Source organism: Arachis ipaensis, chromosome B1 (assembly GCF_059453495.1).
Source record: "Arachis ipaensis isolate K30076 ecotype BB chromosome B1, ASM5945349v1, whole genome shotgun sequence".
Lineage (NCBI taxonomy): Eukaryota > Viridiplantae > Streptophyta > Magnoliopsida > Fabales > Fabaceae > Arachis > Arachis ipaensis.
Window position 1 is genome coordinate 12,047,519 of NC_142436.1, and position 72,089 is coordinate 12,119,607.

Sequence of the window (72,089 nt, forward strand, 5' to 3'; positions counted from 1 at the left end):
TTAGAATTATAAAATATCTAAAAGATCTACATGATGGATGAATATGTCTACATATATCGCCTTGAATCCTTCTAGGAATTCAGAGAACTCAAATCTAATCTTTACTGTTGATGGCCTTAAAATTAGCTTTCCTTGAGAACATGCAACATAATAAAATTCACTAGATTTAATAATCTTCTGGTTCTTTAGTGAATGTCCATGGAAGTTTTTAATAATTCTCCGTATTATAGTTGTTCCCGAATGACCAAATCGATCATGCCAAATTATAAATTCATTTGGGCTGGCAAACTTCGGGTTTACAATGACACGTGATTCAATTACACTAATTTTAGTATAATATAACCTAGAAGAAAGTGAGGACAACTTTTCTAATATAACCTTTTTATTTGAATAATGAGTTGTGATATATAAGTATTCATGATTTTTCTCATTCATTGTTTCAATATGAGATCCATTTCAGCGAATATCTTTAAAACTCAACAAGTTCCTTAGAGACTTAGTAGACAACATTCCATTATTTATTATGAAATTTTGTTCTCCAGAAAATAAAATTATAGCTCTTCCGGAGCCTTCTATCACATTGCTTGAGCAAATAATAGTATTAACATATTCTTCTTTTGGTACAAGATGAGTAAAATATATATTACTTTTGAGAATGGTATGCGAACTTGCACTATCCGTAAGGCAATCTTCATTATAGGTCATTGTCATTTTCTTTAAAGACAAATAATAATAATAATAAAATGAGTAAAAGTACATACACAGTAAAATTATATTCCTAATTAGAATTGTTTTTCTAAGAAGCATTGTACATAAAAAGTGTCATATACTAAAAGTTTTATTATTATTACTATTATTATTAGTTTAGAACTTGACACATTTAGTAATTTTGAAATTCATAAATATAAACATTAATATTTTATTAAATATTATTTATATATATCATACTTAAAATTTAAATACATAGAAAATAAAACTTAACAACAAATTTCTTACATTATTTATTTACATGAGTACTTAACAAACTCACATATTAAATTTTTCTATTATTGATCAAATGACCAATATTTCCTTCAAAATCTTCAAAGAAATAAGATACTTCATAATGGGTGGTGTAATTCTCAGTAACATCATTCGAAACAAAATTCGGCTCCTTTCTTTTGTCATCATTTTTCAAGGATGCTTGATAAATATCAACTAAGTGTCTCGAGGTATGACAGGTACGCGACCAATGACCATTTCCATCGCAACAGAAACATTTATCCCCCGTTGATTTATTTTGCTCATTGTTTCTTTCTTTATCTCACATTTAGTGAGATCATTTCTTGTGAACATAATTTTTTTTGTTACCAAAACTTTGCCATTTATCTCTTCTAAGGTTATGATTTGCCGCATTTGTTTTAGGAAATGGGACAGCACCAGCTGACTGCGCTTCATGATTTCTTAAAATTAAAGCAATTCATTGTCACGCTCAGCAACAAAAAGATAAAAAATTAGCTCTGAATATTTTTTAAATTCTTTTTTTCGATACTGATACTGCAGGAGCACATTCGAGACATGGAATGTCGAAAAAGTTTTCTCTAACATGTCATTATTAGTTATCTTTTATCCTAATAATTTCATTTGTGAGGTAATTTGGAACATTACTGAATTATATTCATTTATGAATTTAAAATCTTATAGACGTAAGTGCATCCACTCATATCGGGTTTGAGAAAGTATCACTGTCTTTTGATGATTATACCTTTCCTCAAAGTTTTTTCATAGATCTGCAGGATTTTTTAGTGTGAGATATTTATTTTTCAATCCTTCGTCAAGATAACGACGAAGTAAAATCGTGACTTTGGCTTTATCCTTCTGTGATGCATTATTTTCAGCCTTACTGGTATTTCCTAAATTCATTGAATCAAGATGAATTTCGACATCTAATATCCATAATAAGTAGTTATTTCCAGATATATCAATAGTATTAAATTCAAGATGAAAGAATTTTGACATAATAAAAATTTATTATCTGAGTCTTTTTAAAATTTGATGAGAATCTCATATTGATAACATATTGTAAAATAAATAAATAAAAAATGAAATAAATATAAAATAAAAAAAATATAAATAAATAACTTTAGTAATATTCACGACAATTACTAATATAATAAAAATATATTATCGTAACATATAAAAATAATATTTTATTATTTCTGTGTATATTACCTTCAAATTATCTCCCTATTTATATATAAATAAAATATTTATTTTCAACCTTTATTTAATATAATTTCTCTTAATAACATGAACATTTTACTATTAAAAAATTGAACTGCACATAGACATCCATATTATAATACCACATTTTTTTTTTCTTTCTGCTCAATTTCTCTTCTGATTTAATCAAAGAAAAACTGTTTTCTCTGTATTTTCTTTCCTTTTAACTTCTTTTGATCCAAATACTGTTAAAGAAACGAGGGGTTACGCAAGTTGCCCCATCTAGATCCGTTATTGTCACATTTACCCCTATTGGCTGCCTTTTGAAAACCCCATATATGGTCTTTGCCTTGTGCCACTGTGCAAAGATTTCTCTCTCTCTCTCTCTCTCTCTCTCTCTCCGCCATCGTCAGTCGTCACCTACCACACTATGTAATCACGCAAACGCAGGTGCTTCTCGCTTCTTGTATCCTGTCAGGTTTATTCCGTTCTTTATTGCCCTTCAATTAACGCCTCTTACTCTTTCATTTGCACTTTAATTTCTGTTACATTCGACTTCTAGTTACTTTTAAACCATGCCTTAATTCCTTTTCCGCCGAAATGAAACAAATTCAGCAAAAAAAAAAAGTTTTAATGTGGAGTTTAATCAGATTATTATTGTTGTTGTTGTCCATTTTTTTTTATTTTTTGATATTGCTTGCACCTCGTGGGAAATCGAAGGCATTAGTAATTGGAGTACATGGAGTTTAGTTGATAACTTATTTATGTTTTATGATAAGGCTTTCCAAATTCGAAGTTTCTTCTTAGCTTCATTTGTTTTTGTACTGTAGTGATTGCTGTTGAAGCTTGGTTAAGTGACTGATTTTGTGGAATCTGGTGAAATTTTGGAATTTTTGGTAGGTTTTGATCAAGAAGAGTGGGTGCACCGGATTGAATTAGTTTTTGCGAGTTTGGTTCGAGATAGGTGAGTTGAGATGAGTGCTGTGGGTTTTGACATTGGTAATGAGAACTGTGTCATTGCTGTGGTAAAGCAAAGGGGGATCGATGTTTTGCTGAATGACGAGTCCAAGCGCGAAACCCCTTCTGTGGTCTGTTTTGGAGAGAAGCAACGGTTTTTGGGCTCTGCTGCCGCTGCTTCTGCTATGATGCACCTAAAGTCAACGGTGTCACAAGTGAAGAGACTGATTGGGAGGAAATTTGTCGATGATGATGTTGAAAGGGAGCTGAAAATGCTTCCCATTGCCACTTCTCAAGGCCCGGATGGCGGCATTTTGATTCACTTGGAATACTTGAACAGGACTCATATGTTCACACCAGTTCAGATAATGTCCATGCTCTTGGCTCACTTGAAGACGATGACAGAGAAAGATCTGGGTTTGCCTGTTTCGGATTGCGTTATTGGGATCCCATCATACTTTAATGACTTACAGAGAAGGGCATATCTGGATGCAGCAAAAATTGCTGGGTTGAAGCCTTTGAGATTGATCCATGATTGTACTGCAACTGCTCTTAGCTATGGAATTTATAAAACAGATATTCAAAGTACAGGTTCAATTAGTGTTGCATTTATTGACATTGGTCACTGTGATACTCAGGTCTCAATTGCAGCATTTGAGTTTGGGCAAATGAAGATACTTTCGCATGCATCTGACAGGAGCTTAGGAGGGAGGGATTTTGATGAAGTTCTATTTAATCATTTTGCAGCACAATTTAAGGAGAAGTACAACATTGATGTGTATTCTAATTCTAAAGCAAGCATTAGGTTACGCGCAGCATGCGAGAAGTTGAAGAAAGTTTTGAGTGCAAATCTAGAGGCACCTCTAAATATTGAATGCTTGATGGATGAGAAAGATGTTAAGGGCTTTATCACGAGGGAAGAATTTGAGAAGCTGGCATCGGAATTATTGGAAAGAGTTTCTGTTCCTTGCAAAAGAGCATTAGTTGATGCAAACTTGACTGCAGAAAAAATTTCTTCTGTGGAACTTGTTGGCTCGGGTTCTAGGATTCCAGCTATCGCTAAGATATTAACATGTCTTTTCAAGAAAGAACCCAGCCGAAAGCTGAATGCAAGTGAGTGTGTAGCTCGTGGTTGTGCTTTACAGTGTGCAATGCTCCATCCCAATTACCGTGTGAGAGAATATGAGGTGTGTATCTGTATATATTCTTAACTTAAATTTGTTTATCTAATATGTTGTAGGTTAAATTTATTTCATGTTCGCAGATTCTTAGCATTGTCAAAAAAACAAGTTATTGCCTAGACTTACTTTTACAAGGTGTCCAGGTTTAACTATGTTGCTGTTAATTGGAATTTCTACGACTTTAGTTTCATATAGGTATAGATAATGTGCCTCTTTATGTTATATTATCCTCTATAAAAATTAATGTAATATCTTGTATTTGTTCAGGTCCGGGATTCTTTTCCTTTTTCTGTTGGACTTTCATCAGATGAAGGTCCAATTAGTGCAGGATCAAATAATGTACTATTCCCCAAAGGCCATCCCATTCCGAGTGTTAAAGTCCTCACATTGCATCGGACCAATTTGTTCAATTTGGAAGCCTTCTATGCTAATCAAAATGAACTACCACCTGGGGCATCTCCTAAACTTGGTTGCTTCACGGTATGCCTAATTTGGAACAATTTGACTTATGTGAAGCAGTTAAAAATATCTTATGCACATATTTATATGTTTAATATCCCCTCCTTTCTCCCTTATTATTAGTTATTACCCTTGCTCTCTTCTCTTGGCTGCTTTTTGTGTGTCAATATGAGTTCTATTTTCTTTCTTTGTGGGTACTCAATTTTCAAAAATATTATTCCAATACGACAGAAGGATTGTCCTTGGTAGGAAGTAATTGTTGTCACACTCAACGTGTTATTGTTTTTGAGTTGTAAGTTCTTAAGTATTTTGTTTATAATTATCTAGCTGCTGTTATTTGTTCATACTTCATATATGCAAGATTGCAAGCATCTCCTTATGTTCTTTGATTCCTGCTAGAGATGGAAAAATAAGCTTGTTTTGATTTCAAAGGGAGCTATTATTGCTAAACTAATTAGGTACAACAATACAAGAGCATGATGTTCATGTATTTACCTGAATAAATTGTTTTGTTAGGGAAAAAAGGAAGTGTATGTGGTAGTTTATTATGGTTCCTGTATCACTCGTTACTTTTTCTGCATGCCTAAACCTTGTTATATGTTAATGCAATGTTCACTACTTTTCAGATTGGTCCTTTCCAAGGATCCAATGGTAGTAAGACAAAAGTTAAAGTTAGAGTTCAACTAGATTTGCACGGCATTGTCAGGATAGAATCTGCTACAGTAAGTACTAATAAGAAGTTTCTTTCACTGTTTTCAATAGATCATCCGAGAGATCTTGGTATACTCATGAACCCTTTTATGGCTTCAGTTGATCAGGGATCAGGTGGGTGATTCAGTTGCAACGGGTGATTATCATTCAAATTCTGATCCAATGGATGTTGATATTCCAGATACAGTTGCCAATGGAGATGATGATACTTCTGTAAGTACTTTAATGATTTACCACACTGTATCTCGTGCAATTTTGACTTTTCTTTTTGGCAGATCTCAGTTGGTGGAAGTTCTGGATAACTTGTTTATTCTGCATGAAATATATTATAGCTATGATCATATCTGATAATGATTTCTGCAACATATGTTTTATGATCGGTTTTCATGATCTCCATATTATATAGCTGTAACATTTTTCTTATTATCTTTTGGGAATTACTGAGTATGACTGTAGATTAATTCATAAAACTGTTTGAAGTTAATAAAATAAAAATTAATATCGTATTGCAGGCTGATGGTGCAAGGAAAGATAAAGCCAACAGAAGGCTTAATGTGCCAGTAAGTGAGAATATTGATGGTGCAATGTCAAAGGCTGAAATATCGGAAGCTTATGAAAAAGAACTACAGTTGGCTCAACAGGACAGAACTGTAGAGCTAACCAAAGAAAAGAAGAACACCTTGGAGTCTTATGTCTATGATATGAGAAATAAGGTAGACATAATATCTCAATGAGTATACATGACTGGTTTTTATGGTTCATCATACTTGGTTAATGGAGTCACACACAACCTCTTCCGCAACCACTATATACAGATTTAATGCATTGCATGATCTTTCTATTTTTACTCTTTTTGGGTCTTTTTTAATTGGTACCTTGATATTGAGAGTATTAAATGAGAAACCTTGCGCTATAGTAACTGAAGTCTTGTAGGAGCATGTGTCCATTGATAAGTCTATCAACAACTATCACAATAGTGCATGTCGCATTGGCTTTTGCAAGGCTGTCGATGAAATCATGGACAAATCTTCGTAACTTCAGTAGGAATGGGAACATGTTAATGATCAACTATGATGATTACCATTGGCAAAAATCTTGATTCTGGGAATATTTCCAAATAGTCCTCTTTGTCCCTTCCTACCATAGTAGCCTAGATACCTGCTTCTAGGTTGTAAAGAAATTTGAATGCCTCCAATTGCTTCTTCAGAGAATTTCTGCTTTATCATAGGAATCCTTGGGGAGTTGGTACCACTAGCCTTTCCTTGTGATAGAGTCTACCTCTTTTCAATTGGATTCAGAACCTTCTTGAGTCCTCCCTTGCAATAAAGCTTGATTAATCTCTTTTAGCTTGATGTCTGCTTGGACATCTTCTTTCAATCCCTCTTAGGCTCCTACTTTCAGAAGGTCACGAAAATATTTTACTATAGTCGAGCTTGAGAGACAGTCCATCTGCTGCCATAACGTGTTCCAGGCTCCCAACTTTTATGGTAGATCTCGAAATCAAAAACCAAGTTTAGCAATGATTTCAAACTTTACTAGTGAGTATGCACTATGCACCACAGTATTCCTCCCCTATAAGCAGTACCTCCATTTTTGAATGATCAACGCAATAACCATTAGCTTACTCCCTTGATCGACTTCTGTTGTTTAGGCTCATATGAGGTATGGTATTCATTCTTGAATCAATAACCGTAGACACTTGCTTGAGGCATGGAATGATCCTTTTAATTCTTTTTCTCAATTGATGTTGTCAAGTGTGATCTCGCATTATACATTTTTTAAGTGGGACCAAGAGAAAATGTGAGAGAAAATGTTGTATGATAAAAGAGCACGCTTGACGATAACAATGAGAGGATCTATTCCTCCAGAGGCACCCTTAAAGCATGGAACAAGTACAGGCAGTGATGCCATTGCCTATTTTAGGTTCTCAAAAACTAGTTGCGCTTCCACTCACCGTTGGAATTTTTCTTTCAATAGTTGCATTAGAGGCTAAGCTATCATTCGCCTATAATAGCCAGCTAGACTTAAGAACCCCCTCAACCACTTCAAATCTGTTGGTGGTGCGCAAGACACCATGGTCTCAAGGGATCCGCAGCTACTCCCCCTCCCGGAAATGGTAAAGTTGTTGCTATTGTTATTGATGTATAAGTTCTGCTCCTTCAAAATTTCCAGTGCCTTCGTTAGATGTCCACTTGGCTCAAATACATAGTGTGTACAAGGAGATAGAAGGGAGATAGATAGCAACCAGCCAGAGAAGACCTGTGATCAGTTCCAATAGAAGAGAAAATATAATCGTGAGAATTGGAAGAAAGGAAATATGTTGGATTGATTAGGAGAGAACAAGCTAATTTACTATTCTTTTTGGTAGCTACGTCTGATTAGATAAGGGAGGAAATGGTTGGTTCAATGAGGCCTGGAGGAGTGGATGGAGAAGGGGTTATATATTCCTAGGATATGGTCTTATGTTATATTTATTGCTCTCTTTAAACTTGCGATTCAATTATACTATTTTGAAGTTAATATTCCTCACTCCTATGCCAATTTATTCAATAAATTTAGTGTTATTCAAAATTCTTATTCACAAAGGGGGAGTCTCATAACAAATAGTTGTCTCTGGGTGTTGTTGAGGTTCAAGTCACGGAATCAGCCATTGATGCTTGCATCAAGTTAGGTTGTCTACATTACGACCTTCGAGTGCGACTATTCCTGGACCCTGCATAATGTGGGATGTGCTTTGCACCAGGCTGCCCTTCCTTTTTTTTTTTTTTGCAAAATTCATATTCACCTGGTATCATTGTACTTGTATTGTAGCTCCTCATCCTAGGGGGAGCATGTGAATGGCATTTCCCATGTCCCTACAATCAAAGAAGCCACGGAATCAAGAAAGGAGGTGTTTGAGAGGCAAAAAAAAGAGCCGAGAAAGATTCTTGGAAATTTGTCTCAATAGATTGAGAGGCTGGGACATGCATTGAGTCAGAACCATTCTTGTAGCAAAGATCATGATCGAAGGGATAACAACTGTTGCTAGCTGCATTGACTTGGAAAGTTGAAACTTGACAGCAAATAGATTCTTGAAAGTTAAAATATGGCAACATTGTAGTGTTTCTAAGGGAACTTTCTGCATAACTGTTTGATGTCATACCTCACTAGGAAAATATCTTGTTTTCTTTCCATGTCATTGATGTTCTGTAACCAGGCATTTGAAATTCTTTTCATGGGGTTCTATATTTTGATGACTTGAAATCAAATTTATTTGCATTTTCAAATAGCTATTCAACACATATCGGAGCTTTGCAACTGATCAAGAGAGGGATGACATATCCAAGAGGCTTCAAGAGACTGAGGAGTGGCTTTATGAGGATGGTTATGATGAAACTGAACTTGCTTACACTACAAAACTAGAAGACCTAAAGAAGGTTACTTTTTTTTTTCTCTAGAATTATTGTTTTCGTTGCAATGCTTCTTGTTAACATTCTACATATTTATGTAGCTGGTGGATCCAATCGAGAATAGGTATAAAGATGAAGAAGGAAGAAATCAAGCCAGAAGAGATTTGTTAAAATGCATTTTAGAGCTTCGCGGGACTGCAGATTCCCTTCCACCCCAAGACAAAGAACTGGTAAAATAATGAATAGGTAAAAAAGTATTACCTTTCTTTCTCATAAGATTGGCTCCGAGTGATCTCTATTTTGTTTCAGGTATTGAATGAGTGTAATAAAGCAGAGCAGTGGCTAAGTGAGAAGATGCAGCAACAAGAATCTTTGCCCAAGAACATTGACCCAATATTTTGGTCAAGTGATATTCAGGGCAAGGCAGAGGATTTAAAAATGTATGATGCTCGCCCATTGTGATAAATTTTTGTTTGCCATGAGTCAGTGGTATCCAAATAAAGCAAAAAGTATATGAGGAAATCCAATTCATCGAATATAAAATTCACATATCAATCAATATATCCGATTTGGAAGAAATTTCATGTGATCATTCAATTAGGTCTGATATATATTGTGCAAAAAAAGGGGGTTTTCTCTCATGACTATCATGTTATCCTAGATTTCATCTATTACTTAGTTAATGTTCTATTTTGTTGGGTTTCAGAACATGTCAACGGAAATTGGATTCCAGGACGTCTCCAATGGAAGAAGACGTTGGCGAAGACAAGCCGGATGCTTCAAATCAGCCATGAATATTGGATTCCAGGACTTATCCAATCAAAGAAGACATTGGCGAAGACAAACCGGATGCTTCAAATCAGCCATTAATATATTGATGGTGTTGCTAATATATCTCATTGACTAAAATCAAGTTTTCATTACAGATACTTTCTGACAAGTATAGAATTTTTTGCCACTCTCCTTGCATTTTCCTTTCTTTTTTTTTTCTCTGTTTTCTCACCGCCCAACCTTCCTGGGGTTTTGAAAGAGGAAAGTTTAAGTATGAAATCATCTACGGTCATCAGTTCAATCATTTTGTTCTTCCAAGGTTCCTCTCCTCTCTCTGGTGTTTTGTATTTTGATATTGTTATCCAATCTTTTTTAGTGAGATATGTTTTGTGAATCAAGTAGGTTTGGCTCCCTGGAAGAAAATCTCTGTGAAATATGTATATGTAGTATCAATGACCCTTGTTTCTGCATTGTAATTGAAGAAACTATTATTGAAAGATGGAAATGATTGGTTAGCCTGTAATCTTTTGGGAGTTGGCGAGATTAAAAGGCACATAATAGCTTGTTCGGCTTTTTGAAATTGAACTATATATTTTGCATTTGACTATGTTAGATTACCCTAAAATCAGCTATTAGTATAATATATGTTGAAATGTAAATATATATTAAAAATAAATTAAATTATATACGTATTTTATATATAAATATATTGGTGATTGATTTTAATGACTAATTTTAGTATATAAATAGTATTTTTAATTTGTATTGAGTTTTTAACTTTTTTTTCTAATGAAAATTTAATTATTTTAGGTTATGAATTTTTATTTAGGTAATTGCACCGGTATTCTTTTTTATTTTGGGTCAGACACCAGAATCCTTTTTAATCGGGTTTTTTGCACATTAAAAAAAACACAAACTTCTAATTGTCCAAATGGACCCTGCAGGTTCCTTTAGTGTGGGTTTTACTATTTTAACTAATTCAAAATCTTTTTACAACCAACAATTACGGAAAAAATACAAAGGGAGAGAGATGAATATAAAATATGCAGAGTAAAGTTAATTTTATGAGTTAATAGTTAAAATCGTCCTTGAAAGATATCTCGATCTCTATTTTCATCCCCGAAAGATAAATTTAATCAAAATCGTCCTCGAAAGATTTAAAATTAATCACGTTAGTCCCTCCGTCTATTATGTCACTAACGACGTTAAGTTTGCTGACGTGGCAGTTAGTTTGACAACCCAACCCAAAGCAGATCCGGATTATACCCGCTTCCAATCCAACCCAAACCCAAAGCTAGCAAGAAACAACGTTCCTTCTTCGCACATTCAATAGCTTCATCTTCTACCTGAAGCTCCACCACGCCGCCGCCCTGCAAGGTGTTTCACGTCGCCGTCAGTCCCTGTACGTTCCTCTACCACGATGCTGTCGGTCTTTGCCCGCAGTTCTTCTCTTTGTTCCAATCCCAGAATTCCTTTTCTCCTCCTCTTCCCTCCTTTTCTATTATTCTTTTCGCCACCAACACTGAAACTCTTCTTCTCTATAGATTCCTGATTTAGATGAACATACACACTTGCTACTCTATACCTATTTCTTATTTTTCGGGATTTCAATCCCAGAACCCCAGTTACTCAAAGATTGAAACTTTGATATAATATATGGGAGTCTTTGTGTCAAGTCTCCTAAGTGTGGTGACAGGGTGGTTGCTACCACAGATGAAACCAAAGAAAGCCATAAGAGTTACAAGACCACCATGCCTTCTGATTTGGCACCTGCGCCTCACACAAAGGAGGACATTAACAAGCAGAAACGTGGTGCTGAGAATGCTGCAGGGACTGGTGTTGTTGGTAATCAAAATATTGGTTAGTTTTATGTTAAGCATTTGATTCCGATTGAGAGGTTAGCAATTTGGGAATAGGTAGCTACTGCTTTGCGGAACACCCGTCGCTGCGCCCTGACGCCCTCTAACTCCTCTCTGTTCTCTTCCTCAATCATCACTGCTGACTTCTGGTGGAACGTGGTCTCTTCTTCCACTGCAACTTGCACCGATCTGCTCTGCTTGTGTCGGTCTTCCTCTGTGCTCTTCCATGGACACCGCCAAGTTGGAATAAAGACCATTGCTTAAAGAATGGCATCGATGAAGAGGCGGCAGCTATTGGAACTGGCATGGAGGCTGAGACGCGTAGAAGAGAAGGAAAGCTGTTGGATCGTTGGGTTGGGGTTCTAATTTAACGCCGTTAGTGATAGAATGGACGGAGGGATTAACGTGATTAATTTTAAATCTTTCGAGGACGATTTTGATTAAATTTATCTTTCGGGGATGAAAATAGAGATCGGTGTATCTTTTAGGGACGATTTTAACTATTGACTCTTAATTTTATTCTCTTAAAAATCTTAAAACTTCCCTTTTTGACATTGGAAAAAAAAAGTAGTCGCGTTTTTATTTTCAATCATATTAGGTGTGTATTAAACTCAACTATTAAAATTAGTTATTAGTACAAAATACACATTAAAATACAAAATAAATATTAAAAATAAATTAAACTAAATATGTATTTACACTTAAATATATGATGGTTGATTTTTAATGTGCATATAATATTTTTGTTTTATTTTATTTTGAATAAAATATATCTTTTATCCCTAACATTTGTAATTTTCTTTAAAAATATCCTTAACGTTTAACTATATTCAATTTCATCTCTAACATTTTCAGTTTATATCAGAATTACCCCTAAATATTAATTTCATATGAAATATTGGGGGACAAAATTGAAAACGTTTAAGGATGGGTTTTCACAAAGCGAAGACGTTAAGGACAAAATTGAATAAACCAAAAACGTTAGGAATAAAATTGAATAAAATTAAACGTTAAAAATATATTTTTTTAAATTACAAAAATAAAAAATATACTTTCCCCTTTTATTTTTTATATAATTATATTGATTGGCTTACAGTACTCTTCTTCTCTCCGTATCTATTGCTTGTCATTTGTTTTTTTTTTTCTTCTCCCACCGGTGTCTTGCAATAGGGGTGAGCACGGATCGCAGGTACTCGATTACTTGTCCAAACCCGAAACGAACCAATTAAATTAGTTCTGAAATTAACGGATCCAACCCTAACCAAATTAATAACTCTCTCTAGTAATTGGTTCGGATAACGGTTTTGGGGGTAGAATTCGAACCAACCCGTAAACTCGACCATATATTAATTAAATAAAAAAATAAAAATTTAAAAAATATATATGCTTTTTAATATGCTTGGATTTTAATATCTTTAGTGTTTAATATGTTTGAATTTTAATGTATTTAGTTTTTAATGTATTTGAAGTTTAACATGTTCGGATTATTTCTATTAATGTTATATGTTTATTGTACTTACAAAATTTTTAAGATAAAAATTTTGTTTTTTATTTTTATTTTTTATGAATTTCTGTTTCATCGAGTACCTAATTATCCGAACCGAACCAATCCGTTTTTAATCGATTTGATTTAGTTCGAGTACACAAAAAAAAATGTAAATTCGAACCAAACCGAACCAATTACAATTCAATTAGTTCCGTTCTAATTTAACCTTAAATCTGAACCAACTCGAACCGTGTTCATCTCTATCTTGCAAGTTGCAATACCATAGCAAATCTCATGGCCGTGCTTATGATTAGTCTAGACCGATTTCGCACAACCCTTAGTTAGTGGAGAATATGACATGTGAAATATATGAATTCTGGTTTGTAGTAAATTTCTTGTATAATTAAGTGGCGAAAAACATATATTGATAGTTCTCTACGATTATATACTAGGGATAATAAAACAATAAAATGTCCGTAAAATTTCAAGTAAAAGTCATACGAGTGAATGTTTACATAAGATAAAGACGATTTTGTTGGGAGTTGTTTTGATGGTGAGTTTTTCGGTTGTGTTACGTAAATTTGATGGTAAGTTTGTTTTGTGTGATGTAAATATATTTGTTGAATGATGAGATATTTTTTTCTCTAAGGATGTTTTGTTACGGAAAAGAATACGATAAAATTTTTAGAAGCTTATATGTAATGATCATATTCCAAATCTGTAAGAGAAAAGTTTTAGAGAAAAGGACAAATAGGTCTTTGACTTTTTGTCCCGTGGACATTTTTCTTTTTGACTATTGAAAAATACTTTTAAGTCCATGACCTTCACAAAATTTGGACGGATCAGTCCCTCCGTCCAAATGCCTCCGTCAGGGACTGATCCGTCCAAATGCCTCCGTCAGGGACTGATCCGTCCAAGTTTTGTGAAGGTCAGGGATTTAAAAGTATTTTTCAATGGTCATGGACGAAAATATCCGCGGGATAAAAGGTTAGGGACCTATTTGTCTTTTTCTCAAAGTTTTAAAATGTCTTCAAATCTTTCTTACAAGTACCATTACTTGTTGCTGTAGATTTTTATCTCCTACAATCTTTATCAACATCGTGTCTTATAAAAGCGATCCTGAGTAAGTCAAATCATCCTTCAAATTGTACCAGCAATTGCCGTCATTTGGATTTACATTTTGGCGGATTCTTTGGTGTAGAATGGGAGAGCATTTCACACCTGTAGAAATGCGCTGGAGAGATTGGATGTGCAACAAGTGTCCAAGGGGGGACAAAGTCTGACAGTTAAAAAAAGGACTTGTCTACACTCTCTCACGTGATGAGGTAGGCTGGTTTAGATTAGTTAGTTATTAATATTTGGAAGATATAGGTAATTAGTTTGGGTTAATTAGTGGGCTTATACGCAGCCCATATTCTAGTGAGGGGATTTTTTTTTTTAGAAGTAGTTAAGGAGTTTTTAAACAATCAGCCCAATTAATTTATTGTTTTGTTGGAGGTTTGTATTCTTGATATATGATTGGGCACTAGGTCAATAGTATTTTAATTTGACACAATAAAAAAAAACGAATTCACAAAACTTAGCATCTAACTATTATATCACTATGTGAGTAGATTTTAACATTAATATTAACACAAATTACCTTAATCACAATACTAGCAATAAAATAGATCAAGTAAATTAATAAATTTTTGCTCAAATTTAAATTTATATTAATAATGGTTTATAATTAAAATATAATTAATTTAAAAAAAAAACAAAAATTAAATTAGATATCTATGTATACTATATAATTAGTACTTCTCAAATATAGTACTCGGAAGTGCAATGCCTGAGTGGCAAGTGGATGTTGTTTTTGCTCCACGGTTCTTGCTTCCAGACCCGGTGGAGACATTTTAAAAACTTTTTCAAGCAGACCACTTCGGTTAGACCAATTTTGATCGGTTCTCATCGGTTTTGACCAGTTTGATCCGACCGGTAAGAATTTCTTAAACAGTCCAAAGAGTAACCGAACCGGACTAAGGTCTGCTTCACCGATTTTTCAGTCAAACCGGCTAATTCAGTTCGGTTTTTACAACTATGAATCGTGTAAATCGAACATGTCTGAGTCGATTTCTTCTGAGTTTATCTAATTCGCCGACGCTCCATTCGATTTATGGTTAACACAACATTCCTATTTAAATCGATTCAACTCAATTCCATTGACTCCGCTAACGTGAAAGTCCAATTCGTCTAACTCGAATTATAAAGTTACAAGCTTCAGGCCATCAACGTAACGTTTTTGCCTTTGGATGATTCGCTTTATTTTGGCATGTATTTGGTTTATTCGAGAGCTTTACCTTTGGAATCATTCACAATTAACATAATTAGAATGAGCGAAAACATTAATAATTGACAAGTCTAGTAATGCATTAAACACTGCTTCTTATATAGAATTATAAACATATCTTTCTAAATTAAGTTCATAACCGAGTGGTATGCATACTAGTCTATGAGTGTTGGTTTTGTTTTTGGGCATCATACTATATATTTTATGATCCATCCTCATTCTAAATCACTTAAACCAGAATCCTTTGCCATAGTCCAAAATCTTTAATTCTAACCCTAAATATGAAACTTAATACCAAAATCCTAATTTTTGAAATTCCAACTTAATCACCTTCAAAAATACATAATCAACTACAACTTCAGTCAGTTCCTTTTTTTAAACGACTAACTTTTTAACTTAGACTCTTAAATATGATTTATACACTAACAAATTAATATACTCAACATAGCTACATATACGTGCATAAAAATTAGCGTTTTTTTAGTGGGATAAATCTCATAATTCAATTCAATAATTTTCTCCCCAAGAAAAATACACCAGAATTTTATCGTCGACAAAAGTCACTTCAAATAAACCGGGACAAATTCAGTATACGTTAGATTCAAAGTTTTATACAAAAATTTACATAACAGTTTCAACAATATGCACAAAAATCAATCAACGTCTTATCTCTATATTTTTATTTCATCTTATTTTCTAAATTATTATTACTTGTTCACAACACAAACAAATCAATGTATCTACTTAAACAAAAAAAATGTCAAATTCTACACAAAAAATCAACTCATTTTATCTAATAGAGCTCTCACAAAATTATATCAAAGTTATCTTGTCATAATTTTTGGGTAAGTTATTAGGCCTTAGCCCAAAATTTTTATCATTATTTACAAAAATGGTCATGACACTATTAAATAATTTTCAAAAACTGTTGGACCTAGTGCCCAATCATATATCAAGAATACAAACCTCCAACAAAACAATAAATTAATTGGGCTGATTGTCTAAAAACTCCTTAACTACTTCCAAAAAAAAAAAAAGAATCCACTCACCTGCACTAGAATATGGGCTGCGTATAAGCCCACTAATTAACCCAAACTAATTACCTATATCTTCCAAATATTAATAACTAACTAATCTAAACCAGCCTATCTCATCACGTGAGAGAGTGTAGACAAGTCCCTTTTTAACTGTCAGACTTTGTCCCCCTTTGGGCACTTGTTGCACGACTAAAATCCCAAAGTGGTCCCTGAGATTGGGTGAGTTACCCATAGTTGTCCCTGACTTTCAAAATTCACTAAAAGCATTCCTGACATTTTGCTCCGGGACCCATAGTTGCCCTGCAACCCTTTCCGGCGCCAAGTCAGCAAACGGAGGGATGATCTGGCACCTCCCTTGCCATGCTGGAGCCAGCAACGGCTAGCTGATGTGGCAAATCATTATTTTGTACCCAATGTGGTCCTAATACCATTAAAACCCTAAAAGCTAATAATCATTATTATAATTAGTATCTCTTCTTCCTCTCTCCTTCGTCCCATAGTTCTGGTCCACCATTGTCATGTAACCGAGATTCTACTGAAGCTCTCTGAAGCAATGTTTGGAGGTGAAGGGCAAGCTAGTAAGAGCTCGATACGGTCAACAAGCAATGGATACAGGGCGAAGATCCAAACTCATAGCAGGGCTACGCGTGTACCAGAATGGTGTGGTTGCAGCTGCGACCTGTGTTCCGGTGGTTTGGGACAAATTCCAACCCAAATAAGCCATTTTTTGGGTGCCCAAATTATAATGTTAGTTGTAATTGATGATTTTTCCTAATTTTTCATTTGTTTTCCAACTTCTAATTTGGTTATTGAAACATTCGTTGATTGCAGACAAATGGTAAAAGATGGTGTGGTTTGTTTGTTTGGGCAGATGTTGGGCAAGAGGCTATGCCTGCAAAATCAGAAAGTGTTAACTATAATGATGAACATATGATGACAGAAGATTGGAGGCTGAAAAAATTAGAATCAGTTGTTAGGAGTCAAAAGTTTATGATCAAATTATTGTTTCTGGTTGTTTCTGTAATGTTGTTGTTGTTAGTAGTGGTATTTTGGAAACTTTGTTCTCAATGTTGAGTGATGATGTGATTGAGTTCATATGTGTAATATTTGCATGAATGAAAAAAAGTTGCTGAACATCTAACTGTGTTAGCCAACCTGTTGGAGATATTAACTACTTTTTGTACCACTCAAGGTAATCTGGATGCTTAGCAATAGCAAAATATAGCAATAGCAAAATATATTCATCATTTTAAATCAACAAAATCATGAGTTTTAAGTTTTGACTGCCTTACAAAGCCATAAGCAAGGTGCTGCTAACAAAATAAACATAACCATATGTTTGGTAACAAAATACTCATGAAACACAAAGTGAACCTAACTGAACACCATCTTAAACCAAATTACTTTCACATTGTCTTATACAAAATAACTCCCAATACAAGAAGCATGTTATAGAAAAGTCTTCAATCTTTCTTCCTAGGTGCCTTGAATCCCGGAGTGGGAATGAACTTGAGGATACTGCCAAGTCTTGTAGCTGTTCCTGAGCTAGCACCTTGCATGGGATTAATTGGCGCATTGACAGAAGTTGGTGAAATAGATGATTTTCTCTTAGGTGGCAGCTTATCCGGTCTTGAGTTCGTGATAGTACATACTTCAGCAGCCTACAAGAATTGTAGTATATGAGAGGATGCCTTATAATTACATAAGACTAAACGGTTTACTAGTTGTTATTAGATGAAAGATAAGTTGATTACCTGCTGAGACTCCTCTGGTTCAGAGTAAATTGGTTGAGAAAGCTCAACTTCTACTGGTTAGACATTAGTGTTTATAGAGTCAGCTGGAGCATCTTTACTAACATTGGCGTCATCAGCAGCATTCCGATCAGGTTGAGGAGTGGGGTCAGGATCAGCAGCATTCGAACCATCTTCAACAACATTGACTTCAGCTCCACTTGTTTTCTTAGCAGCAGCATCTGCTAGTTTCTTCTTTTTACAACCCCTTTTGGTGTGGCCTTTCTCCCCACAGTAGCTGCATGTGAATGGTGCAAGCTGCCTATTTAGGTTTGTGCTGTCCTTGGTGGAAGTGGGTTTGGATTTCTTGTGGCCACCTTTAGCTTCATCTGTGTCCATCCGCCTTTTTTGTTGTAACTTACCTGGCCCCCTCTTAAACTTTAGAGGTTAGGGCTTAAGAGATTCTGAAACCTCCCAGAAAGTCTACCCAGGAATGGGATTAATATGATGCTGATATGTCTCCCTATATGAGTCCATAGTAACTAGTTTGTGGCAAAAATTCTCTGGATTTTTGTTCACCCTAGCTAGTGCAGCACAGGCATGCACACAGGGTATTCCTACATCCGAAACAGCAATGAATCAAGTTAGTACTTAGTGTTAGGTAGTAATATATGAATGAATGTTACTTTGGACAAAATAAAATCCACCTGTCAGCATCCAAAATTGACATGTGCAAAGGTGTTTTCCTAGATCAACAACATGGTTGGCTAGGTAACCATGTACCTCAAATTTCTCATAACCAGTATCACCTGTCCATATTGGGTGCCAATGTTTTGACTCTTTTCTCACTTTCTCCAGACGACTGTAAATTACTGGCGGCAACTTACCCACATGATTAGCTAATTTTACCTTGTTCTTAGCTATTGTTCTCATGACAAACATTCTCACACCTTCAAGCAAAGTAATGATTAGCTTGGCCCTGGCCTCTTTAATTTTTGAGTTAAATACCTCGCACGCATTATTACATATGTTATCCAATTTAGGCCTGTGACTGAATTGACTCCTGGTCCAGTGTTCTCCTCCCCACTTTGATAGATATGCCCATGCATCCTCGTTGATAATCTTGATCTTGTTCATATTATCTCTGAACTCTTGATATGTGGTGGCTCGTGCACATTCCCACAGCAAGGATCTTAGTTGTAAATCCTTCCATTGCTTGTTAAAATTCTGCCACAAGTGCCAAACACAAAAGCGGTGATGAACACGGGGCATCACCTCTTCCATTGCCGGCAACAAACCCTGTGCACAAAACCAAATACCATATCACCATAATAGACCCTGACTCTCATTGACGCTCACCATAACAGTCCCTGACTTCTAAAAATTTACACATAATAGTCCCTGACTTCTAACAATTTACACATAATAGTCCCTGTTTTTGAGATACGATACTCATGTAAGTCCATCATATCTATCGAGGCTTATCAACATTATTAAAAATTTAAAATTCAGCATAGAAATAGCAGACAATTTTCATCTCTACTCATAACTAATAATATACACAAAGCATACAATTCCCTGATGAATAAACAGCATACAATTTTCATATCCACTCATGACTAACAATCCACTATTTTCTAAGATACTCATGAATTAGAGAATACCTTCTGCATGTCAGAGATAAAGCACCACCCATTTTGCCTATAGTCTCCAAGGTCCTGGTGTAGCAACTCAAGAAACCACTTCCAATTCTCCTTGTTTTCTACGCCAACAATTGCCCACGCTATGATGTAGATATGGTGATTAGCATCCTGGCCCACTGCCGATAGAATTTGTCCACCAAATTGAGTTTTCAAGAAAGCACCGTCCAGTCCAATCAACGGTCGGCATTCGGCTTTGAAACCACTCTTGCAACCACTCAAGCACACATACATTTTGTCAAATACTGGATCAGATTCAGGTTGGAGAGTGCAACAAATTTCAACTGTTGATCCAGGATTAGTCTTGAGAAGTGTAAGACCATAATCCCTCAGCATTTTGTATTGTTCCTTTTCATCCCCGAACACAGCATTTCGTGCATCAAAGAGGGCCCTTGATATTGAGTTCTTGTTCAAGGTCAAGTCAAACCTTGACTTGAAGTAAGTGGCAGCATCACAATGCTTAAAATTGGGGTACTTCCTAACCTTCTTGACTAGGTTACTCGCCACCCAATTTCTGTTAGCTGCCCTGTTCTTATCTTCCCTTGGGCATGTATGATCATTAAGGAATGTCTTTATTTACCAACAAGTATCTTCATGATCCCTTGAGGCATACACCACCCGTGGACATCCTTTCACCTGACATGTAGCCCTCATCCTCACGTTGTCATTCTTCCTGAACCTAATCCGTCTACCCTCTTGGATTGTGAACTCCCTAACAGCCTTCTTAAAGTCCCATTTTGTGTTGAATTTCATGCCAACTTCCAGTTGCAGTTCTCCAAACCTTATACCTTCTCTGAACACAGGACAAAAATCTTCGGACTCCTCATCTGCCCCCTCATCCTCTGAATTGGGGGGAGTCTTCATTTCTTCAGAATGCCATGAATTTGCCCCGTCTGAGTCAGCCCCTGGATCATATGCATTATATGCATCATCCCCTGTTCCACCCACAAAGCATAGGTCCACATCCCCATCTGAGACCTCCTCAACAAATGCATCATCCTCAATAGTAACTTGCTCTTTATCCTTAGCAAACGCAGCAGCAGGAGCATGTTTAAATTTGATGTCTTTTTTAACAGTCTTAGCCTTACAAACATCATTATCATAATCATCATCATCAGACGAAGAACTATCTTTGATCCTTGGCTTATACAAACTATCTTCGTCACTATCATATGAATCAGAGGATAGTGCATCACCTCCCTCCTGTCGTGCTTGCAACACCGCCTTTCCCTTAGCAACACTCCTCGTACAAGGCCTAAAATTAGGGGTGGTTGTTGTCGTTTTCTTCTTGAAAGTGGATTTTAGTGTGGAGTTGGATGTTGCTGTTGACACACTTTTAGGGAGAATAGGCTTCGTAGGAGGATTCGACTTTGAATTGGTAGGAGGCTTTGGCTTTTGATTAGTAGGAGGCTTCGGCTGTGGATTAGTAAGAGGTTCTGCAAATTGATTAGTAGGGGGCTTTGCAAATTGATTAGTAAGAGGCTTCGGCTGTGGATTAGTGGGAGATTTTGGCTTTTGATTAGTAGCAGGCTTTGCCTGTGATTGATCATTTGGATTGGGAAGAGACTTCTCCGGACTTGGAGGTTTTGGATTCGTGATAGATTCTGGCATAGTTGGAGGTGTTGGATTACTAGGAGGAGTCGGATTAATTGGAGGGTTCGGAGTGTCAATGGTGTTGACAGGCGTTGCCTTGTCTTGGGGGGATTCACTGCTGGGGTTCCTCATTTTGTCATTAGGAGTGACCATAGCACCTTCTTCTTTTGCATCTATGCTAGCCTTTTCCTCCTCATCTTGTAAATAATCTGGAGATGACACCCCATGCTCAAAATACACATCCACCAATCCATTATTCTTGTGAGTAAGGAAACACATCTCCCTAAGCTCGTTGTCACTGTTTAGATTCCTTAATCCAGTTTCTAACGTCCTTCCGGGAACTAACCACCAACAATGAAGGATCTTGTCATAGCCTAACTCCTTGTAATAATTCCTTATGAAGAAAACGTCCAAGGTATCCTCATCCAGATCACCTAGGCATGTTAAGTTATCAGGGGTATATCTCAAATTTCCTTCATCATCTTTCTCAGAGTTTCCTCCATGATGAAACATTATATCCAACAACACATCCATCTGCACCAAAAAATCAAAACCATTAAATCTCACACAATCATCCCAGAGGACTTCAACATCCTATTAAAATCCTATACATTAATATCACAGTCACCAACATGCATTAACCCACTATTGAAAAAATCTCTGTTTCATTGCCGAAAAATAGAGCATATATACACCAAACCCTTTGCCCTAACAAAAATCCTTAAATACAATCCACTAAGGTAATGCAGCCATAAAACTCTAGGACAACCCAACACAGTAACAAGGCAATCATACACCTTCATCATATATTGATTCATGAAATAAATTCGAAAATTATTTCAACCAACACATACCTTCAACGACGCAGAAGACAGAGAAACCACTTGCCTCCAAAGGAACAACAAACTATTCAAACGAAGTGTGACAGTGGAGGAGACGGGGAAGACGAGGCTAAGTCGCTGCCATTGATGAGAGAATGGGAAGATGAAGACTGAGTGTGGAGGAGAGGAGACGAAGTGTGAGAGTGTTCAAACAAATATGCTGAAGGCAAACCGTTTTCAAGGGCTCCAACTTAGGAACGATGTCGTTTCCTTTTTCATTGGGCACCAAATTGATACTGCGTCGTTTCACTTGGCTCCAGTGTGGCATTGGAGGTGCCAGATCATCCCTCCGTTTGCTGACTTGGCGCCGGAAAGGGTTGCAGGGCAACTATGGGTCCCGGAGCAAAATGTCAGGGATGCTTTTAGTGAATTTTGAAAGTCAGGGACAACTATGGGTAACTCGCCTAATCTCAGGGACCACTTTGGGGTTTTAGTCCTTGTTGCACATCCAATCTCACCAGCGTATTTCTACAGGTGTGAAATGCTCTTCCATTCTACACTGAAGAATCCGCCTTACATTTTACTTAGTTGCATATTTGCCTATGAACAATGACATATAAAAATTTTAAGTCATGAAAAAGCAAACATGTTACACACAAAAATATTAAATATTAAACAACGTTTTATTTATTCATTATTAATATTGATATATTAATAAGCAATAATGTAATTATTAATTTAACTTTTTATAAATTAAATAAAAATAATAATAATTGTTCTCAGGTGAATAACCTGGTAACGACTTGGTTCCCAATAGGTGGTGCTGAGCTGTTATTTCTGACGTCGAGCTAAGAGTTTGAAAGTCCGAATTTTCCATTTAGGGGTATATCACGTCGCAGAGAGAACAGAAAAGGGAGAGTGTACTTGCAAAAGGCACTTCGATGTTTAAGCCAGTATTGATATTTTGAATATACTTGAATCTAAAAAGCGTCTTACCTCCTCTTTTTATAGGTGGAATAAATGAGGGGTGGAGACGTTTTTATTCGGGTGACCGTTTTATTGGTAACCGATCTTGTAACGTCACTGGCCAAGTTATACTGTTTAAGTCGATCTATAACGCCCATATCATAACCCCCAAACTCAACCTAATCGGTGTTTTAATGAAGTAGGTTGAACTTTGAATGAATAAGTATAACTCAGCGTATTATAGATAGGGAGCCCCAGTTCAACATTCTTTATTAAAAAAAATTTTGAAAAAAAAAAGTGATTTTGACTAAAATAAATATTGGAATAGTAAGAGTCTCATCACATAGTAGAGTAAATGATTATTGCAGTTTGGTTTAGGGTATTAGGAAGCGGTTTTGGTTTTTAGTGTTTAGAGAAACTGAAGCAGTTTTATTAATTGAAGTTTATGTTGGTTTTGGAATTCTGAGAGTTGAAGCAAAGTTAATTTCTTTTGGTGAAAATTTGTAGAAAAATAAGGTGTTGAAAAAATGAGTAAAAGAGGTTAGCTTCATAAACTCTTTTCCTGTGTTTTTCTGTGCTTCTTCTATCTTCATTTTTTGTTTTTTCTAAGAATAATGGATAAGAAAAAAGTGAAAGAAAAACAAAAAATAGATGATGCTGAGTCGTATGAATGGGTCGATGGTGACGTTAAAATTCGAGGGTCTCTGTTTGTGGATAGTAATAGTGTGGCTCAGGTGGATGTGAAAAAGGTTGTGAGGGAGGGTTCTGGTGTACAGGTGGAGTTGCTACCTTGTGTTAAGTCGGAACGTGTATTCCATAGAAAAGCTGATTTCGAGTTCTTCTATATGCACAATTGTGTTTTGGAAGAACTTAGAGTGAAGCTTCCTTTCACTAATTTCGAATGTAAAATTTTAAAATAGTTAAATTGTGCACCTTCTCAATTGCACCCAAATGGTTGGGCGTTTTTGAGGTGTTTTGCAATATTGATAGAATATCTAAAAATAAAACCTTCATTGAAATTGTTTTTTTTTTCTATTTCAAGCCAAAGGAGTGTGAAAAGGAGTTTGGGTGAACCTCAACAGTACCCCTAGGTTTGCAATTTTTAAACTCTATAAATCATCTTTCAAAGAAATGTTTTTAAAAGTAAAGTCTGTTGATGAAAATTTTTCTTTTTACCTGGATGAGAATCTTGATGAAAATTTTTCTCTCTACTGGTGCTACCAGCCACAGCATATTTTAGGTCCCGAAGAGATATACGCGAGGAATGAATGTATTATTGATTTTCTAGTTGATGCCATTGATCGAAAAAATTTGTTGTCTGTTTTTGAGTTGCTCCCTTGGGAGGAGGATAACTTGTGTTTAGTTACCTTGGTAAGTTTGCTATAGAGGTTGGTTGTGTTTATTTTGATTTGTTATTCTAATGTAGGTGGTAAAAATCTGGAGTGTCAGCTGCAGCCTTGAGGTCTCGGCTGAAGACCAAAATTCTGGAGAAAAAGGGTTCGTCGTCAAACCCTATCAAAGGAGACGGTGAAGGTGAGGTTAACCAACCCAGGCCTGGTAGGAAGAAAGTTATCTTCAAAAAGAGAAAGTCCAATGTTGTTGATCTTGACGTTTCTGATGACTTGATGGAAAAAGGGGTTCCTCTTGAAGAGCTGAATGCTTTTGTGGATAGTCAACACAAACTGCATGGTTTTTCTGAAGACGGGGAAGGCTCATCTGTGTGGGATAGGAAGTTCCCTTATATGGTTGTGGCCGATGAGATGCTGCAATCATTGGCTGACATTAGTTTGATTGAAGAGGTCGTTGATGTTGCTGTGGATCAGTTCTTGCAGGTTTGATCTCGTAGCCTTTTGATCTTTGGGTAGACCTTTTACTATATTGCTTTGTTAATGTTTGTTATGCATATGTTTAGGTTCTTGGGCTTCAGTAGGCTAGTATCGGCCGTACTAGGGAGGTAAAGCATAAAAAATTGCTCGAAAAATCTGTAGAAATTGCTGGTTTGAGGTAGGACTTATCTGCGAAGGAGGGTTTGCTAGCTGAAGTTAGGAAAAAATTGACTGACAAGGAAGAGGAGTTGAAGGTAATCCAAAGTAAGTATGAGAATGAGGCCAAATCTGCAAAGAAAAAGGAAACCGAGGTTTCTAATTTACAAAACCAAGTTATTGAAGTGACAGTGAGGATGAAGGAGGTTGAGAAGAACCACCAAGCAGAAATTTTAGATGCATTTGTGGCGGGTTTTGAGAGAGCAGTGATGTAGGCTAAGTTTCTAGCTCTTGATCAAGATTTTTTGCAAATGGACCCGGGCAAGATTGTTCAGGACAGATGTTTGGTGGATGATGAAGAAGTTGCCGGGGATGGGGACGAGAATGTCGCAGGATAGTTTGTGACTATATTTTGTTGAATTTTCTTTTGTTTATTGTTGATACAAATGTATGTTTTTTGGATTTTCTGAACATTGGTACTTTGCATGTTTTGTGGATTTTTTGGATCTATTGATAATATCTCACTGTGATATGTTGGTCTGGTAATTTGAATTGTGGATTTTTGTGTTTTAGATTGTTTTGGTCTTAAAGTTTGAATTTTAGCGACCAGCTAGGTATGGAATGATTGGAAATGTTTGGTATTTTTGCATAAGTTTTCTGATACCGCGTTTGTTTTATTTGCTTGGCATGTTTGATAGTTATGTCAATTTCGTAAAGGCATTTTGTGCCGATCTGTAATTTACTTATATCGGAAAAGTTGATGGATAAGACATTTAACTTTTTGTTTGATTTTTGAACTAAAGAGGATAGACAATAAATAAAAAATTATAATATTACTTTGATTGACCTTTATTACAAAGGTGCAGGTAGGCAAGCCTTGTTAAAACATCTCCAAGCAAAATCCTTTTTGGGAAAAATCTTGTGAGTAGAAAACAGAGTAATTGCCTAACCCTGATTGTTAGCTATAATACAGCTTTAAGGATGAGATATTCCATATATTGCGTAGAGTATTACCATCAAGTGATTGTAAACGATAAGCCCCATTGCCGACTACCTCTGCAATTCGGAAAGGGCCTTCCCAATTTGCTACTAATTTTTCATGGGTTGACGGCGTTCTGGCTTGCTCGATTTTTCTTAATACCAAGTCGTTCACTTGAAAGGATCTGGGTTGAAGTCTTTTGTTGTACTACCGAGCTATATGTTGTTGCATAGCTCGGTGAGTGATTTCTGCCAGAAATATGATTTCTTCAATGGTGTCAAGTTTGTATTGGTGAGGTGTGTCTGTTGTGTTGTGGTGGGCAAATTGTGCTCGGAGAGATGACTGAGAGATCTCCACGGGTATCATTGCTTCCGAGTCATACACCAGACGAAAAGGTGTTTCTCTTGTTGTTGAGTTGATGGTGGTATTTTATCCCCATATCACGTATGGGATTAGTTCTGCCCAGAGTCCTTTGGCGTCATCGAGCTTCTTTCGCAGGGCATGCAAGATAACTTTGTTAGCAGCTTCTGCTAAGCCATTTGTCTATGGATGTTCTATGGATGAAAAGTGGTATTTGATTTTAAATTCTGCAAAAAAGAGGTAGATTTTTTATCGCCAAACTAGCGACCATTATCAGTGATAATGTGTTGAGGTATACCGAATTTGCAGATAATACTTCTCCATACAAAGGAGACTATTTGATGAGATGTTATTTTTGCTAGAGGTTGAGCCTCTATCCATTTTGAAAAGTATTCAATTGCAACTATAAAAAATTTACTTGTCCCACTGCTAAAGGGAAAGGGCTGAGGATATCGAGCCCCTATTGATTGAAGGGCCAACTTACCTCGAAATTGTGAAGGGCCTCGGTTGGTAGGTGTGTAATTGGGTTGTGCTTTTGGCAGTTGTCACAGCATTTTACTTTTGCATTGCAATCTTGTTGCAACGGTAGCCAAAAGAAACCAGCCCGAAGTATTTTTGAAGATAAGCTTTAGGCTCCGACTTGTATTCTGCATATACCTTCGTGTGCTTCAGCGAGTGCAAGCTCGGCCTCCGACCTGGAAAGACATTTAAGCAGAGGACGAGAGAAGCCTCGTCTATACAAAGAATTATTATATATAGTAAAGAAGGATGCTTGGCGGCGAAATCGCCGAGTATTATCAATGATGTCTGAAATAACTCCAATCTTGAGATATTCTATATATGGTTTGCGCCAGTCTTAATCCTGTGTAACACTTAAAACCTCGGTTAGATCTATGCTTGGTTTGAGTAGTGTAGATTGTTATGGGGTAGAAGTCGGTGTCTGTGTGCTGGCGAGTTTAGATAGGATATCAGCTCGGCTATTGTTCTCACGAGGTATATGAAGAATCTCAAATTTTGAAAAATTAGAAATAAGTTTTTTGACAACAGCCAAATATTTTGCTAAAAAGGGGTCTTTCACTTGAAAGAGATTATTTACTTGTTTCACAACAAGCAGAGAATCACAGTATACCTGTAAATCCGAGACTTTTAGGTTGGCTGCAAGTCTTAGGCCCGCAATTAGAGCTTCGTACTCTGTTTGATTGTTGCTTGCCTTAAAGGAGAGATGTAAAGATTGTTCTAAAACAAGGCTGTTACCGTCTTTAAGCAAGACTCCGACGCTGCATCCTTGAGCGTTGGATGCCCCATCCACATATAGGATCCACTGTGTTGGATCATCCATCGAACTTGGAACGGTGAATTCGGCTATGAAATCTGCGTGGTATTGAGACTTAATTGGACCTCGACTTTGGTATCTGATGTCAAACTCAGAGAGTTCAACCGACTATTTTCTTAATCGGCCTGCCAGCTTTGGTTTTTGTAGCACCTATCTTAAGGGTTGATCAGTTTGAACGTGGATGACATGGCTTTGAAAATATGGTCAGAGACGCCGAGTTGAAAATACTAAAACCAAGGCCAACTTCTCGATCTTTGGGTAGCAAAGCTCGATGCTCTGCAAGGACTTGCTAATGAAGTAGATAGGTTGTTACTGCTTTTCTCTATCTGTAACAAGAATAGAGCTTATTGTCCAGTCAGTGACAGATAAATATAAGTAAAGTGCTTTCCCTTGAAAGGATTTTCGTAAAATGGGTGGTTTTGAAAGAGTATTTTTTATGTTTGCAAAAGCGTCTTCACACTCATTAGTCCAATTAAAATCATTTTTCTTTTTTAGTGTTTGAAAAAAGCAGAACGAATTAGATGCTAAGCAGGGCAGAAATCTAGATAGTGTAGCAAGTCTCCGTGTTAGCCGTTAGATTCCTTTGATTGTTTGTGGGCTTTCCATGTCTAATACAGCTCAGCATTTCTTGGGATTGGCTTCTATTCCTCGGTTCGTAAGCAAGAATCCGAGGAATTTGCCTCCCTGCACTCCAAAGGTGCACTTTTCTGGATTTAGTCGCATGTTGTATCGTTGTATTTGATTGAAGATCTCCAAGAGGTCGTCAAGGTGGTTGTCGCCGAGCTTTGTCTTTGCCACCATATTGTCGACATAAACTTCTAGGTTTCTGCCGATTGGATCTGTGAATACCTTATCCATAAGACGTTGGTATGTTACCCCTGCATTCTTAAGTCCAAAAGGCATAACCTTATAATAGTAATTTCCATATTCAGTAATATATGCAGTTTTATTTTGATCGGATGGATGCATTAGAATCTGGTTATAACCAGAATACACATCCATGAAACTTAACATTTTGTAACCTGAAGCATTATCTACTAAACAGTCAATAGATGGTAAAGGATAAGCATCTTTTGGGCATGCTTTGTTGAGATCGGTGAAATCAACACACATGTGCCATTTACCGTTATGTTTTTTTTACCATGACAACGTTTGCCAGCCATGTTGCGAACCGAATCTCTTATATGAAAACAACATTAGTTGGTTTTTCGGTCTCTTCTAAAGATGCTTGCTTCTTTTCAAGACCTAGGTTCCACTTCTTCTATGCTATAGGTCAGACAAATGGATCTAGTGCCAACTTGTGAGAGATGACTGAGGGATCAATTCTGAGCATGTCTGTAGGAGCCCATGTGAATAGATCAGCATGTTGTTGTAGAAACTGTTGAAATGACCTTCTTCCTTCTGGGCTAAGTGTAGTACCCTACATAAGTGAACTTGTTAGGGTCATTGTTGAAATAAACTTTTTGTAAATCTTCTGTTGGAGTTGGTCGTTCAAGGACGTAAGCTCTGGGATCAAGGTCGACAAGAGTTGGAAGCTCGTCAGAACTGTAAATGCTGTTTACTTGTGCCCATAAAGCTCGAGTAGGCCTTTTCAGGCTGATGTTGTAGCACAAACGAGCTTTACAATTGTCATTGTGAATAGCTGCAATAAGGTCGTCCTGCATAGGAAACTTAACAACACAAAGATGAATTGTAGATACTATAGCGCCGAATCTATTTAAGAAAGGTCGGCCAAGTATTAAATTATATGGACTAAAACAGTCGACAACTAAATATCGGACATCTGAGGTTTTTGATAAGGGGTGCTCACCCAGTGTGGTTTGTAACCACACGGATCCTAAAACCAAAACTCTTTCACCTGAGAATCCGACTAAATCCCCAGTAGAAGGTTAGAGTACATTATTGCTCAGCTTCATTTTCTGGAATGAAGAATAGAAGAGAACGTCGGCACTGCTCCCAGGATCTAGCAACACTTTCCGCACCAAAAGGTCTCCGAGCTGGATGGAGATTACGACTAGGTCGTTCAGGTTTGTGGTGTTTGTATTAAAATCAAAGGCCTGAAACATCATTTGTGGAAAATGTTGAGGTGTGTGGGCGTCATTCATAGTGCCCTCTACCGAAAACATAGCTCGTTATGTACGCTTTCGAGCCGAGTTTGTTGCTCCTCCGCCTGCAAAACCTCCAGAAATACAGTTAATAATTCCTCGTGGTTGATCAGGGTAAGTATAAGGGGTTTTCTCTTTGTCTCGTGAATGTTGTCCTGTGGAGGTGTGGTCGGCCGAGGATGTGTTGTGCTTCTGTATACTCCCGCTGATATATTTGTCTAGATGGCCTTGCCGAGCTAGTCGTTCTAATAGATCTTTTGCAATTACACACTCATCGGTGGTGTGTCCGCACTTTTGGTGAAAAGTGCAGTATTTGGATTTGTTCGAGTTCTTTGCTTCTAGGTAGCTTCCGACCTTTCGGGGAGGTTTGATCAGCTTGGAATTGAGAATCTCCTTGATAATGTCGTCCCTCTTTGTGTTAAACTGAGTATATGAATTATAGCGAGGGGTTAGTTTAAAAGTCTTCTTGCTGTCTCGAGCTTTATCCTCATCTTTGTTATACTGGGCCTTGTTTGCTTTTCGAGCATGTCGGAGCTCCTCGAGCCTTGTCTGCTTTCCGAGCATGTCGGTTCTTTGGTTTGGCGACTGTGATTGCTTCTTGAAATTTGCCTGGTCGGAGTCCACTTTTGATGGCATGCAGATGCACCTCAAGATGAAGATCTGATATGCTCATGGCCACCTTGGTAAAACGAGTAATGTAATCCTTTAGACTTTTGTTCTGACCTTGTTTGATTGTGTTCAGGTAGTGATGAATTGAATTTTTGACAGTTTAGAATTTCACAAATGAATTCTCGTTGCAAGTATAGTTTCTAAACCAAACAATAATCCTTTCATACAAAAGATTGTTTGTCACTAAAACAAACCCCTAAATTTATAAACCGAAGTATTTAAACCTCGGGTTGTTCTCCCTAGGAATTACAATAAAGTGTCTTGTTATTGGTTATAGAGCATGTTTTGGGATTTTTGATAAGAGACAAGAAAAATAAATGGCAATGAAAATAAACTAATAGCTAAAAAGCTCTTGACAAGGTTTGGTGGTCAAGGATCTCTATCCCTATCACTAACCACAACATGAGAATTGGAAAGGATCAATCTCACTAAGTCATCCTCTAACTAATAGTAAAGGAAAGTCAAGTGAGTTATATCAATCCAAGTCCATAAGTCCTAGTTCTCCACCAATTCAATTAGTGAGATCTAGTGTTAATGGCTCCCAATCATCAATTACTTGGACATTAGTAACTCAAGAGTTCCTAAGTTACCTTCCCAAGCCAAGAGCACAAAATTCTACTCTAACATCCTTCCAAGCATTTTATCAAACACTTGGAAGGCACAAAAGGAAAACATAGTAAATCAACAACAAGATCAAAATCTAACAACAACTAATTACAAAGAATTAACAACAAAAATCAAAAGGAAAACAATTATTATTAATTACCTCAAATTGAATTGAAGGAAAATAAAAGAAACAAGAGTAGATGTACAACAAAGCATAGAAACAACATAAAGGAAATTACAACAAAAGAATAGAAGAGATTAATGTAACAACAAAGAATTGAAAGGTAGAAGAAGATGAAAGCATGAATTAAAACCTAGATCTAAGATTTTTGACCTAAACCTAAGCCTAATCCTAATCCTAGAGAGAAGTGAGAGCTTCTCTCTCTAAAACTAACTCTAAACTAATCCTAATGTATAAAAATGAGCCAAAGATGTAAAAACGTGTCAATTCCCTTCAATCCTTGGTCCTTTTATGCATTTTGGCGCCAAAGTTGGTTGCAAACTGGGCCAGAGTCTTCTCAGAAATCACCAGGCACATTTTCTATTTAAAAATCACGTAAGGCCGTCCATGGAGCTTTTCACAATCCACGCGGGAGCGTCCCGTGCACGCGCGCGTCCATGGGCATTTTCCAAATCTTTGGCTTTTCATGATTTCTCCACTTTGTATGCTTTCCTTTTCACTCCCTTGATCCATTCCTAACCTTTTCAACCTTAAATCACTTAACAAACAAATCAAGGCATCTAGTGGAATCAAAGGTGAATCAAAATTAGCTAATTTAAGGTCCAAAAGCATGTTTTCCCATTTAAGCACAATTTAAGGGAGAATCACAAAATCATGCTATTTTATTGAATAAATGTGAGAAAAGGTTGATAAAATACTCTAAATTCAACACAAGATAAACCCTAAAAATGGGGTTTATCAGATAGTCAGAATCATGTAGGTAGATAGAAGAGGCAGCAAAGTGATCCTCAAAAAGCTTCGCTAGTTTCTGAAAATGAGAAATAGAATCTGCAGGCAAAGAGCAAAACCAATCAAGTGTAAGACCGTCTAAAAAAAGTAGGAAAACAACGACATAAAACAGGATCAAAGGCACCGTTTACTATCATTATAGATCAAAATTTTTTGATATGCTTCTTCGGGTCTCCTAACCCATCATAAGGGGTTAAGGTCATTGGCAAAGTGAATCTCCTAGGCATTTGGAAATTCATAATGTCAGCTGTGAATGGTCCTACAGAGTTGTTAGGCTCAGTGTATTCATTTTCTGGTTGAGCTTCTTCATTCCAAGTAGTTTCGGAGACGTGTGTTGGATCAGATTCGTGCTCTTCCTCCTTCATTCCCTCATTACGATCACCATTGTGTTCGATCCGAGTATTAGTTAACTCGGCAATCTGATTTGCCATCCTTTGATTTTCCTCCACCATATGCTTATTTGCTTATTGCAGATCAGTTACCATCCGAAGGAGTTCGGAAGGCGTTGGGGGAGGTAAATCAGCCATGGATGGTTATAGAAGTTTTGAGGCCTAAAAGGAAAAGAGAATTATATCTCGGGCCCCACGGTGGGCGCCAATTGTTCTCGGGTGAATAACCTGGTAACGACTCGGTTCCTAGTAAGTGGTGCCGAGCTGTTATTTCCAACGCCAAGCTAAGAGCTTGAAAGTCCGAGCTTTTCGTCCGGGGGTATATCACGTTGCAGAGAGAATAGAAGAGGGGGAGTGCACCTCCAAAAGGCACTCCGATGCTTAAGTTAGTAATTGGTATTTTGAATATGCTTGAATCTAAAAAGCGTTTTACCTCCCCTTTTTATAGGTGGAATATCTGATGATCACATTTTGACAGTTTTCCTTCTTTATGGAGAGTAATGAGGGGTGGAGATGTTTTTATTCGGGTGACCATTTTATTGGTAACCGATCTTGTAATGTCACTAGCCAAGTTATACCGTTTAGGCTGATCTATAACGCTTATATCAATAATATTGAGTAAAAACTCAAGGATATAAATTTTAACTAAATAAATTTATTAATTTATAATGTTACAGTAATATTTTATTTTTTATTAAATTAATTTAATATATATTTTTGACAGTTTTCCTTCTTTATGGAGAGTAATGAGGGGTGGAGATGTTTTTATTCGGGTGACCATTTTATTGGTAACCGATCTTGTAATGTCACTAGCCAAGTTATACCGTTTAGGCTGATCTATAACGCTTATATCAATAATATTGAGTAAAAACTCAAGGATATAAATTTTAACTAAATAAATTTATTAATTTATAATGTTACAGTAATATTTTATTTTTTATTAAATTAATTTAATATATATTTTTATCTTATACTTTTAGATATAAATTAGAGTTTAATTTTGATGTACTAACAGTAATGTAAAATTCTTTATACAATTATTCAATTATGTCTATTTTTTTGAATGATCATTCACACAATTAATATTAAAAATAGTTATTTTTTATGACATGACATTATGTAATTGAATATATGTGCAAATTTATTTTGCACTGACAATATATCAAAATTTAATTTTAAAAATTAAAATATATATAAAATAAAAGAATTAACTAACTTATACCTTAAAGAAACGTGTTAAGAGTATAATAATAAAAAATCTTTAAATTTTTAATATATTTAATATATTAAAAATGTAAAATAAAAAATAATTTTTTTAATAATTTTTTATCTGATCTTTTTTATGATATTTTTAAAATATGTCTTTATGGGAACAAATATATAGGCTAACAAAATTTTTAAAGTATTTTGACACAAAATTTAATAAGTAATTTTTTTAATATAAAAACAAATATAATTTTTCAATAGAGATATGTATATATTTATATATATACTTACGTACATTTTTTTAAAATGTTAGTGAAACACTTACTCCTACAATTATAAACCAGATCGGTCCCTGCATATGAACCTATCTATAAGAATTTACAAGATGTTACAAGCATTCCAATATAAGGTTATCTTTTTATTCAAATAATAATTTTAATAATTGGTGTATGTATCTCTGCGATCTACAGAAAATATTTATTTTTTATTTATATTTAAAGTATTTTTAATAAAAGAATAGTCTTTAACATATTTAATTTTAAATTAAGTTCAATTTATTTTTTTTATTCATGCAAATATTAAACAAAATTACATAGCAAAAATATAATAAAATAATAAAATTAATTAAAAAAAAGATGTAGTATACAATAAATTAATATCTTAATTTCTACGAAAAAATGTATAAACATATTTTTTTATAAACAACTAAAACTTTAGTCTATGTCTCCAACATTGATCATTGCACATTTATAGTTTGTATCTTTATTCTTATATCAAACAAGTTTAATCACCCGTGCCATGCACGTGATAAGATTGAAATTATAATTTTAAATTGTTATGTTAAATTTTATTTTAATTATAATAATTTAATTAATAAAAAAATAACTTATATGCGTTGTTTTTCTTTTTTTAATATAGTATTAATTGTATTAACTATAAAATAATTATTTAATCTACTCTTTTCAATAAATCAGGTATATATACTTAATATGACCATAAATAATCTAGTAATACTTAAATCTACTAACAAAGTTTTATATGTTGGTTTACTGTGAAGTAAGAAAATATCAAAATCAGCTCAAAATGAAGAACAAATTAATAAAGAATCCTAATGCAGAAAATTTTGTAATAAACAATAAATAATTTAAACCTACTGAATAACAATTCAATGCTATCCTTTGATACCTGCAAAATATATACATGAAACAACACTGTATCAATGTTTGTATATAAAATTATATGATTACCGTAATTATAAAATTGTTTGTCAAGAGAATAAAATTATACGACTTATATATATATATATATATATATATATATATATATATATACACACACTAATTACAAACGATATGAATTTTTAATGGAGATACTGGATACTATTAAAAAAAATTATATAAATAAAAATTATTTAATTTCAATTTCATATAACAAAACAGTGGTTTTCAAAAATTATGGAATTTTTTTTTGACATATGTATTATGCCATACGTATAAATTATACGGGTTATTATATAAATTCATATATATGCATAATAAAACAGTTTAATATTATATATTTTTTACATTAATTATATGCTAATATTTTGAAAAAGAGATAAAAGAAGAGATATATAAATATGTATAATATTATTGCTATATATGAAGCAATTTTATATTATTTTAATTATAGAGATTTACTATAATTATATAAAATTTAATTTGAGAAAATAATTTCCATTGTCATAAATAATATACTAAAACTGTTAGTATATTATCTTCTTTATGGTTAATTGAATTTATCAATGATTTTTCCGTGTAAATCGTTATTACCTAATTTTTAATAATGACTTAATATACAAAATTTGAAATTGGAAATTGTTATTACTAATTCAATTAACTGGTTAATTGAGTAATAATTGTCAAATTATTAAGGTGCAAAATCATTGATTTACTCAATAGATTTTCATATATTATTTATATTTCAAGTAATAATTTGAAATTATATTATTTACCCAGGTAATAATACTATTATTAAAATTTTTTTTTGCATTAATTTTTAAATCAATTATTAAGTAATTATTTTTGTTAAGGTAATTGTTTATAAATTATTTCAAATTATATTTTGTTAAGATATAATTATTTAGATTATTACTCATGATACGGGTATAATTTCATTTTATACCAATTAATCAATTATAATTATATGACACGGGTGTAATTTCAATTTTATCTACGGATTATTTCCTGTAATAATATACAACATATTATTTACCATGATAATTTGATTTAATTAATTTCTATTTTATTTTTGTACATAAATGATTAAAATATATAACATAAATATTGTAATTATTATAATTCTATGATATAATTATAATTAAGATATTTTATCATAATTAAATATTGATTTGATATAATTATAATAAAAATACTTTTTTAAAATGATATAATCTACTATTATTCATCCACTAATTATTTGGCAATAAACCTTAATATGATTTTTTACATCTTCGCTATGGGAAATAACTACTTAGATATACCAAATAATATGTAATATATTACTACCTGTATAAGTTAAGGCACAAAGACAGGATTTAATTAAGGTGATTGGAACTTTCACCAAACAGAATATGACCTCAATCGAATAAAAAAGGGTATTCGATTTTGCATTAATTAGCTAGTCGAAGAAATAACATACTCATTCATTATTCATGTTTCATTATATTTTTTAAATAATATATAGAAAACATATATCCTGTGTATAAAAATGTGACTATTAGTAATTTTATTAATAAACCTTTTTTTAAACTATTACTAATTTCAATTTTAATAGAAAATCTGAGGACATAATTTCGCTTGCCATAAATAATATACTAAAACTGTTAGTATATTATCTTCTATATGGTTAATTGAATTTATCAATAATTTTTTTTGTGTAAATCATTATTACCCAGTTTTTAATAACTATTTAATATACAAAATTTAAAATTGAAAATTGTTATTACTAATTCAATTAACTGGTTAATTGAGTAATAATTGTCAAATTATTAAGGTGCAAAATTATTGATTTACTCAATAGATTTTCATATATTATTTATATATCAAGTAATAATTTGAAATTATATTATTTACCCAATTAATAATACTATTATTAATAATTATTTTTTGCATTGATTTTTAAATCAATTTTTAAATAATTATTTTTGTTAAGATAATTCTTTATAAATTATTTCAAATTATATTTTGTTAAGATATAATTATTTAGATTATTACTCATGGCACGGGTATAATTTCATTTTATACCAATTAATCAATTATAATTATATGATACGGGTGTAATTTTAATTTTATCCACCAATTATTGGCAAATAAATTGTCTTTAGGTCAACGATTTAATATATGTGTAGGTTCATTTTTAGTCAAATATAATGAAAATACAAATAAAGAAATAAAGGATAAAAATAAACTTAATAATATCTGACACTACTTCGTTTTATTAAATTATTTAAAAATAGCACATCCATAAAAAATAATCGTAATATATAAATTGAGACAATAATTTAAAATTTTATAATTATAATTTAATCAAATACTAATAGTAAAATCAAATTACCTAAACAATATTGAACATATTCTAGTCCTTAGTCACGTATAGTATAGAATCATTTTTGTAACGACAACCAACTGAAATTACATCGTAAGTTTCAATATTTAGAATTCGTGCAAAATCAGACCATCCTCTTGTTAGATAAGCTTCATCATCCGCTATCCATGCAATGTGGCAAGGTATAGAATTGCCACACCGAGAAACCAAACTAACTCTTATTCCCCTCAATGGCATTGCATGCAAAGCTGTTAATTTCTGAAAAAAATCAAAATATGTTAAAAAATTATTCTAATAATGAACAGCTTAAACTAAGAAAATTTAAATATATTACCAATCGTTGAAATTGCATATCTGAATTTGTCACGAATTTAGCAAAATTGAACTGAAACAGAGGGAATTCAATTTCATTATGTGCTCCACTTTGAAGATTTTCGGGCAGACGTAAAAAGTATGGAGGGGATGGAACTTGAACTTGCCCTATAAAGTTCCGTGGATGCAATTTCTCAATCAAAAATCGAGCTCCTCCTAAGAAATCTAACTTTAACCACATTCCATGGGTTGGTCATAATAGGTGAGTAGATCCAACCATCCTTTGGTAAAGTAGAGACTATTGCCTCTTCTTTGAACGCTTACATCCATGTAGTTGGAACCCGAATCAGTGAAGACAACTCGATGAGGTATTTCATGGATGTGATGCCTTATAAATGATTGTGGCAAAAGACAATCGAACTGGAACATTAGACGATAAGAATAACTTAGAGTAACAACAAATAAAAAATTATCAAAAGAATAATATAATAAAATGAGTATATGAAAAATATTATAAAAAATTATAAATTGTACCTTAAAAAGATCAACTTCAATAAAAAAACGAAGAATACATTCTTATTCTATGAAGTAGTAAAAAAAATACTAAATATAAAATTATGAATTGACTCTCAAATTTAGATTCATGTACCACAGAAAAACACTATATATAGACTTTAGTAAAACAAAAATAAATATGTAAATTACCTATTATTAAGGTAATTTTTTAATAATGCATTAAATATTGATTTCATACAATTATAATGAATATATGTTCCTAAATTAGTATAATTATATATTAATTTCATCATATTACGGGTAACAAAGATTTTTTATTATTAGTATTACTATTATTGATATTATTATTATCATTAAAATGAATAAAAGTATTTTTAATTGATAATTGATAAGTAGTTTAATAGTGCATTAAATTTTGATTTGATACAATTATAATGAAGATATGTTTCTAAATTAGTATAATTATATATTATTCATTAAATATTAAATACAAAATAATTATATTAAAGATATTTTTTATAAAATAATTTAGAAAAATTATTTGATATACGTGAATCGGGTAATAAAGATTTTTTATTATTATTATTATTACTATTATTGATATTATTATTATCATTAAACTTATTAAAAATATTTTTAATTGATAATTGATAAGTAGTTTAATAGTGCATTAAATATTGATTTGATATAATTATAATGAAGATATGTTGCTAAATTAGTATAATTATATATTATTCATTTAGTATTAATTATAATATAATTATAATAAAGTAATTTAGAATAGAAAAAAAAATTTATTCGTTTTGGAGGGAAAACGGAGGCATGAGAGATCGACACGTCACCTTTAGTAGTTGGGGGAAAACCCAATTTTAGTATATTAAGTAGATAAATTTTAAATATTATTTATATTAGAATTTTTATCCAACTACAAAAGAAAATATGAAAAAACACAATTAACAACAAAGAGATACCAATTAATTAAACAATACATGATCATCTTAACTTATCAAAGACTTTTCTATATACAATATTAATCGTGCAATTCTTAAAGACCCCCTCATGATATGAATTAAAACATTTATCCCTTACTTGCTCTTAACTCTTAAAAGTGCCACATATAACTGTCCGTGCATAAAAATCGGTCTCAGTAAATACAAACCTACGATTTTCAACCCATGTCCTTGAACCTTGTTAATTGTCATACCGAAAGACACTATCAATAAAAATTTCTTCTCTAAAACTTGATTAGAATACTGTCATTATTTGAAACTGTTGAGTTTAAGAAAACAAAAACAATTATTGATGGTGATTAAACATTATTATCTTGGGTTAAAAGCCCAATTATGTGTGTGATTGGTTTTTTCATTGTGCAAAAAATTATAGAAATCAAAATAGGCTCAATAACAAGCTGATAAGGTCCAATAATGGTTCATGCCTATAAGCACTCAGCTCACTCATTCATGACCTAAGGAAATAGTTGCTGATCACTAATCATAATAACACATTCTCATCTGAACCAAAGCTAATGTAATTGAACTCAATCTGTCTCTTCTCTCTTCTCTACCCACGTAATTACTTTCAAGAGTAAACAAGAAAATGTAGCTCTGATTAGTGCTCAAATAAAAAAAGAAAAAGTGATTACCAAAATCAAGAAACAAAAGAAAAAGAAGAAAGTCAGAAGTTAGGGCACAAAAACAAAGAACAAATCAAGAGATGAATCAGAAAATTGTTTCTATTTCTGTGCTTCTTTATTGCTTGTTGAAGATGCTCTCCTCTTACATGCACTGAATGAAAAACTTAAAGAAAATAGAGGTTATGAAGTTCTGCTACAAATCAAGGTCAATAATCAAGGTTCAAATATGAATAGAATTCGGTTCATTTGGGATTTGAGTTAGGTTCACTTGATTCTACTGTTAAGTGAAGTTCACCTGTTAAGTATTGACCAAATCTTTTTGTCCTTACAGCAAAAATGAAAAAGATGACAATCACAAAAAAGGAGAAGTCACATTATAACGTAAGCATATACACATTAAATAAACTATATTTTTGTATTATAAATATATTATAACACACTGTTTCAAATCTTTGTAGAAAACTCATGATCTGAGATGCCAAACAAAATCAAAATAGCTAGGGTGTTCAAAGAAATGTGCGTAGAAAAGAAAAATATTGTGGAAGATATGGGATTCGGTGCGCTGGCACATATCCCAGAAATGAACATCTCTCACAAGCTCTTGAGGGAATTGATTCATTGCTATGATGCCTATCATGGATGCTTGGAGACTCTCTATCGCAAAATATACATAACCCATGCCAAGATAAGAGATGCGTGATGAACGAATTTTTGTGTGGCTTAGAATTCACAATTGAAATCTCGTTGTAAAGTATAGCTTCTAAACCAACAATAATCCTTTCATAGAAAAATTTGTTTGTCACAAGTAACAAACCCCTAAATTCTATAAACCGAAGTATTTAAACCTCGGGTCGTTCTCCCTAGGAATTACAATGAAGTGTCTTGTTATTGGTTATGGATTGTATTTTGGGGTTTTGGGATAAGAGACATGAAATGTAAATGACAATGAAAATAAACTAACAACTAAAAAGCACTTGGCAAGGTTGTGAGAATTAGAAGTCCTATCCTAGTTATCCTCCTCGATTGTGACCACAATTGTCCATTGCTACCACTTAGTTAACCTCTAATAATGGAGGAAAGTCAAGTGGATGAATCAACTTGATTCCACAAGTCCTAGCCAACTCCCAAGGGAAAGACTAGCTTTAGTGGTATCTAAATCAATTAGCAACTTCTAATTATCAATCAACAAAGACATTAGATAACTCAAGTGTCACTAATTACTCTACCATAGCCAAGAGGAACAAAATCTATACTAAAATCCAACCAAGCATTTCATCAAACACTTGGAAGGCATAAAAGAAAAGTAAAGTAAATTGATAACAAAAATAGAATCTAACAACAATTATGGCAATGAATTAACAACAACAATCAAAAGGAACACAATTATTATGAATTACCTCTAATTGAATTGAAAGAAAATAGAAGGAGCAAAAGTAGATCTACAACAAAACATAAGAACAACATAAAGGAAATTACAACAAAAGAATAGAAGAAGAATGAATGTAACAACAAGGAATTGAAAGGTAGAAGGAGATGAAAGCATGAATTAAAATCTAGATCTAAGGTTATTGAACTAAACCTAATCCTAATTCTAGAGAGAAGTGAGAGCTTCTCTCTCTAGAAACTAACTCTCACTACTAAACTAAGCTAAAACTAAACTAATGGTAACTAACATCTAAAGTATGAAAAATATTCATTCCCCCTTCAATCCTTGGCTTAAATAGCATCAGAAATGAGTTGGATTGGGCCCACAAGGCTTTAGAATTCACTGGCCACGTTTTGTTTTAAGTGAACCAGGTGGCAGCAACGGCGCGTGCGCGTACTATGCGCGTACGCGTCACCATGCGCGGTTCAACCATAGCAAATCTTATATCGTTTCGAAGCCCCGGATGTTAGCTTTCCAACCCAACTGGAACCGCATCATTTGGACCTCTGTAGCTCAAATTATGGCCGATTAAGTGCGAAGAGGTCGGCTTGACAGCTTTCCGGTTCTTCCATTTCTTCATGAGTTCTCCAACTTTTCATGCTTTCTTTCTTCATTCCCTTGATCCAATCTTTGCCTCCTAAACCTTAAATCACTTAACAAACATATCAAGGCATCTAATAGAATCAAGGTGAATTAAATTTAGCTATTTTGAATCCTAAAAAGCATGTTTTCACATTCAAGCACAATTAAAGGAGAATATACAAAACCATGCTATTTCTTGAATAAATATGGGTAAAAGGTGATAAAATCCCCAAAAATCAATACAAGATAAACCCTACAAATGGGGTTTGTCAATGCGCTGGGCAAATTTTGGCAGTATTATACTTTCTACCTTTTACATTTGCATTTTTTTTTTATATTTTTGTTATTCCTTAATTTATCTCGATTCATTCCTGGCTTTATTTTAGGTTCATTTGAATACAGAAAATAAAACTGAGCCTTTTTGACTGATTTGTTTATATTAAAATATTGTAGAGGATCATTTTCCTAAAAAACTTGCGTATAACAAACTGAGTGAGGAAGAGAAGGAGATAATTGACTGCTTCAAAGGTGCTACTTTGGCATCTTTGACAAAATCTGCCATTGATATGAGTGTTGAAAGGGGAGGAGAACCGGCTGAAATTCAAGAGGATTTTTGTCATTTTCGTCTAGATATGCTTCTTGCTGTCGACAATAGTAAGCACGGACTCCCCGACCCATAAGCTGCCTGCCCTTCATGTGGACACTGTCCAACAATGGGATTGGGCATCTCATGTGCTAAGCTTCCTGAGGAACAGGATCAAAGCCCAGAGAGAAGGAAAGAAACTTTCCGTTGATGGCTGCGTCTTTGTTTTAATGTTAATATATTTCCATGAATCGAAGTTTCCTCGACTAGAAGTAGATAACGCTCCCGAGCCACCATGGGTGGCCTATTGGACATGGAAAAAGCTCGTCGACCAGATTGCTTCGGAAACAACTGATGGAATGGTAAATGAAAAAAAATTTTCCTCAAAATTTCTTTTTAGATGCTTCTAAAAATACTGTACTAACTAAATAAGTTTATGTTTTAGGGACTTGTGAATAGAGCAGAATTGAGGGGAGAATAAATAGAAGAAAAGAAGGTGGAAAAGAAAACAGTTTTTCTGAAGGAGGAAAAGAAGGAAAAGAAGAAGAAAGAAAAAAAAAAGAAAATTGTCATTTTGGATTCGTCTTCGGAAGAAGACAGTTTTTATGAATCTGAGTATATTTCTGACCATCGCTTATTAAAAACTATCTATTTGTTTAAAGTTTTATATTGTCATTTTAACAAAATTTTTTGTATGTGTTGCAGAGAAGAAGAAGAAATCGAGAAAACACCACCAAAGAAAAGACAACAACCACAAAGGGTGGCGAAAAAACAAACCAAAATAAGGAAGATTATTATGGTAGATTTGAAAAGCAAAACTGAATCTGAAGAAGAGTAAGTTTCAGAAATGATTATTTTTGGTTCATTGCTACGTTTATTTGAGGTTCATTTGGTTTTGTTTTGCTTGTATTTCCTGAAAATTATTCATGTGTGCTTATTAAGTTAATTACAGCTCTGATATTTGTCTCTGGTATACATTCAATGTGTTTTTCTTGATGATTGACTCTGTTTGACTGCTTGTTCAAATATGAAATAAATTCGGTTCATTTATTTTTTAACTATGGTTCATCCTGGTTTTAAGTGAAAACTTATTGTATAAATTTTCAGAAGTGAACAAGTAGAGGAGACAACGGCAAAAAAAAAAGAATACAAATGTTGGATCTGAAAAAAGAAAAAAGAACAAAGAGAAAAAATGATGGAGCTGAAAAAAATGTTGCTCTGGATGACTGTAACTCGACAGATGCGCGATATGATTTATCGCATACGTAAGATTGAGTTTCTTATATAAAGTTCTTTTTCTTTCTCTGCTAACTTTTCCTAAAACTTCATGTAATTTCTTTGGATTTACTGATAATATTTATTTTTTTGCTTAGACTGCCGACTATAAATTTGGACAGCAGACCTGTGTTACAAACATAGACGAGCTCGGCACCGTCTGTAAATGCACCAAGCAACACCAAGTAATTCCTCTTAACTCTTATTTACATCTTGTGCTTTTAATTAGAATATCTTGATTGATTATTTTAGTTTCGTATCCTTTTTCTTAGAAAAAATACCCCTGAAATCCCCGATTACAATTTTTAGAACAAAAAATTGAATGAAAAACAGAGTTTGCTTGAGGTTTAAATATGGAGTAAATTCGGTTCATTTCTAGCTTTAATTGAGGTTCATTTGAATCCAAAAATAAATTTGATGTATTTTTAATCCTCTGCTTTTAATCTTGATTAATGATTTTAATTTGGTATCTTTTTTATTAGAAAAAATACCCCTGAAACTCCGGTGAGAGTTTTTAGAAGAAGGAAACGGCATGAAAAAAGGAAAAATAGAGTTTACAAATTCCAACTCTGTAAGTTGAAATTTTTTGTTGGTCTTTTAGATTTAGGTCTTATTTTTGTTTAATTAATCACACAGAATTTTCGTTTAATTATCAGTAGCACTACACCTGATCCTTAACTATAAATCATTACGGTTGGAGAAGAAACTTATTCTCAACCTCTAGATATGCAGCTTTCAGTTTCTCAGTTTCTATTCTAATCATTCAACATTAACTTCTTCCTTGTTTATCTTTCTTGGAGTTCCTATTGCAGTGTCTCTTCCAAGCTCTCTTGTGGAAGAGATAATAAAAGATCAAAAGACCTTTACCTATGTCCCTTTGAAAAGTCAAACAGAAGCTTTTTTTTTTTTGTTTATGAGTAAGTTGGTCTTAAAATTCTTTTTATTAGTTTTAATGGTATAGGATAATAATTTTGGGTCATTATTGAACTCTTTTTTGTTATATGCAGCAGCCCTCTGGAACCACAACAGCAACCCTGCGAAGAACCTCCGGCAAGGCAATCGAAACAAGAAGCACCTCTTAATGTGTAAGTTTTACTTAAAATCTTTTTTATTAGTTTTGATGGTATATAATAGTAATTTTGTTTTATTTCATAGTTTATTTGAGGTTCATTTGAATCCAGAAATAAATTTAATGTGTTCTCCTTGATGATTGAGTTTTTTTTACTATTAGTTCAAATATGAAGTAAATTCGGTTCATTATTAGGTTCTTTTCTATTTATTACAACTGCCCTCCAGAACCCCAAGACCAGGCCTACAAAGAAACTTCCGCAAGGCAAACAGATCAAGAACCTCCACAATGTGTAAGTTTTAATTAATATCCTTTTTATTAGTTTTGATGTTATATCATAATTCTTTTTTATTATTAGTTAAAACTTTCCTCTATCGTCTTGCAGTTCTCCCCGTCGTCGGCATTGAGAAGATGATGCACCTTCCTTCAGCCTCATAAGTCTCTGACCTCTCAAAAAAGTCTCCTGATCTCTCAACCAACAGTAACACAACTTGAGATGTTGGCGGATGTGGTGATGGATGTTGGGGTGACAGCAACATTAAAATTTGCTGAGGAAACCAGTGCAGAGCAAAGAAATAATAGAGGAGTTGAGGGAGAAATCTTATCAATGGATGACACATTAAAGGTTTACAAAGATACAACCAATGAGTATGACATGATATTCATGTTGGACCATGAAGCGTATTTGGAGGGGGCTAGATTGCACTTCATGTCTCTAACACCCGGACAAGATGTTGAAAATACAGTAAATTCTTCGCCTATTACATTAACATTAATGATTTTTCTGAAAACTTTTATACCCATATATCTAATAAATTTTCTTCCTATATGTGGTCAATGCAATGTGTATGCTTCTCAACGAAAGAAAATGTCACCGATTTGAGGAAGAAGTATACTATGTGCCGTCAGATATTATGGTAAGCCAAATATTTTATTTCTTAAATAATTTATTAGTTCTGATAAATAATTAGGTTCATCTGTTAGTTTAATTGAATTCATTTGCATGAAGAAATGAATTAAAAATGTGTTTTCTTGCTGATTGAATGTTTATAAATTTGTGTTTTTCTTGATATTACTGCTAAGTATTCACCAAATCTGTTATTCTTTAGGAAATTCGGTTCATCTGTTAGTTTAATTTGGTTCATTTGTGATTTAACTGAGGTTTATTTTGCATAATATAATGTTAGGACTCTATAAGCAGAAATACATTGATCCAAACACTAAGAAGGCCTACTAGATCACTCAATATAAGGACTACCTCCCTTTTCTTGACAAAAGAAAAATGGCATCGCATCCATTTGTAAATTGTGATTTCTAAAACTTCTTTAATAATTCTGTCGCTTGCTATCATTTAGACTGAAATATTCTATCATTTTCTAAAACTTCAGCTGTTTGTATCGGTTTGCCATGGAAGATTTTGGTGGTTGTGGATTGCCGATGTTAAGAAGAAGGCCTCCTATGTTCTTGACCCAGTCAAGAAAAAGAAAAATGAAATACCTTAACTAAGAATAACTTTAAACAAATTTGTTGTAAGTTTTACATAATACATATTTATGTTGTAAATTATCTCTTATTTCTAGCCATTATCAATCACTTTTTGTATCCTTTTCAGGACTTAATAGTATCCTAGATAAGGGTTTATGCTGGGGAAGAATCTTTGATGGATGATGGAGAGGGCGTTGAAGCACCGTATATCACGATAAGCGATCAACGAATATCGTAAATATAAATCTTTATTTGCTATAGTGCTTTTATTAATATGTTTTATTGTGTCTCCTATTAATTATGTTTTACTTTCTTATTTCTTTTTTAGTTATGATTGCGGGATATATGTGATGAAGTGGGTGGAAACAATTGATCCTAAAAAGATCAACAAAGGGAAGTATAAATGTAAAAACTGGAAACAGGTAAGTAATTTCTAAAACAATTTATTTCGGTTCATTTCTTATTTTATTTGAGTTTAAATTAATCAATTTCTTTCGGTTATATTGTAGGAAGAAATAGATATTTTTAGGCGGAAATGTGGTCCAACCATTCTCTTGCACAAGATAAATAAATTGAGAAACAAAGTCATTGAGGCATCTGAAGCGATACGACTCCTAAAGCCATCTGCTGCCCTCTTAAGCTCTTTTTGTAAATTCACATCTGGGGATATAGAAAGTAAATAGGTTATAGTTTCTTTAACTTAGTGTAAAGAATTGTAATTAACATTACTTTGTTTAACTCGTTATAAAAAAATAAACACTTCTTCTTTAATGTATATATTTGTTGGAACTGTCTGGGCTGCTATCTTGAATAAACCTAGGTTCACAATGGATGGATTCAAATGTATTTATAAAACATCAAGAACCTTAAAAACACAAATAAACCGAAATTAATGCACTGAATGAACCGAAAAGAAAGAATATATCACTATTCAATTTCAGAAACACTTAAACTGTTTGATATAACACAATTGCAGAAAGCTAATTTGAAAAACAAAAAAGTGACCATTCGATAAAAACATACCATGAATCGAAATTGACCCTCCTAGAATTCAAATGAACCAAAATTTGCTCATACATGAATCGAAATTTATATCAATAAAAACCAAAACTTCTATAATCCTCTCCAGGATAATTCATATCCTGTGCATCATAAAGGCTAGAACTTGACTGAATCATTAATCCACCATCTAAAATGTTCAATTGCAAAAAAGAAAATAAATTATATATTATCAAAATGTACAAACGAATTTTTTCCTAATCAAAAGCAAATCAATGTTACCTCGCTTAAAGCTGGCTTTTTCCATATTTGATTCCAATATGTTCTTGGGACGACCTCTTGTTCTAACACGCGGAGAGCTTTGAAGGTTGTTAACATCACTCAACGTCGCGTCTTCGTGAGATAACGAACTTTTACCTTTATTTTTCGGTTGATATTCTTGCATTTCCGCCATAATATTATCAAAAGTCTAGTGCAGAATTCTAGTCAGCTCCTCGGATTCTGATGCAAATTCGCAAATATTGTGTGACCGAAATACCAAATCGTCGAATCTCTTGCTTCTCTGCTCCAATAGAGGTTCTTCTTGGCCGCTCTTGATATGTGTGTGCCTCCTCTTTATGTTCTTACTCCAGCGTTCTAGTATATATTTTAGTGCCACTTTATCTACTCGCTCAAAGCTTAAGACACTCAGAGAATGATGGCAGAGTATACCACTTGACTCAAACAACAAGCACTGGCACTTTACTTCTTGTGATACTGTGTCGTAGGTAAAAAAAAAAAACTTGTTGAATGTGGAGTTAGAAACCTGCTCTACAACTTCGTATGTCGTAAAACCTAGAGTGGAATGCATTGATCTTGTGATGTAATTCATCATTTCTCTGAATTGTGCTTGAACTTTCTGAACTTCTTGTGAGTATACACATGCTGAAATTGAGCATCTATTGCTGATTTTGTTGCACACAGTATCACGGTGTGAAAATCTGCAATATCAAATTCTCTCTCTCTCACTTTACTCTCTACTTGCTAGGCAATTATCGTATTGCTTCACAAATTGAATCAAGGAGTTATTGCATGTGATAAACTTGTTAAAAAATGCATGCATACTCTCGCTCCTTTGTGTGCTTCTCATCCTGGCCCAAAAGTGGTGATCCAGATAAATTGGAATCCATAAATAATGATCTTCAAATAGCTATGCAGAATAAACCAAAAACAGACGCAAGGATGAACCGAAAGTTATACACGTTGTCACAAAAAAAGTAACAGCATCAAATAATTTGAATTAAAACATCGATTACCTAAAAGCCACTTAGTACCTCCAACACCGTACTTTGTGACAAAATCATTCTAATTTCTGTCGAATGCGTCTTTTGTAAACAAGTTCCAAACGACATGGCTCATCTCTTGTTCGACTTCTTCGCATCGCTTGTACCTGTTTAATTTGCTAGGGATCTTCTTCATGATGTACCAAATGCATCACCGGTAAATTGTTGTTGGCATACACATCTCAATAGCCATTTGCATCTGTAACACCCTACCACACAGAGCTTTACACTTAAGCTGTAAAATAGAGGTGGTGTGCCATTATGACCTCTAAAAAATAAAATATATACGTAGATGTAGTTGAAGAAATTTGTAATTAGGAGTCTTGAAAAAAAGTTTAAACAAAACCGTGAAAAGAAAAGCGCATTATACTCAAAAACGTCAAATCGGAGAAAAGATAAGGGTAAGACATAAGTATACACAAAGAGTCGAGTACCAAAAATACAGAATATCAAGCTCCAGACGCAACCTGCAAAGCTAAGGCTGGATGGAGTATAAATACATATATAAGCATAAGTATATGTTTCAAAGTAACCTAACATGCATAAAGAAAGCACCTAGTTCTCCAAAAAGACTATGAACAGAAAATACATAAAAGACAACCCCAAAATATAACTTTCCAACTTCGCTTGCCATAGGAATCTCCCGACAATCACTGAGGCACATCTTGACCTACATTTGAAAACAACAACATAGATATGGAATGAGAACCGGAGGTTCTCAGTATAGTAATGGTGCGCACATACATAATATATAAGGTCTCGAAAAAGGCAGATGCAATCCTAGAACTCCGACACTTAGATTTAAATCTTAAAGTTTATAAATTGAAAACCATAAACAGGGTAGGTTATCTAAGGTTCTTATTTCTAATTCCTATCTAACTTAAGTCCTAATTTATGCCTTCCTCCAATCCTCTAAAACTCCGGTGCACAGACAAGCAATACAAACAAAGCAAACACAAGTATGATACAGATACAGTAGGTAGCAAATATAGTAGGTAAGCATAATAATCACATAGGCAAGCCGAATTAATGCACAATCAAACAAAACACACATATGCATATGATGTATGCCTACCCTATAGCTGATGAGTCTCATCTATCGGTTATATAGCCAACTCGACATGTCCGGTAGCTAACCTGGACATCGTCCTCTTGAAAACTGGTGAGCGGTACAGTACCACGATCCTCACTTGATGAGCAGTAAACCACCTCTATCCCCACCATCTGCGGGCGGTAAACCACCTTGATCCCCACAGACGTTTTCAATTGAAAAATAGCACACACATGGGAGGTAAATAACCACGATCCCCACAAAACATTTCCATATCAAATTCATCCTCATCATCATTCAATTCATTCAACAATTATCATCATCACACCTCCAATTCCGTTCATCAATAATTCACACTCAAAACATAATTCTCTTCTTAACTAAATAAAACTCAAAATATAATAATTTTTTTGATAAATTGAAACTCCAACATAATACTTGTCTTAATAAATCAAGTTCCAAAACATAATGTATTTCTTTTCTTTATAAATCGAAGTCAAATAATATAATTCTTTTATCCATATTTGTCTAAATAATATTTTAAACCAAATCTCCAATTTTTATAAAATTTTCGACAGTATCTCCTTTAAAATTCAGAATTTGCCACCCTTCTCGGGTCCCAACCAAACCACCTTTCAAACTATTTTCAAATCATTTCCAATAAGCAAAACCAATTTCAATATCAAAATCATTTACAACTCTCAATTCATTCATTATTCAACACATGCACACGCACACGCACACGCACACGCACACACACACAACCAATCCTCAATCTTTCATCATAAATAATCATTCATCAACTCCCATTAACAACTTTAATTAACACAATTCCTACAACCAACTCAATAAAATCATCATTCATCAACTTATGGACAATATAATTTCACATTTCCATCAAGATTTCTAGCATTAATATATTCCCATATTTTCAACCTATCCTATGGTCATCTAGTCTATGTTTTCACAAAACATTATATATTATCTACGAGAAACCAAAATCATACCTTAGCCGATTCCTCTCTAAGCCACAAAACCCTTCAAAAGTCCTTCTCACCACAAGCTCCAAGCTCCAAATTCTCAATCAAACAAGTTCAACTCAGCATCATTTGCTCCACATCATTAATCAACTCCAACCAATATCCAAATTCAATCTAATATCACATATTATCACATATTATCACTCAAATGAACAAAACTCAATAATTTTCACAAGCTAATTCGGTCCTAAGACATCAAAATCACATAATCCTCAATACCAAAATCTCATACATTCGAAACTGAAGCGGAGAGATTTGGGTAAGAAAAATTGGGTTTCTTACCAAATTGGTTAGTGAAATTTGTAGAGAATTCTGAAGCAAACACGTGGCCACTGATGACTCGTCAATCGGAACTCCAGATTAAAAGATAAGTGGAATTGAAATTGGAACAAGGGTTTTGATTCCCCTCCGCTCCCTTCTTCAATTTCCCAGCGTGTTTCACTATGAAGCAAGGGAAGGGAAGAAGAGCTCAGGTTCTTATTAATTGTGGGCTTGGGTTGGGCCTTAGGCTCGGTTCAACCAGTTCGGCTCGTTGGTCTAATTTTAGGCCAAAATCTTTAAAATTAGTGTCAAAATTCATATTTTAATTATTTCTTCCATTTTAAACTATAAAATTTAATTTTCTAATTTCTTTGAATAATAATTAATTTATTTGCTAATTGTTTATTAATTTCGCGGATTTTACAGCATCGATGCGCATTGATTGGTAAAAATTCCTTTTGGTGCCTTCCCTCCCATACAACGAAGCCAACATTCGAATAGCCATTTGAATTATTGGATGTCCTCATTTTTCATCAAAACGCATCCAAAAAGTGTCGACTAACTGTGGTGATTCACGCCCACAAAAAAAAAAACCAAAAACCAGATTATACCTGTATAAATGGATACTCTCACACATTTATAAACCGAAATGTATAAGCTCTGTGAACCTAAAATTATATTGCAGTGAATCGAATATCTATTTGTGTTATAAGTGGTATAAATAATATAAAATTATGTGGAGGACGCGTGAATAAAAAATAACTTGGTTGAATTGGTCAGAAAAATCACATAAATATAAAATATTATTGATAAAATTATATAAAAAAAATCTCTCCAAATAAAGAGCCAATATTATTTTCATAATCACTCATCAAATAATATTTACTAGTTATCACACTTAATCATTAAGTTCCTTCAGGTGCATAAGACCATCTCCAATAGGAAACTCAACCCAGTCCCTATTTATGGTCCACCTGTCATAAAAAGTAACTCTACATCAGCTTTTGCGTTATAAATAATAGGGATAAGTACTTTTTTGTCCCCAAGGTCTGGGGTCAAAATCAATTTCGTCCCGAGCCTTTTTTTTGTTATTAAAATCATCCCCAACGTTACAAAATATTATAAAACCATCCTTTTTTTATCTCAATTTTATTTTTTGACTAAATTATCCTTAGTTAATTAATAAAAAAATAAATATATTAAAAATAAAAACATAATCCACCCCAACCCACCACACCCCATTCCCATCCCTATTCCTATCCTCATTCCCATCCCCTTAACAAAAAAAATAAACCCCATCCCACTGTGATCATCACCACCATCTCCTTAACAAAAAAATTAAACATCATCTTACCATGATCATCACTTTCCATTAACCCTCTCTTTCCCATTAACATTCTCATTAACACCCCATAAAATCATTATCAGAATTCTTTTTCCTTCCACCACCACCACCACCATAAAGCAAAGCCTTTTTCCCAATATCTTCAATTTCTGAGTTTCCTGTCCATCCCCTTCCTCCTAATCTCTTCAAATCCAAGAACACTCGTTCTTCTCTCACACGGCGATGCTACCACCATTGCTTCCACCGCCTGAACCGGTCCATCCACTATCTTCGCTCCCTCAGCACATGCTTCTCTTGCTTCGTTCCCATCCATCACCTTCACAGACTCACTTTCGGCACCAAGATTGAAACTTTGAGCCTTGGCCCTCTGCCTTCTAGAGGCCGTGCGCTCCCACATCTCCGCCACTGTGAGGTCTACGGGATCTTCACATGCAACCGCATCCTCTTCAACCACGTGCAAGATCACACGGGCCGTTGGCCGGATCAAGTTTGGGTCTACAGAGAAAGCTCTTCTTGTCAGCGTCGAGCTCCATCACCCACAGCTACGGCAGTGCCAGCGCCAGCAGCAGTAGGAGAAATTTTTTTATTTTTGTCACTTCCTTCCTCTTTTCGTTCTTCCTTTTTTTTTTTTTTTTTGAAGAACATAAAAAATTTCTATTATTACTGATTTTGATCTGAAGTTGTAGCTGATGATGATTATTGAATTGTTAAATCTGAAATTTCTGTTGATTTATTTTATGGTTGTTGTTGAATTGGCTGAAAATGCTGAATTTGTTGTTGCTAAATCTAAAGTACTTAACCCTTGAAATTTATTTTGTGGTTGTTGTTGTTGCTGAATTGGCTGAAGGAAAAAGGTTTTTTGTTTAAGTTGAGAAGAAGAATTGGAGTTTGGGGAAGGGAAAATTCGAAGAGAGTAGCAAAAACGGGATAGAGAGAGAACAGGGAAGAGATATCGGGGGCAGGGGCAGGGTTGGAGGGTTTGTTTTTGTTTTTGTGGTTGTTGTTGTTGTTGCTGAATTGGCTGAAGGGGATGGTGTTTTTTTTTTAAGATTGAGAAGAAGAATTGGGGTTTGGAAAATGGAGAGTTCGAAGAGGAGTAGGAGGAAGGGATGGGGAGGGAACAAGGGGAGTTCGAAGAGGTAGCGGGTGGGGGCGGGTGGGGGTGGGGGTGGGGGTGTTTTTGTTTTTTGTTATTATTTTTTAATATTATCTTTATTATTTGTTAAGGGTAATTTGGTCAAAAAATATAATTGATATAGAAAAGGACGATTTTATAACGTTTTGTAATGTTGAGGATGATTTTAATAACAAAAAAAGATTAGGGACGAAATTGATTTTGACTCCAGACCTTGGGGATGAAAAAAGCACTTATCCCTAAATAATAAATAGGAACTCAAAGCATCTCTCTCTTCTCTATTAGGAGGAACTAACTTTAGTCCCTATTATGATCCCACTTAATTAATTAATTAAAATAATTAAAATTAATATAATTTTTTTACAATAATATTTTTTAAATATATAAATTCAAAAATAATTCACTGTTAAAAAGTATTAATATTAAAAAAATCATATATAAAAATAATGCACAATATATAATTCGAGATTACATTAATTTGTAAAAATACTTAATATAAAAAAAACATAGGTAAGCTCTATAGTTAACGACAAGTATTGTGAAATTGCCATATGTGTTCAACCAGGTCTTCTTTCAACTGTCTATGCTGCTGCCTATTTCAAAATTTGGCATTTCTTTAGAAAAATTGATGGTATGGTGCAAAATCTTCCTTTCCCAGCTGAGGTTGTGATAAGTCGTTTTCAACATCGTTATAATTAATTATAATTATTAATAATTTAATTATTATTTAATTATTTAATTAATTTTATTTAAGTAATTAATATAAATTATTAATTAAATAGAAATATCATTATTTAATATAATTATTTAATTAATTAAAATTTTATATAATTATTTATTTTAATAATAACTTATCAGGTGACAAGTTATTATGATTTATGAGCCAATATAAATCTCTATTCAAATGGACTTTCTCTTCTTGAGATTTGTGCAAAAATTTTTTCTCTCACTACAAAAAAAAGGTCTATGGTCAAGCTAGTGAAAAGGGTGACCATAGGTTTATGGTCACGGTTTTTCTGCCGTGGCCTATTCTCTTGTGGCCATAGACCTATGATCACGGTTTTTTTATCTATAGGCACGGTTGTAATGTTCAAATTCTGACATTTTAGCCCACGTTTTTTTACCGTGACCATAGGTTAATCTATGGTCATGCGATAAAACCATGACCATAGCCTCTATAGTCACCCCTTCCCAAAACCGTGACCATAGCCTTATCTATGGTCACTCCACCCAAAACCGTGATCATAGCCATATCTATGGTCACGGTCTTGACCGTGACCGTAGCCTCTATGGTCACCCCTTCCCAAAACCGTGACCATAGCCTTATCTATAGTCACGGTTTTGGCCATGACCATAGCCTCTATGGTCACCCCACCAAAAACCATGACCATAGCTATATCTATGGTCACAGTTTTGACCGTGACCATAGCCTCTATGGTCACCCCACCTAAAAATCATGACCATAGCCTTACCTATGGTCACAGTTTTGGCTGTGACCATAGCCCCTATGGTCACCCCTCCTTAAACCGTGACCATAGTATCTATAGTCACTGTTTTCACCATGGCCATAGTTTATCTATGGTCACGGTTTTTTGCCGTGACCATAACCTTATATATGGTAACAGTTTTCACCGTGGCCATAACTTATCTATGGTAACCTGTTTTATTTTATGAAAATTTTTTTAAAGTATAATCACATCCCAAAATGATGATAATCACAAAATAAATCTAAGAATGAGAAATTCAATAAATGTAAATCATAAAAGTTTCATTAAAAACTTCATATCCATTACAACACTAATCAAAATAGGGTGTAATTTATCCATTACATGTAATATCGGATAAAGTCTCTTATCGAAATGTAAAGAACACATCAAAATAATACATTTAGATAACCAAAATCATTATAAGACCCATCCCATCTTATATTTGTATAAAACATATTTTCTTCACATCATGTTCTCCAACTAGCAAAAGAAATAAAGAAGTTAGAATAGAACAAAAATGTTATTATAAACGGTGCCGCAGCAACTACTCAACTCTTGTTGTCTTTACCAGTACGAAAAAATTATCCTGTACACAAAACAAAGTCAAAATAATCAAGTTCAGAAAGGGAAAACCAAATAATGCCCAATTTTAAGTTCCTATATTAATGTACATTTTTTGCACTTATTAAGTTAACTTTTTTTATTAACATGGGTTCGCATCTAAAATAGGCAGAATAATTCCCATTAGTGTCCCATGATCTTGATATATATACATAATATAGAGTAGCAATGCTAAGTGAGAATTAATTAACGAATTTTGATCATCGTCACTTTGTGGAGGTAAAGACTCATGAAATAGACATGTGAACAAGAATTTTTTATACATGATTTAAAAAATTTTCTATACAGCAGCATAACAAATAATCACCCCTAAATTAATTCAAACCAGCAGCATAACAAAATCACTAATCACAAATCACAAATCACTTATCACAAATTCAAAATTCAAAACACTCACTGCCATAAGTCCAAAACAAAATAGCAGCTTAACAAGTCACTAATCAATATTTTATTATTACTTTATTTATTTTGTGTAAACTATCTATTAGAGTGTGCATCTGAAAATATATTTTCAAGCTTACAAAAATTTTAAAAGTTAAAAGTAAGTAGTTATAATTACTTTTGAAACATACCTTAAATATACTCCAGACACATATATTAGTGTGATCATGTAGTTTAGTATATTTAGAGTCTCTCTAGTCTCTTGATTATTGAGAATCAAATAATACTCTCCTACATACTTATCTAAGTTAGTTACTTCGTATAAGATAAATGAATTTGGATCCTCTAAATTTTAAATTTGTACTTTAGAGGGTAAAGTGTGATCTTCTACCATTGAATAGTTTCTCTCTCATATTTATTCTTGGTCCCACTTATAAAATAAATGGTGAGAGATCACACTTTACTCTCTAAAATGAAATTCAAACTTTAAAGAATCTAAATCCAAGATAAATTGAACTTTTTCTTTGAATGAAGTTTTTTTAATACATCATCATTTAGCTTTCAAATTATACGATTATTAACAAGTCTTGAAGAATACGTACGAGCCAGTTTGATTTGAACTCTGCTGGTACAAAACTTATTAATAATTTCCATAGTTTAATTTGCAACGATTTTATTTTATATATGGCTCGTACCTAATGAGATTCGTAGAAGTGATTCGGGGAGCCTTGATTGCAGCACGTAAATCCCCCTTCACAAATCCAAAAAGAAGATTATCAGAAATTGGTTACGAAAAATAAATTGAGAAAATCTGAAACGGAAAAGGAAAACGGCGTACCAAGCAGCATCGAGAACTGAGACACCGATGGAGACGCCGATGCCGACGGTGGAGAAGGTATAAGGAGAGATCTTAACGAGCGCAGTACCCCAAGAGCGGACGACACTAACCTTCGACGAACAGAGAAGCCAACGAAGATAAAGACGATGTGTTGAGATTTTTGGGTTTTGCAAAACAGCGAAGAGGAAGAAGCAATCGCGCTGAGGAGCTTAGGACAGCGGCGACGCTGAGGAGCTTGGGACGGCGACGGCAATGAGAGGCTAGGGTTACGAATTGGGAAAAGAAAGAACGGGGGGAGGGTTTCAATTTCCTTTGGTTCTTGTTCACGGTGTTACGAATTGGGTATTTAGATTTTTTTTTCTTTTATTAACGTTAAAATAAAAAGATCTATCACTATTTAATAATTAACATATATTACTATATATACATGTCAGATCGATTCACCTAAAATAAAAAAATAATAAACTAATAAGAAAATGAGTGTTTAATTTTTTTAAATTAAGATAATAAAATTGATATATTATATAAATTACAAATTTTGTAATAATGAACCTTTTATTTTTATTTTTTACAGTATTATTTTATCTAACATACCAAAAATTAATTTATCCTACGCATTTAAATAAACGAACAAAATTAACCACTCAACTAATTTAAATTAATTACGATATGATGAATCTTTCATTTTAATATTCTACAATCATTTTAATAAGTTTTAAATTATTTTTTAATTTAGTATTCAACCTAATTTTATATTTATAAAATTAGATTTAAAATTTTAATATTTAAAGTAAATTATATAAAATTATTATTAGTTTTTAATTATTAAAATTTTTTAATTTTAAAAAGAAAAAATATTTAAAATAATAAAAAATACATAAAAATATTAATTAATTAAAACTCAAATAATTAAAACTGTGACCATAGATCTTTTTAGATCACGTTCCAAAACTGTAATCATAAATTTTTTTAGGCCATTTTTTCAAAAAATCGTGATTATAGATCATTTTTTATCATTGTAAAAAATTGTGACTATAGACACTTTTAGGTCATCCCAAAATTATGATCATAGACTTTTTTAGACCACTTTTTCAAAAAATTGTAATCATAGACTCTTTTTAATCACCGTAAAAAATTATGACCATACACACTTTTAAATTGGTTCCTCCAATTGTTAAAAAAAAAATTAAATAGGAACCGGTCCGTTGGAGGTGCACTAAAGATCCAATGAAGTGAAGAACTCAGCAACTTACCTAAATAGCGACAGACATTATTTTCACATTTTCTCTCGGTGTCTGAACACTTGGTAACTTGTGTTGTTGACAACACATAAATACAGATGTAAAAAATTCTTCCCTTCTACTAAGATAACAATGACAAGAGACCAGATAATGATGATGCATGTATGTTATCTTCTCGGGACTAATTAGTATTACTAGTTTATTCTAAAAAACTAAACCAACACAGCTGTAAGTATTAGGTAATAAAATAATCAGCAGTATATAAAATAAGAATTTAGATGATAAAGGGTTATCTGTTAAAAGAGTGAGAGAAAAAGAGAAAAGAAAAAAATGTATTTTAAAATAAATTTAATATAATTAATTTTTTTAAAATTTCTTATTTATAAGATAGATTTGATTTTAATACATAAAAAATTTCTAAGTACAAAATAATTATATATAATACATGTGTATAATTATCTCTCTCCCTTTAAAGTTTTCTCCACTAATTAATTACCAGACGTAGTCACCAAAAGAAGGCAATGGCAACATCTAACTTCAATAGAACAACGGCTCCCTATGGTTCCTGGAAATCACCCATCACCGCTGATGCTGTCTCCGGCGCCTCTAAGATGCTCGGCGGCACCGCTGTCGACGGCCGTGGCCGCCTCGTTTGGCTTGAATCGCGTCCCACTGAAGGAGGGTAAACTTTAACTCTATTATAATTTTGATCATTCTTCAACCATTTTTCCTCAAGATATATACTTTAAATAAAAATTATATACATAGAAATAGAAATACATTATCACCTCCTCAATAAACTGGTTACATACAGTTTGAGGCTAATTTTTTTGCTATGGAAGTGAGATCTAGAGATGGCAAAAAGAATCTTAGTGTATAAATAACATTTTTGATCAAATGAGCTGTCTTGTATGTGTAAGTGTGTAAATTTATGAGCCATATAGAAGTATATATTTGCGGAGTTAGTAAAAGAAATCTTAGAAAGACTAACTCTGATTAGTCTGATATTTGTATATATCTGTTTTAGGAAGCAAAATGAAACTTATATTAATTTTGAAACCACATTGATTAACTGTGATTTTTTATTAATCCACTTAAATGTACAAAATAAAATATCATTATTTTATTTTATAAAAATATTATATGTGAATAAAAGTCAATTACTAAATTATTTATGAATATTTGTGTATGTATATATAATACATGTGCAGTTTTATACATTTTAATAAGTATTTCATATTTTAACTTATATCTTAATTTATATGATTGGTTGATTTTTGTGCTAATTTTGATGTATATATAATATAATTAATTATTTTATTTAATATATTGTTTTTCATAAACATCAAAATTGATACTTAATAAATTTTAGATTGTACATTTTGGTTTTTAATAAATTTTTATTTGTTAAAAATTTTCGAAAATTTCTCATCGGATAAATTGATTTATCTATCACTTTAAATCAAATTTTTAATATGTATGTAATACAAATAAATTTTTAATAAATTTTATTATAAAATAATGTCTTAAAAATATTAATATAAGACAGATTAGTTATTTTTAGGATAATAAAAAAACCAATTTATCTAATCACAGTAATAATTTTTTTAAAAACTCCTAGAAAATAAAAATTTGTTGAAGAATGTAGTATTCTATGTAAAACTTCTAGGAATAAATTTTTGAATTTACAATTTTTTCTTTTTTCTTCTTTTATCGAAGCAAAAAATCATAATTAGTTTGGTTCACTTGGTGATTCATTGTATTTTTCAGACGGGAGGTTCTTGTTGTTGAGTCGGAAAATCCGGAAGGGGCGGCAGTGGACGTGACTCCCAAAGAGTTTGGAGTAAGGACACTCGCCCAAGAGTATGGAGGTGGTGCTTTCACTGTTTCCGGGGATCTCGTCTTTTTTGCAAACTACAAGGATCAAAGATTCTATATGCAATCCCTCACTGCTTCAGGTGACCATTACATTATTGTCCTCAAATCCTCAATACTATTATATCATGTATTATTAAAGATAAAAATTCACTACAATTCTCTTTACGTGGAGTTAACGACTAAAAATCGCTAAATAATTTGATATGTCTGACATACAATAGTTTTCAACTATTACCTTTGCATGATAACAATCACATAACAATCACATGTGAGTTTTTACTATTATTAAAGAGAAAATATGTTTTAAGATTCATCGTTCATTAATTATTTTTCAATTAATCTAAAAATGTTAAAACTTTTATCATTTAACTAAAATAAGGTCAAATATTTAATTAATTATAAAAATTAGACCGGTTATTGATTAAAAATTTAAAACTTGAGAAAATACTTAAATTAGTTTTTAAAAAAATTCTAATTCCATATAATGAAATCTTAAAAGTCTAAAATCCGATACTTGTTGACAAAAAAATTTTACACATAAAGTAAATAAAAAAAAGAAAAAAAAATTATACAAAAACATTCATATAAATCTAAAAGAAACTCTTGCATATAAAAACATATTAGAGATATATCCATTTAAGGTACAATAAAAATAAAAAAAGAAGAGTCTTTTAGTCCAAGTAATACGAAGAGAAGTTTGATTAACGATTGTAATTAAATAAATAAAAATAAAGTCTCTACTTAGGGAGCATGTTAGTCCATAACTCGGCCACAATCATTACAAAATGCCCCAATGAATGATTGAATGAACTGGTACCAATCTTGGAACATTGTCTCTCAAAAGTTTAGTGAAGAAATTTTATTCTTTAATGCTAAGATTTTAATTTATTGGTTTATATAATGACTACCTAGCAGATTTGCCTCCTATACCTCTCACTCCAAGTTATGATGGAGCCTTAGTCAGCTATGCAGATGGAATATTGGATCCACGCTTTAACCGCTTTATCAGTGTAAGGGAAGGTATTGCTTTTTAGAAAGTTTCATTTTCAGTGTTTTGTTTTGCTGGATAATTTATTGTTATTTTTGGTAACAACAAATTTTTTTTTTTTTTTGATAAAATAGTTCTTGGGGTGATGAAATTTGTTTTATTTGAGTATTAAAGGGTGTGGTTTTTCCTTCTTTTACTTTTTTTTTCCTTCTTTTACTTGTTACTTCTTACTTGATTAATTTTATTTTTTTCATAATTATATAACTGTGTTGGTAGATCGACGAGAGAGCAGTCTTAATCCACCTGCAACAATTGTGTCCATAGCACTTGATAGCAAGCATGTTCAGGGTGAGAGTTCCCATTATTTTAGCATTGATTTTAGGTTTAATTATTTTGGGGATCCATTCCTAATTTCCTATAATTCAATTTTTTTTTAACTGTTTATTATCTTTTAGTTTACTCGGGTTGAAATGTTGAATCATACTCGTGCAAGTTTTTAGCTTTTAATTCCAAAATAATTATAGTGAAAATTTGAACCTTTATATCATTTTATATTTTGAAGATGACTTTCACACAACTTTTAACTAATAGATTATGATTGATTTTATACTTTTTTTTTCTATAATAAAAAAGATGTAGATTCAGCCAACAAGTTATAACACAAATCACATAGTCTTTCCATCCTCATCTAAAAATTTCGAGTTTGAGTCTCATTCCTAACTTTAAAAAAACAAGACGAGAATTTAAATCTAAAAATACGATTTAACATATCGAACAAGATACTTTTTTTTTTTTTTGTAATAAACGAGGGAATATATCATATATGATGTATCTTTATGAAATACTTCATTTATTGATTATAATGTTTTGAAATTATAAAGTACTCTAAAATAATTCATCATTATATTTTTTTAATATATATTAATATTTCAAATAAATAAGTATTTAATTTGTCAAACATAAAAAATTGCAGTATTATTTCTGACTGGATTATGTGTATGTGATGATGTTTAGAACCCAAAGTTCTAGTTGAGGGGAGTGACTTTTATGCCTTCCCACGTCTTGATCCTAAAAGTGAAAGAATAGCATGGATTCAGTGGAGCCATCCCAACATGCCATGGGACAAATCAGAACTTTGGGTTGGATATATTTCTGAAAATGGGTAAGCAAATACAATACAGAACTTCATTATTGTTAGTTGTGTTGTAAAAACTAAGTAAGCTTCTTATTGTTGTGTGTGGGATACATGATAATCAGTGCATTTTTATCTATATATAAATATTGCAAATTAAACATCCATTTTTTATCTATTTGTTATTAATATATGTTGCTCAATAATTCTTGTAAGTTATGATTTTTTCCTTTTAAAAAAAAATTAATGAATTTTATTTGGTGGGGACTCGTGTAATTGTCTTTATGTAAAACTGATAGTTAAAAATTGTTAAATGATTTGACATTTTTAACTAAATTGTCACCTTATGATTTATTTATCAACGTTACATAAAGACAATTAGATGCGAGTTTTCGACTAATCTTTTTTGCTTATGAGATTGAAAGGAGAATGATATGAGGTTGAAGAAGACAACTCTAGAAGATCTGATCTGCATGTTTTATTTTTTTTAAAAAAATTAATTGCATGGATTAATATTTTTAATGGTATGAGATTACATCTAATAGTGTGAAATTACTACTTTTCTTTTGCCGGTTAAGTGCTGGTAAGGTTTTAATAAAAATACTAGTCCCATAAACTTTCTCGTGGTTTAATAACCTTAATAATGTTCCATGCAGAGAGATCTACAAGCGAATGTGTGTTGCCGGGGATGATCCTTTGCTCGTGGAGTCGCCAACAGAACCTAAATGGTCCCCTAATAGTATGTAAATTTGTGGAATAACTATATTCAAAAGCATTTAGTGCACACAATTTAACACTGATAATTACATTTGTAACTTATGTCAGAGTTTGAACCTGTGAATTTATTGGATCTAAAATGATCTCTAAAATTTAACACAATTTAGACTATCATTTTGGATAATTGAAATTAGAAGATCAAATTAAGTGGTCCAATAAATTAATGTTGAAGATATGTTTTCTTAATATTCTCAAGTCATCTAGTCACATTTTGGAGTGTTAATTTTATGATCTAATAATGTTTTATTATGTGAAACTCTTATAAGTTTACTGTTGGGATCATGCTTTTGGAGTATATCTTATTGTTCTTTGTTGTTTTGAAGGTTATGATTCAAAGTTTACTAACCATTTAATTTGAGGCATATCTTGGTTTCAATTATTGTTGGAAACTTTAACATGCAGGCCAGCTTTTTTTCATCACCGACAGGAAAAATGGTTTCTGGAATCTCCATAGATGGGTAAATTTTTTTCTCCATCTTAATTGTTTTGTAAGCCATTAGTTGCTTATGTTCGATAAATGCTTGCTATATTCATCAGCATATATATTTTTAATAAAAAACAAGTTCTACGCATGATTATAAATTCATGCGTAAGGTCATGTTTTTGGGAATTCAATTATGTTTGGTTAGTAAAAGTCAGTTCACTTAGCAGCATCATATTTTTTACATGAAATTAAGGTTATATAACCTATTTAGTATTTATATCATCTGAATTTGAGGCTAAAAGATTTTAATATGGATTTAAAACGTGATATTTTTAAATATACTATCTTTTTTGTTTTCTCTCCAAAATGTGTGGGACTGTTTAGAAAAAAAAAATGAGAAAGTACGATTTTAATTTATTTTTTTTTATTTTTGAAACCAAAAACCGAAAGGTTTGATTTCAATTTAAATTATTAAATTATTTGAAATCATAAATTCAATGGTCCGATTTTTATGTTTTAAAATTTTTAATTATATGAAAAGTAAAATCGGAGAGGCTGATTTCAACTTTAAAAATATTTTAATTTCTAAAATTAAAAATTAGAGGGTTTGGTTTCAGTATTATAAAAAATTTTAAATGTTTTTTAAACTAATCGAATGATTGGATTTGTGATTTGTGAATAGCCACATCAATGAGATACACTTTCTATACATCACATGTGTGCATTTCACGTATTGGTTGCCCATAAAAAATTATTTGCATTAATTTGATGAGATAAAGTTTGTTAATTTTTTTGGTATGTAAAAGGAGGTTCTAAGAAGAGAAGAAGCAATTTTAAAAGTTCATAAAAACCAATCAAGACTTGCTGAATAACATAAAAACAACATAATTAAATCTAATTATTGTGCTTCTCTTCGCTTATCTTGCATTGTTTTAGATACCAAAATTATGACGTAGAAATGAGAAAATGGGAATTTTACATAATAGCAAAGATGAAATAACTAAATAACTTTCTTTAAGAATTACAATTTCTCTCTTGTTGTATACAAGGAGAAAATTTTCAAAGAACATAAAGAAAGTCTCTAATGTTTGCACGGTAAATAATGATATAGAATAAGGAAATGATTTTTACACCAAAATTAGTCACCACAGTATAATATATATTAAAATATAAAATATACTTTAAAAATAAATTAAACTATACATATATGATTTTAGTGTATAAAATAATATTTTTGCTCTTATTTATAGTTGAATGCTTTCATTTTCATCCATCCAAAAATAAATAAATAAATCACACAGTAGAAAATGGTTGATAGCTACAAACTAAGAGACTAATGTCATCTACATTACAGGAGGAGTGGAAAAAAAATTGAGAGGATTCATTTTCACACTAAAGTAGACTATTTTTTTTTACTAGAATAGCTTTTACACATTTTCACAATTTAAATTAATTTCATATATTAAAGAATAAAAAAAAGTGAAATGTATATTAGATGAATGACATTTATCTTAATATCTTAACGTTTTGATTTAAACATAATGTCTTCTGAGTTTTCATCTTGTTTGCTCTGATTTGAATTTTAGTGTGTACCTTCTTGATGTTTCTGCGGTAGTTAAAACTCCTAGCTTTGGCCAATAAGTAGTATCAAAGCTGATGGTTCGACTTTATAATTAGATGTATTTAATGAGTATCGAAAGTCTTCTAAAAAAATGTAGTGGAGAAAAAAAAAATAGTCCTAAATCTGACAGAATAGGCCTCGACACTCTCCTTTTACCGATAGTTATGTAATACATTCTGCTATGGGAATGGGTACGAGTTACGCAGTTCACAATACACAAAATATTTTACATAAAAATTAGACATATTAATTCCAGTACGTGGAAAAATTGTGAATTGGTATGCGCAAATCGATACAATTGGTAAATTCATGTAACTATTCTGCATAGCCATTAGAGGAGAGATAATACCGTCCCTATGTTAATATATGTTAGTTCATAGGAATTTTTTCCTGACGTGTGTGTTGATTACTTTCAAGTAACTACCACATAAAAGTTATTATTTTTCTAACATTAATTTGTTATAGATTGAAAGTGAGAATAAGGTGGTGCCTGTTTATTCTTTGGATGCTGAGTTTACAAGGCCATCGTGGATTTTTGGTTTCAACTCCTATGAATTTGTTCCAAGTCATAACCAGAGAAACAAAATCATTTGTAGTTACAGGTCATTCTAATAACTCTTGTATCTGCAAAGCTTTCTCCTTGGTCTTTTCTATTGAATAAATATAAAAAAATAATTTAGAGTCTGATTTGAGATATTACTTTTTTCGATTGTATTTTCAGGCAGCAAGGGCGGTCTTATCTTGGAATGATTGATGATGCGCAGGGCTCAAAACTAACTTTGCTTCATATTCCTTTCACTAATATAGACAACATTGTAACTTTCAAAACTTACTATTGCTTCTATATTTTTGGTTAAATTAAGAATAACATTCTAAATCAATCTTTAAAGTAATAAAGAGTTGAGCACTAATTTGACCACTAGAATTTGTTGGAGACTTTAAAGTTGCGTTTGTTTATAAAAACACAACACTGAGACAAGGACATAGAAACACAAAATCGTGTTTGACAGATGAGACATGAACAAAGACATTATGTCCAGAGACACTGAATTAATGTATTTTGTGTCTATCCTAACAGGAAGGACACAGAGACACTAACAAGGGACACGAATTATTTTTTATTTTTTCTTTTATTACGTTTGTTAATTTTTCATAATTATATTTTTTTCTCAAATTTTTTAAATGAAAAAAATAAGAATAAATTGAGTTTTCATAATTTGTTTTAGTTTATCACCAAATAGAATAGAAGAACACAAAATTGTGTCTCTGTGTCCTTTGTGTCTTATCTTGTCCTGTTCTAAAAAACAAGGATTTGGATCCTCTAAAGTTTGAATTTCACTTTAGAGAGTAAAGTGTGATCTTCTCCCCTTGGATAGTTTCTCTTTCATATTTATTATTGGTCCCACCTATGAAATCAATGGTAAGAGATCACACTTTACTCTCTAAAGTGAAATTCAAACTTTAGAGGATCCAAATCCAAAAAACAAACGTAGTCTAAGTGTTGAACTAAAACTTTCTTATAACCTGTTGTAGAGTATTACTAGTAAATTAATTAAGTAGCATATCTTCAAAATGACAAAATTTAAGTTGTGGAACCATACCATTGCAGACATTTGGTAATGACTCCCTATTTGTTGAGGGAGCTTCCCCAGTTCATCCATCGTCAGTGGCCAAGGTGAGTCAAAATTTCAAAATAAATAACAAAAATTGTTACGTGCACACCAAAAATCAACCACCAAATTAGTCACTAAGTCTTTGTATATGAATATCGATATTGTTTAATTCATTTTCAATATGTGTTTTGTATTTTAATATGTATTCTATATGGGTGGTTAATTTGGTGGCTGATTGAATAAATAAAAGTAAGAATTTAAATTTGATATAGCTGTGTTGCTCTTCAGGTGACTTTAGATGATGATAAATCAAAAGTAGTCAACTTCAATATCATATGGTCCTCCTCACCTGATAGCTTAAAATATAGTTCATATATCAGTAAGCCAGAGCTGATTGAATTCCCAACTGAGGTTCCTTGTCAAAATGCTTATGCATATTTCTATCAACCAACTAATCCTTTTTACCAACCTAATCAAGGAGAAAAGCCTCCTCTGTTACTGCAAAGCCATGGTAAATCACTAAATCTTCTTATAGAAAAAATGGTCACCATTATTTTAACTACTTCATTTGACCTTACATTCTTAAACAATATTACAATTTACTATTCCCTTCCACAACCAAAATTCGTGTATGATTTTTTATGTCGTTGTTACGGAAATATTTGGTAACCAAAGAAAATTAGTAAAAAACAGTCATAACTTGTCTTATTTAACATTCATTAATTGTTACGATAATTAATAAATGCTAAATAAAGTAAGTTCTGGGTTTTTTTTTGTCTCCTTAACATTAGCGCTTTCTCATATTGTTACTTGACCATCAAGGAACTGAAACTACAGCAGCGAGTTGGCAATAGAGTTGGTTAGTTAGTTAGTTCAACAAGTTTGTTAAGATTTATTTTTCTCTCATTATTTTGGCACTTTCAATTGAGGAAGTGAGTCTTATCGCTCTTTTTGTTAAGATTTTGTTATAAATGTATTTTGAATTCAGAGTATAATCTTCCAAATGATATTATCAATTTCAGAGATGTCATACCATTTGTGCTACTGTTATTTGGTAAAATTTGAACGCTTAATAGTAAGTGATAACATTAGGGGTCTCAAGTATATAAAAGTTGAATGTTAATCAACTAAATTTATCAATTTTTTTCAATTGAAAGTGGAGTACTTATTTGGTATAGTTAATTTTGGAAACCGGTTATGTGTGGTTGACTCGCTTCTCTTAGCTAATAATTGAGCTAATTAGCTACTTTTATATTGTTTCTATTTTGTTTTAATATATTTCAGGAGGACCAACCTATCAAGCACATGGAATTTTGGATTTGAACATTCAATATTGGACTAGTAGAGGTTGGGCATTTGCTGATGTTAACTACGGTGGTAGCACTGGTATGCTTCTTAATTTGGTTATATTCATTTTGCTCCGTTGTAGCATGCTATGTCTTTGAACAGGATGAACTAACTTTTATTAAGGTTTAATTATTCTTTTATTCCTATAGTTTTAGAAATTTGTAATTAGTCCATATACTTTTTTTTCTTTCAATTGGGTTTTAATTTTATAATTAGGTCCTTGTTAATGTAAAAAAATTAGAACTAATTAAATCTTTAAAGGAATATTCCGTTAATTTAACGTTTTTAACACGAAAATGATCTAATTACAAAATTAAAAACAGTGTAGAGACTCAATTAAAAAAATGATAGGAATTGAGTTACAAATTTGGTGAAACTATAATCACTAATAGAGTAATTAAACCTTTTATTAACTATAAAATTTTTCGGAAGGTTATGGCAGGAAGTACAGAGAACGGCTTTTGGGACAGTGGGGAATAGTTGATGTCAATGACTGCTGTAGTTGTGCTAAATATTTGGTAATTATTACTAACTGTTTTTCTTTATCATTTAATACAATTGTTTAGAGCTAATGTACCTTTTGATCTCCGAGATTGACGTATGAAGTAATTTTTGATGTTTCTAAAATAACCAGCTAAATCTCTTCTCCGATAATTCTTGACCAAATTTCTATCCCACAAGCTGTTAGTATAATGAACTAAATGCCACTATGGTGCTATAATGTTGCTTGGCGCAAATATCTTTTAATTTTATTCAATATAAAGTTTAAAATTAGTCTATAGAACTTGATTAAATCAAAATTGGTGAACACCAATTAAGTCGCATAAACCAACTTTGTAAACCATATCAACCCCCATTAAAATGTACCACATATACTACACGTTATATTGGAACGACAGAGATTAAAAGATAGAGATTGAGAGACTGAGATTAAAATGTATTGTGTTTGATGTAAAATATACATAATTGAATTATGTCTCAATATTTTGTTTGATTTGAGATAAATAAAAAAAATAAAATAAGTAAAACTAATTAAATATCTTTGTTAATTTAAAAAAAGAGGGGATTTTTAAAAAAAAAATTATTAAAATTTTAGTCTTTGTTTTAAAAAATTTTAGTTTTCTGTGTTTTCACTATCTAAAAATACTGAAGAGATTAAAATTTTGTATCCCAAAATCAAAATTTTAGTTTCTAACCACTAAATATGAGACTGAGATTTAGTCTTCTGGTCTCAGTCCCTAAAAACAAATGCTGCTTTAAGCACTTTATAAAGTTAGAGACTATCAATCAACTCTTATTTAAGGAGTCAAAGTGAACATTATCTCAAATTATTCAGGACATAAAGGAGAAGGCTTGCGGTTTAAGTAATGGTTTTACGTTTCCAGGTGAACAAGGGGAAGGTAGATGGGGAGCGTCTTTGCATAACAGGGTGCTCTGCTGGTGGATACACTGCCTTAGCTGCGCTTGCTTTTAGGGATACTTTTAAGGCTGGAGCTTCTTTGTTCGGTGTGAGTACCTCTTCCTCATTCTTGTGATTTTACTTTTATTATCCATGAGTAATTCCATTATTCCCAGAAATCACCATGAAATATAGAGCTTATGTGATTTTTGAATTGTCATGATGAGTTCACCTTTGGTGTTTTAAAATGACATTTATTTTAACTAAGTTGGGTTAGTTTTGTGGTTAATTCATTAGTCTACTTAAACAAGTATCATGTTTCAAATCTAGCCTTGTGCATGTCGAGGGATACTGAGAGATAGCAAGAAAAACAAAAAATAAATGGCATTTATTTTTTCTTTATCAAGAATGCCTGAGTAATTACAGGAGAAATAAAATGTATATATATGTTAATTAAAAAGATTTTTTTTTTTAAATAAAATAAAACTTAGGGCTTGTTTGGGTGAGTTTCTGATAAAATATATTTTTTTGATTTTTTTAAAGATTTTTTTAAAAAATAAAAGTAATTTTATATTTGGATATCTCATATAAAAAGATTTATCAATTATGTTTGGGTATAATATAAAAATATTTTTTTCGTTTATTTGTTATGTGAAAATTATTTTTTTTAAAAAAAAAATGTAAATTATAACTTTTTAAAAAAGACTTTTTTTTTTAATTTTTCTAGTGTTTTTATTTTTACTACACGTAAAAAAAATAAAAAAAAATTTTCTTCATTGAAAAAAAGATCTTATTCTATCAAATTAATGGCACCAAAATAAACACTTAAACATATACCATTTTCAGTAGTTTGGTCAATATCAAGTACAGTATAGCATATTATTTTCCTAACATTTGATGAAGGTGAATATTGTCCAACTTGCTTCTCTAACAGATAGCTGATTTGAACATGCTGAGTGAAGAATCTCTTAAATTTGAATCCCATTACAATGATAACCTTGTTGGTAAGTCATTGATGATCATTATAGCTCTTTTTCGTTATTATCACCTTTTGCTTCAGTTTCATTTTATTTTCACTGTATGTCATAAGTCATAACTGATTTCAGGAACAAAAAAGGAGTGCTTTGAGAGATCTCCAATCAATCATGTTGACAAATTTTCTTGTCCCATAATTTTATTCCAAGGATTGGAGGACAAGGTTAGTGACATTGAAATCATTATTGTCCCTTTTGGTTATACTTGAAGGATTATTAGGAATAGATTTGGGTTGGTTTATAGATACGATTAAGGAAGAAATGAAGCCCCAAAATGAGAGTTTCAGTATATACTAAGGTAAAAACTCAGGTGAAGTCAACTTCACGTGAAGTTGATACCTAAGAGTCGTTAGATGAAAATTTAGTCAAATCAGTCAAATCATTTAACGACTCTCAGGTATCAACTTCACGTGAAGTCGACTGCACCTGAGTTTCCACCCACTAAGAATTCACGTTGATTTAAACAACAATGTTACTGTAAACAAAAACCGTTATCAAATTAGTTATTCCTGTAGAATACATGTTAAAATATAAAATATACATTAAAAATGAATTAAACACCGCACGTATTTATACACAAATACGTAGTGACTTATTTTTTGTTGCATATAAAAAAATTGGAACAAACACACGTGAAGTAAAGAAATTGATAAAGTAATAGTGTAAAATTTTAAATTACTCTTGAATTAGAATAATAAAACTCATATATGATAAAAATTATAAATTTAATGATAAGTAAACTCTCAGATTTTGACTTTCTCAAACTGTTCACTTTAATTAAGAAATATAAAAGTGCTATATACACACTAAAAATCAACCATCAAATTAAGTATGTTGTATTTATGTATAAATATATATATTATTTAACTTATTTTTAATTTGTATTTTATATTTCAACATATACTCCATACAAATGACTAATTTAGTAATTAATTTTTATGTATACATAACCCGATCATAGAAGGTATTATGATTCTAACTAAATATATTTGAAAAGTTCTACAAAGATGAGTTTGATGAGTCTCTACAATGTACCACAGATTGTGCAGCCTGAGCAAGCACGAAAAATTTACCAAGCACTGAAAGAGAAAGGTCTCCCCGTGGCTCTTGTTGAGTATGAAGGAGAACAACATGGTTTTCGAAAGGTATATATATGCGCAAGTGAAGAATCATACGCAGTTATTTTCCTGTAAAATTGATAGCTGAAACGGTTAGATTGGCTATAAATTTTACAGAAAGATAACTGCATGTTAGTTTTCATTATATGGCAATTTAATTAGGTAAAAATTTATATACAACTGTCTTTATGTAAAGTTGATAGTTAAAAGCTATTAGATAATTTGATATATTTGACTAAATTATTATTTAATATTTTTAACTATTAATTTTACATAAAAATAACTGCATGTGAGTTTTTTTCTATATAGTTAGTTATATTTCTTGTAAAAATGAATGTCATATAGGAAACACTAACAGTGAATATATGCATCAATAATGGGTTCAATGCAGGCTGAGAGCATTAAGTTTACACTTGAACAACAAATGGTCTTCTTTGCGCGATTGATTGGGAAATTTAATGTTGCCGACGATATTACTCCCATCAAAATTGACAACTTTGACACTTAACCGAGTCATGTAGTTTTTGCTTCATTTTCTTGAATGTTGATTAAGTTTAATTTAGTCTTGTTTTTCTTCTAGAGATATATTGCATGTTTCCTAGAGTATTTGCCTATTTGGCATCACACACGGATTACATTCTAGTATCCATAAAATGTAGAAAACTTAAACAGTTAAACTTTTTCAACAATATTACTGTTTTTTTTTGGTGACTACAATATTACTGTTATGAATGTGTTTTATATGACCCATCTATTTTGGATAAAAACAGAAAAAAAAAAA

The 72,089-nt window shown here is 32.6% G+C and overlaps 2 protein-coding genes across 5 annotated transcripts; both read left to right on the forward strand.

Moving 5' to 3' along the window:
- Nucleotides 1–2,410: 2,410 nt before the first annotated feature.
- LOC107625071 (heat shock protein 70 (Hsp 70) family protein) lies at nucleotides 2,411–10,193 on the forward strand. 4 transcript variants are annotated; one of them, XM_088501017.1, is made up of 10 exons: nucleotides 2,411–2,680; nucleotides 3,103–4,346; nucleotides 4,608–4,820; nucleotides 5,426–5,521; nucleotides 5,610–5,723; nucleotides 6,023–6,223; nucleotides 8,780–8,926; nucleotides 9,001–9,129; nucleotides 9,209–9,339; nucleotides 9,606–10,193. In XM_088501017.1, exons 2-10 carry the CDS (start codon nucleotides 3,177–3,179, stop codon nucleotides 9,691–9,693), a joined length of 2,289 nt encoding a protein of 762 aa, XP_088357143.1. In that variant the 5' UTR covers nucleotides 2,411–2,680; nucleotides 3,103–3,176; the 3' UTR covers nucleotides 9,694–10,193. The 4 variants fall into 4 exon arrangements, with proteins under 4 accessions (XP_088357143.1, XP_016183120.1, XP_088357144.1 ...); XM_016327634.2 differs by having other exon boundaries at nucleotides 2,438–2,652; XM_088501018.1 differs by having other exon boundaries at nucleotides 2,456–2,680; nucleotides 3,033–4,346.
- A 48,075-nt stretch (nucleotides 10,194–58,268) lies between these two features.
- LOC107625088 (peptidase uncH) lies at nucleotides 58,269–71,997 on the forward strand. The gene is made up of 18 exons (XM_016327660.3): nucleotides 58,269–58,659; nucleotides 59,748–59,935; nucleotides 60,771–60,875; nucleotides 61,120–61,191; nucleotides 61,858–62,005; nucleotides 62,632–62,714; nucleotides 63,155–63,210; nucleotides 65,263–65,399; nucleotides 65,519–65,612; nucleotides 66,407–66,472; nucleotides 66,699–66,921; nucleotides 67,695–67,796; nucleotides 68,190–68,275; nucleotides 69,143–69,265; nucleotides 70,091–70,160; nucleotides 70,263–70,354; nucleotides 71,231–71,335; nucleotides 71,700–71,997. Exons 1-18 carry the CDS (start codon nucleotides 58,499–58,501, stop codon nucleotides 71,814–71,816), a joined length of 2,028 nt encoding a protein of 675 aa, XP_016183146.1. The 5' UTR covers nucleotides 58,269–58,498; the 3' UTR covers nucleotides 71,817–71,997.
- Nucleotides 71,998–72,089: the final 92 nt, after the last annotated feature.

Bases quoted from the DNA above. Each gene is read 5' to 3' on its own strand.
- LOC107625071 (XM_088501017.1), top strand. From the start codon at position 3,177: ATGAGTGCTGTGGGTTTTGACATTGGTAATGAGAACTGTGTCATTGCT. The intron at 6,224-8,779 runs GTAGACATAATA...ATTTTCAAATAG, and splicing joins TCTATGATATGAGAAATAAG to CTATTCAACACATATCGGAG. The intron at 9,130-9,208 runs GTAAAATAATGA...ATTTTGTTTCAG, and splicing joins CACCCCAAGACAAAGAACTG to GTATTGAATGAGTGTAATAA.
- LOC107625088 (XM_016327660.3), top strand. From the start codon at position 58,499: ATGGCAACATCTAACTTCAATAGAACAACGGCTCCCTATGGTTCCTGG. The intron at 62,715-63,154 runs GTATGTAAATTT...TTTAACATGCAG, and splicing joins ACCTAAATGGTCCCCTAATA to GCCAGCTTTTTTTCATCACC. The intron at 67,797-68,189 runs GTATGCTTCTTA...ATTTTTCGGAAG, and splicing joins TAACTACGGTGGTAGCACTG to GTTATGGCAGGAAGTACAGA.